This window comes from Lotus japonicus, chromosome 1, assembly GCF_012489685.1.
Source record: "Lotus japonicus ecotype B-129 chromosome 1, LjGifu_v1.2".
Taxonomy (NCBI): Eukaryota; Viridiplantae; Streptophyta; class Magnoliopsida; order Fabales; family Fabaceae; genus Lotus; species Lotus japonicus.
In genome coordinates, this window is record NC_080041.1 from 2,241,935 (window position 1) to 2,313,146 (window position 71,212).

Consider the following 71,212-nt stretch of genomic DNA (forward strand, 5'->3'; position numbering starts at 1 on the left):
AGGCTTTTTAGGTTTGGAAATGCCGTGCATGCTACGGGTAGTCATGGTCCGTACGGGTGGTGCAGGAGGGACCGGAGGCAAGGGCAAAGGTGAGGGAGAAGCGGTAGAAGAGACGGGAGCCGATAAGGGAGGCGAAGAGTCAGTGGGACTCGACGGCTGGACCGGAGGGTCAGGTGGGCGGGAGGATACGGTTTGCCAATGGTGGATCAAGGAAGGAGGGAGGTCCTCGGTGAAACACTCATAAGAAAGGGCAGGAGTCAAGGATAGGTCAGCAAAGGGAAATCGGGTTTCATCAAAAATGACATGCCGCGATATTAAAATTTTTCTGTGTGACAAATCATAACATTTATAACCTCTGTGATTCATCGGATACCCTAGAAAAACACACGGAGTCGATCGTGGTTGCAATTTGTTTATTGTAGCGGAAGGAAATAGAGGAAAACATAGACAACCAAAGACACGTAAGTGGGAGTAGGAAGGGTCGCGATGATACAACAGCTGAGTAGGAGAATCATTTTGAAGAGTCTTGCGTGGCAAAATGTTCAGAAGATATGTTGCCATTTGAAGGGCATGATGCCAAAATGAAGGAGGAACTGACGAATGAGCGAGGAGGGTGCGGATCATGTTGTTAATGGTGCGAATTTTCCGTTCAGCTTTGCCGTTTTGAGAAGAAGTGTGAGGGCAAGAGAAGCGAAAAATAAGGCCATTAGCATCACAATACCGATGAAAGGATTCATTGTCATATTCACGTCCATTATCACATTGAAGACATTTAATATTTGCTGAAAATTGTGTTTTAATAAGTGTAGCAAGAGTAGTAAACGTTTCATAAACCTGAGATTTCTTGCTAATCGGAAACGTCCATAAAAAATCAGTGTGATCATCCAAAAACAAAACGTAATAACGATGACCAGCAGTACTTAAAACAGGAGACGTCCATAAATCACTATGCAAAATATCAAATGGTCTCAAAGTAATAGTTGCAGATGAACTAAAAGGCAACCGGACATGTTTGCCTAAAACACAAGAGTCACAAACAGAACTAGAACGCGAAGGTTCACAAAAAATAAGTTTATTATTCCTAAGATGGTTTAAAGCTGAGGAAGCTGGATGACCAAGTCGATTGTGCCAGACACTAGAAGCAAGACCAGCAAAGGGAGAGGAACGAGTGACTGGGTAGAGGTCGTCGAGGCTGTTACATCTCAGGAGAGGCATCCCCGTCTTGAAGTCAGACACCGAGAATCCAAATGGATCAAAAGAAACAGAAACATTATTGTCAGTAGTGAGTTGTCGCACAGAAATTAAGTTTTTAATAATTCGCGGAGTGTGCAAGACATGATTGAGTGCTAAAGGTTTGTGAGGGGTAGGAATAGAAGTGTATCCTGAACCCTGAATTGGAATGCCCTGACCACTACCAACTATCAGTTTCTGATTTAAATGACTTAAGTTAGAATAAGACGTGAGAGTACCTTGAGATGCCGCAGTATGGGACGAGGCGCCAGTGTCCATGTACCACGTGGTGTCTGGAGGAGTCAAGGACATGGTGTGCATGGCAGCAGCGATATCAGTGGGTGCTGGAGAAGCAGTAGCGGTGTAGGCCTGAGGACGCGGACCTAAAACGCCGGGTTGCTGCGGAACACCCATGGGACGCGACGACTGAGATGTGGGGTAAGGACAAGGAGGCATGCCCCAAGGGGAAGGAGCCCAACCAGGGGGAGGAGCCCAACCCCATGGATTCCAGGATGCCTGCGGTGGTGGGCGCCAGGGTGGAGGAGATGCAGCAGAGGAACCAGAGGAGCCAGGTGATCCAGGATAACGGGAGCCACCTTTCTTCCTAGGTTTACCAGAACCACCCTGATAATTGCGATTTTGCCCTGACCCATAACGATGGTTGGAGTGGCCCTGATCGCTGCGGTAGGTGGGGCGCTGCTGAGAGGAGTCAACGGAGGCCGGTGGACGGGAAGCAGAGGTGTGCAAAGCAGTCTGAGAGGCCGGACCTGACATCCTGGCGAGACCAGATTCCTCTAGAATCAACATGGAGCGGACCTTGAGGAAAGGAGGCAAAGGCTCACTCTGACGGATCAGGGTGGCAACACCACGGAAAGGCTCAGTGAGACCAGAGACCAACTGGAGAACAAGACGATGATCACTAACAGGGGCACCAACATTCCTCAACTGATCAGAGATATGTTTCAGACGTTGACAATAGGCCGAAACATTAGGAAAATCCTCCATGCGAGTGGAGATGAAATCCTGGTCGAGAGCGACAGCACGAGAGTTCTGATTGTCCTCAAACAGAGAAGCTATACGGTTCCAAGTATCCATAGCAGTAGAACCTTTTTCCATAACAGTGGCGAGAAGATCGAAGGAGATGGTGGAATAAATCCATTGTTTGACAGTAGAGTCAAGAGTGGCCCACCGGGCATAGGAAGCATCGGTGCGCGCAGGAGGCTCCATGCCAGCTTGAGGAATGATGTGGTGGAGCACTTGAGTGGCGTGAGCATGAGTTTCAAACAATTCAGCCCACATAGCATAATGGTCCTTGTCTATCTCGAGTTTGAAGGGAATGTTGTTTTTGATATTGGTGACAGCAAGGGCCGGATGAAAGTCCGACTTGGCAGACGCCGGCGGGTCATGTGGAGTGACCACAGTAGTAGCGGTGTCATTGGTGGGGGCACCGTTCGGAGAGCCAGGGGTTGAAGCGGACGTAGCCATGTAACCTGCAAAACAGAATAAGTAATGTGTTTTTTTTTTTTTTTTTAAAGGTTGCTGCAGGGGCGGTTGGACCGGGTTTTAATGAACCGGTCTGGTCGAGCCGGGCTGTGTGAACCGGTCGACCAAACAAAAAACAAGAAACACGTTGGGGAAGGGGAGGGCGGGTCGGGTTTTGGGGTCCTGGCTTGGACGGGTCGGCGGCAGCCAAACAGGGCAGCGACGGAGAGGAGGGGCCGACGAGGACGGCGTAAGGGACGGCGGAGGCCGGCGCTGGCGGCTGGGTGTCCGGTCGTTGGATTTGGTCACGGGAGGGGTTGCTCGAAGAGGCACGCGGGCACAAGGGGAGAAGGCCTTTGGAGGCGTGCGGTGGGTGCTTCGATGGGAAAAGAAGAACCGACTGGAGCAAGGTGACCGACGGCGGCGGCGGCGCTGGAATAAGGGGAGCGCGGCGGCGGCGGAGCGGCTGCGATGAGAGAGAGAGGCAGCGGCTGGGGGGGTTTGGAAGGAGAATTAGGAAAATAAAAAAAATTAGGTCAGATGTGAAGAGAGGATCTGAACCTGACTCAACTGTTAAAAACTTGATTTCTGTACGACAACTCACTACTGATAACAATGTTTCTGTTTGTTTTGACCCATATGGCTTCTCGATTCATGATTTTCAGACGGGGATTCCACTCATGAGATGTAATAGTCCTGGCGATCTCTATCCAGTCACGCCGTCTTTTTCATTTGCTGGTCTAGCTCAGAGTCTATGGCATAGTCGTCTTGGTCATCCCAGTTCTTCCGTTTTGCAGTCTCTTCGTTGTAATAAGTTCATTAATTATGAGCATTTGAATTCTAGCACAGTTTGCGAGTCTTGTGTGTTTGGCAAACATGTTAGGTTGCCATTTTCTTCTTCTCATAATGTTACTGTGATGCCTTTTGACATTTTACACAGTGATTTATGGACTTCGCCCGTTTTATCATCCACCGGTCATCGGTATTATGTATTATTCTTAGATGACTTTACAGATTTCTTGTGGACGTTTCCTTTAAGTAATAAATCTCAAGTTTTTGAAATGTTCACCTCTTTGTCCAATCAAATCCGCACCCACTTTTCACAAACTGTAAAATGTCTTCAATGTGATAATGGGCGAGAATTCGACAATAAATCTTTTCATGATTATTGTGCTGCTAATGGCCTTGTTTTTCGCTTCTCCTGCCCACATACATCATCTCAAAATGGCAAGGCGGAGCGCAAAATACGCACCATTAACAACATGATTCGCACTCTTCTTGCCCATGCGTCTGTTCCTTCGTCTTTTTGGCATCATGCCCTTCAAATGGCTACCTATCTTCTTAATATCCTTCCCCGGAAAGCTCTGTCTAATCTCTCTCCCACTCAACTTCTGTATCATCGTGACCCGTCTTACACACATCTTCGCGTTTTTGGTTGTCTTTGTTACCCTTTAGTTCCCTCTACTACCATTAACAAATTACAACCACGTTCTTCCCCGTGTGTCTTCTTAGGGTATCCACTTCATCACAGAGGTTATAAATGTTTTGACTTGTCGCACAGAAAAATCATTATCTCCAGACATGTAATTTTTGATGAGACACAGTTTCCCTTTGCCACCATGACTACCCCTCCTCCCTCCACATATGACTGTTTCTCTGATCCTATCCATCCCTCTATCATTCACCGGTGGATTAATCCATCCACCTTACCCGACTCTAGCCCTACACCTGTAGTGCCTTCAACCGTAACCACACCACAACTCCCCTCGCCCTCTTCCTCCTCTTCTGACTCCCTATCATCTTCCCCTTCACCTCCTTCACCGACTCAGGCTGTACCTCCTATCCGTACCATGGCCACTCGCAGCATGCGTGGTATCTACAAACCCAAACGACTCTTCAACCTTTCTGTAACCTTTGATGATCCCACCATCTCACCTCTTCCCAAAAACCCAAACCTAGCTCTTTCAGACCCAAATTGGAAATCCGCAATGCAGTCTGAATTTGATGCTTTAATTAGAAGTAATACTTGGGATTTGGTTCCTCGTTCTAGTGATGTTAATATCATTCGCTGCATGTGGATTTTTCGTCATAAGACGAAAGCTAATGGTTGTTTTGAGCGTTATAAGGCTCGCCTTGTAGGTGATGGCAGGTCACAGATTGCAGGTGTTGATTGTGACGAGACTTTCAGTCCTGTGGTGAAACCAGCGACCATTCGCACAGTTCTCACCATTGCCCTCTCCAGGTCTTGGCCCATTCACCAGTTAGATGTTCAAAATGCATTCCTCCATGGTGATCTGCATGAGACAGTTTACATGCATCAGCCCTTGGGTTTCCGTGACCCTAAGTATCCTGACTATGTGTGTCGTTTGCGGAAATCTCTTTATGGGTTGAAACAGGCGCCTCGTGCCTGGTACCAGCGTTTTGCGGACTATGTTTCAACCATTGGGTTTCAGCACAGCACCTCTGATCACTCCCTTTTCATCTACAGGCGAGGCTCTGACATGGCTTACCTCCTGCTTTATGTTGATGACATCATCCTTATCAGCTCCTCTCATGATCTTCGCAAATCTATCATGGCTCTTCTTGCCTCTGAGTTTGCTATGAAGGATCTGGGACCGTTGAGCTATTTTCTGGGCATTGCCGTCACCAGACATGCAGGTGGACTTTTTCTCAGTCAGAGTACATATGCACGTGACATCATTGCTCGAGCCGGTATGACATCGTGCAATCCTTCTGCTACTCCAGTTGACACCAAGCAGAAACTCAGTACTACTGCTGGTACTCCGTGTGATGATCCTACTTTATATCGGAGTCTTGCTGGGGCATTACAGTATCTCACCTTCACCCGTCCTGACATCTCTTATGCTGTTCAGCAGGTGTGTCTTCATATGCATGCCCCCGCACAGAGCATATGCTTGCACTGAAGCGCATCCTGCGTTACGTTCAGGGCACCCTACAGTTTGGCTTGCATCTCTATCCTTCTCTTATCGAGAAGCTTATTTCCTACACCGATGCTGATTGGGGTGGATGTCCTGACACCCGTCGGTCTACCTCTGGTTACTGTGTGTTTCTCGGCGACAACCTCATCTCATGGTCTTCCAAGAGACAACCCACTCTTTCCCGGTCTAGTGCTGAGGCTGAGTACCGAGGCGTTGCTAATGTGGTTTCTGAATCGTGTTGGCTACGCAACCTGCTTTTGGAGCTTCACTTCCCACTTCCTCAGGCTACTTTGGTGTATTGTGACAATGTTAGTGCTATCTACCTATCCGGCAATCCAGTCCAGCATCAGCGCACTAAACACATTGAGATGGACATTCACTTTGTTCGAGAGAAAGTCGCCCGTGGTCAAGCCCGTGTTCTTCATGTCCCATCTCGTCATCAGATTGCCGACATCTTCACCAAAGGCCTCCCTCACGTTCTTTTCGATGATTTTCGAACCAGTCTCAGCGTTGGTGAACCTCCCGCTTCGACTGCGGGGGTGTGATAGAATATGAAATATTCTTCCTGTGATTATGCCTAATTTATTGTAATTATATTTATTCCTAGGTTGACTTTACCTGTATATATACTCTTGCTATTGATCAATGAAAGGCACCAAATTATTTCCATATTCTTACATTCTTACAGAAATGAAAAGAGAAGCATGCTCAGGGAAGCTGCAGGGAATGAAGATCTAGTTGATGTTCTTCTCAAATTTCAACAAGAACAGGAACAAGAACAATATGCCTTGACTGATGATAATATTAAAGCAGTCATTCAGGTTAGTCTTTAACAAAAAGAAAATTTTGTAATTGTACGCTCAAATTAATGTCAACCTAATCATTTATAAGAGATGATAACTTATTTTATCTTTGATCATTCATAATATTTAAGAGATAACTTTAAAGAGTTAATTCATAAGTATATATTTCGTGTAATACAAAAGTATTCTATGAAATATTAAAAAATTTGTATTAATTTTAAAAATAAATTCATTTTTAAAAAAAAATTAGTAACTTTGAAAATAGCTTAAACTAATTTTTATTTTTTTTTACAGGACATGTTCTCTGCTGGTGGAGAAACAATTTCAGGGATTGTGATATGGGGCATGTCAGAAATGGTAAAAAATCCAAAGGTGATGCAAGAAGCACAAGCTGAGGTAAGAAAGGTGTTTGGTAGCAAAGGGAATGTGGATGAATCCGAGTTGCACCAGCTGATATACTTGAAGTGTGTCATCAAAGAAACCATGAGGCTACATCCAAGTGTACCATTGTTAGTTCCAAGAGAATGTAGAGAGAGATGTGAAATGAATGGGTATGAGATACCACCTAAGAGCATCGTCAGTGTCAATGCTTGGGCAATTGGAAGAGATCCCAAGTATTGGGATGAAGCTGAGACTTTCAAACCTGAGAGGTTTCTCAATAGCCAAATTGATTTTAGAGGCACAAACTTTGAATATCTCCCATTTGGTGCTGGAAGGAGGATGTGTCCAGGCATTTCATTTGCCTTACCCAATATTGAGATGCAACTTGCTAATTTACTTTACCATTTTGATTGGAAGCTTCCCAATGGACTGAAGAATGAAGAGCTTGACATGAATGAGACATTTGGGTTAACTCTAAGAAAAGTAAATGACCTCTGCTTGATTCCCATTACTCGTCGACCTTAATATATAGGATATCTCTAGCATATAAATGTCAATTACCTATAAAGAAAATAATTCCATCTCTAGTTTCTAGCAAAACCATAGTCATTTTATAATCAACTATCTGGTGCATACTGATGTCAGTGATGTGTGCTAGAATCCTATAATATCCGAGTATAGTGCAAGGCAATAAGTTCATGAGACAAATTGTGATGACAAATTGTAACTAATTTTATTTACTTTGGTTATAAACTAGTGATTATACCCGTGCGATGCACGGGATCTAAATCATTGATTTCGTTGAAAAAATTACGATTAATTTAATCCAACAATGATTAATTATTTTATTATTATTATTTCTCAGATCCCAACATACCTCATATATTTATATTATTTATTTTTTAAATTTAAAATTAAAACAATGATCCAACTACAATTTATTTAATTAATATTTGTAACAATAGGATTTAGATATAGATTTAGTTAATATTTAAATCCGGACAAAAAGATACAAAAGAGAAGCAAAACCAGATTTCGATGGTCAAAACTAAGTACACACAGGAAATAAAACATATATAATAGAATGTATCACACAGTGCGATGCACGAAGACTAAGTCATTGATTTTATTAAAAAATTATATTTAATATATCACAAAATATAATTAAGATTAATTAAATCCAATCATGCTTCCTTATTTTACTATTACTCATATATCACCATACCACGTATATTTATATTATTTTTTTTAATTTAAAATTTAATATTAAATCAATACTCCAACTGAAAATTAGTATTATTAATATTTATAAGAATATAATTCTGTCAAAAAAAAATTTAAAATTAGATTCAATTAATATTTAAAACCAATTTCAAAAGTAAAATACATTTGTATGCTAAGAACATACTAAAATACACTCCCCTCCCTCAAGGTTTTTGATAATAACACTTAATCTATTCTTACTTAAAATCTACACTCCACCCCCAACTCATCAAACAAATTAACCCTATATTAAAATATGTTAATATAATATTCTTTTTGCATACTATTAGGTGATTCTAGTGAATATTAGTGAGCATTGATCTACATAAAAAAATCATCCTCCAACTCCATCCGTATTTATTTGATGCTACATAACCAACTCTTGTCGACAACTAAATAAAGAGAAAATCAATCAATTAGCGAAAAATCTGTAATTGGATTAGTGTTTGTTATTCAGTTGCAATTAAACTTGTAAAGATTGGAGAAAAGGGGTGGCCGAAAATTAAGGGTGCAGATATTTTAGGGAAAATCGGTTACAATTAAGTAATTTAGGAGAAAATAGTGAAATTGGTGAGAGCATTAAAGGAGTGTATCAAAATTATAACAAAGTAAAGTTTGATCGTTAATGAGGGATTTGAAGAAGGCAAAAAAACTGACCAAGTAGTGGAAATTTGCTTTCTGATCATGCCAAGATGAAGACCGACCGGAAATCTTTCTATTAATACCATAAGCTTTCTAAAGCATGACGTTGCACTGTGCAAAAAGATCAAGTATTCTATACTGATATCATCCATTTTAAATTACATTACATTACATGTATACCAAAGCATAGAATAATTCTACTAAAAGCATTAAGCAATGGAGGTAATCAATTGGTGAGCGATGTGGGATTAGGGTAAACATTAGTTGCAATAGATAAAATGGACACACCTATATTTTTTTTAGAAAAGTATTAAGGTGTTATTTACTAATTAGGATGAATTTTTTTAAGAGTTGTATTATATGTGAAAGTATATCTGACACAGACATACACACTCAAACAGGGTAAATTTAATTAAGACCATACAGTAGATGCCTAATGTGATATAAAAGTGGTGGGGTTTTGATTCAGGACTTCAGGTGTTACTTAAAGCATAGACAATACATGTCTACTATTGAAGGACACATACATTAGTTCTAACCTATCTTTATAACCTATTGAGTGGATCACAAAGGGTCTTCAATCACAAACCCAGTTCCACTGATCGTACCTTACATCAATCAACACATAAACAACTTTCGCTTGGTGCCAAATTCCACTCAAAAATGCTTTTTTTTTTTTTCATTCTTTCCACCATCCATATATGAAAATTATTGCAGTAGATTGATGATTTCCTGATTGTTGCCTTAATCCGCTGGCCCTGTAGATTAACGAAAATGACATGTTGTAAGCTATATAATAGATCAAACCACATCACAACAAATAGATTCAATGATTTAGTGCTATTTATATATGAGAAAGTAACTTAAATTATCTATTATATAAACAAATCAACAAATAACACCCCTGGGATTGAATGACAGTAAAACTATAAGAGTTACACTGATTGGTTAAGAACCCTCCTTAGATCTATTAGAACATGCTCATAATACATACACAGACAATTTCAAGAACAACCCAATGAAAATGTCAATATTGAGGTACATGAAAGCAATTGGTGAATTTAAACAAAGAGATAGTATCTATCATACCTGCAGAAATAGAGATCAGTGTATATAAACCAAATGTCTAGCAAAGGGATAATTAGTTCCATATCACAGTAGAAACAGAAGAGGAAATGCAGTTCAAACCCAAACGTTAAGATACAAATGACATCAAAATAAAAGAAAATGAAAAAATAGGTTCAATAAGTGGGAACCCTATCAGTTAAGCAGAAATTCACGGTTCTTCACACTGATTCCTCGTCACAACTGATAGTGTAAACTTTTAAAAACATCATTTTGAATACCAAATATATATTAAAATAATAGAAGACCAGAAATTGTGAATCCATGTACCTCCAAAGAGAAAGGTTGAAATTAAGTAATAATTGATATGTTAAAGGATTTGGGAGAGCATTATGTGATTGTCGAAAATAAATATAGCTGAAGTTGAAGAATTGGGAAAAATGGCACACTTTAGAGAGTTCAGGCATGATGATGAGATTGTTGTGACTTGTGAAAGACCAAAAATGAATATAGCTCTGAATGACTTGGCTTCTTATGGAACAGAATAGTCAGTAGAATCCTTAGGGAGTACTGGTGCATATTCTTCCTCAGCTTTAAATGCTTATACCATCATTCATGTGTGTGTGAGGGAGCTTACTCATTTTTATTGAGGTTGAGTGCTTCCACAGTTATCATGTCAAAGTCAGTTTTCTGAGTTTGTCAATATGTCTTGCTTCAATTGATTTAGTTGAATATTGTTTACATTACAGTAAAATGTAGAACTCTAATCCACTTCTAATCCAATACTCAGTATAGTAAATTTAACTATACTGATGAGCATGTGATCATATGGTGACATAAAAAAGTGGGATAAACCAACATTCTATCCAAAAAAAAATTGGTTCCACATCACAGCAGAAAAAGCTTACGAAATGTATATCATAGCCAACGTACAGTCTAAGAAGACCTCTAAATAATGGATATACAAAAAAATAAGTACAATACGTTCACACACTATCGGTCAATCAAAAATTCAAGTTTCTTCACAACTACATTATGTAATCTGATATGTAATAATGGGTAAATTTGAAGGATTAGCGAGATCATTGCTTTAATTTCGAGAATTGAAAGGTTTGACATAGAAATAAAAACTAAAGACAACTTGGTCATCCATCGAAAAATTGTCTTCATAATTAATACCAATAAGTGCACACCATATCAGTCAAGCAGAAATTCAGTGTTCTTCACACCTAAATTATGGACCCTAATATGTAATAGTGATAATTATAAAGGATTTGGTAGAACATTAAGTGACAGTTAAAAAGGGACAGGTTTGACAGAGAAATAGAAACTACAAACCTATTGGTCATAAGTCGAAAAAACAGATGTTTAGAAGTAGTCATGCATGTGACTTGGTTAGCGAGGTCTGTTAGTTAGTTTTGGGGGAGTTAGTGGTTTGGTGGGAACTGGTCATTGGGTATCAGTGTAACTCTCAGAAATAAAGACTTGTCCACTGCTAATAAAATTGCTAAAATACTATAACTGACATTAACTGTTTAGTCGTCACAAAATAGAGCTCTCCCAAACACTATAGATTTCTAATGTGCTTAAAAGAGAAGGGAAGAAGTAATAGCTTGACAACATTACTTAAATTTAAGAAAAATATATTGGTAGATAAAGTTTGGTCTCCACTTACCTGAAAGGTAAGCAAAACTTTCTGCTTCCTTGTATATAATTCAAAAAAGAGCAAGAGTGTCTCTAATGAATCAGGTGAATTCTTCTGCAGCAACTTCAAGTATTTAGTAGCTTCCGACAGTGGAGCATCAACCTAAGAAGGGAAAATCACACGCATAACCGGACTATATCAGTCCTAACAATCATAATGACTACAGTAAAAAAATATTTTGGAATTATATCAGTTTTTGATAAACATGACAACTTACAAACGTTTTAATAGTTTGATAAATGTGTCAAGTACACAAATAATGAAAGTATGTTTCTTTTTCATCAACTTTAATTAGTCAGTGACTCAATTCCATATAGTAGTTTTATTTGAAATAAAAATATTCACATTCACCTAATGAATCTAAATCCTATCTTCCCATATGCAACAAAAGATATGCAAATGCATATGCCCTTGCAACACCATCCTTTATAATAATGAGCAGTGATTTTCTTTTGTGCATTTCTAAATCTTATCACTTTTTAAGACCCATATTCTCTATCTCTAAGTCAAATATAACACCCTTTGATTATCTTAAATATTTAGTGTTTTCTACCAAGATCTAAAATGTCAATATGCATGGTGATTGGTGAAAATGACCATAATGGTAACCGGTAGTAAGAATCAAGGAGAAAACTTCTATTTTATCCATTAAATTATAAAATATAAAACACATGCTAAAGAGAATCGCAATGGTTACTGAAGTTGAAGGCACTAAAATTTAACCTGCAATAACTTCTCCCCATGTGGATCAGGATTCACAAGTTTTACATGCCGTTTTCTAGACTTGGATACCTCACTGGCACTTAACTCTTCATTCTTTTCCTCTGCCCCCTGAAAACAAAATAAAACAATAGGATGAATGAATGCCCTTCCTGCACCAATTTCAGAAGAAGCTATAGAAATGAGTACAATACTTTCTTAGCTCTTGCTTCTGCCTTTCTTTGTTTTTGTCTCATTTTATTTTTCTGAGAAGGAAGTAACTTTGACATCTCCTCATCTACTTTGACACCATCACCACTCACCAGCAAAGAGAAGCACATGATAGGAAGCAGTAAGCTTTCCAAACCAGCACACTCTAGCCATCCCCCCTTTTTTTTTGAAAGAGTAAGAATATCATTAGATTTATTTGAGATTAAGCCACTGCCAAAGTAATAATAAATACAAAACAATTACTCATTAAGAGTTTATGATGTGTAAAGCATGCATCTGTAGATGATAGAAATCAATTTGCATGGCCAATGCACACAACCTTTCCAGCAAAAACCCAAACACGACATTATCACTCTTGATGAGTAATTATAGTAGCATGAACAAAAGCCCAACTGTGAAACAATAGATTGAGGATATCAAACAGCCAGCTAACATAGTTAAAGGCAGCATACCTTATGTTTCAGAAAAGAACACAACCAATCTGGCGAGTTTTCCCTTGAGCTGCTCATTTGGAGTGAAGAGTGGTGAATGAAAACATGATCTGATCCCTGAAAGGAAAAAAAAAAACACAGTTGACAAATTGAATTTAATTGAAGCAAACTATCGAACATGTTGTGTGCACAATCTTAATTAGAATGAAACATTGTGAGAACTAATTGTAATCTGTGAAAGAGGCAGAGAATTAGCCACAGAACATTGAAGAAAAACGGCTGAGGTGCTTTAACCACTCAACTTCGTTCCTCTTCTCGTCACCGCTGCTAGGTTAATCAAAAGCATGAGGGCCTACGATGATCCGGAATAAAATCAGGAAGCGGTTTTGGTTAATCATCTTCCTGGTTCCCTCTCTGAAGCTTGAATCGGGAAGATGATTTGGTAGAGAGAGAAAAATCTAAGGCTATGCATCTATGCAATCTGGAGAAATTTTGGATGCGTTGGAGAGAAGGTTGAGCAGAGATTCTTTGGTCATGGTGTTGTAAGCAAAGGGAATTAGATTGATCCAAACGTGCCCGTGAATGAAGCTCAAACCAATTTTTATAGCAACCATCATCAACTAATTTCAGATATTCAACCTCAATGAGAGGGGTAATTAGGGTACAAATTCTATGACCAGATCAACCCTAGGAGATTTGTTGCATAGAGAGGATAGGTAGAGGTGAAGATTGCAGAAGATTGCAATATGCAGCAGAAGATTGAGGGACCGTACCTGGTAGCTGTATCGGATCTCTGCATAGGGCACGGAAAAACCGCTCCAAGACCCGACCCTTGACCCGACCCTTGCAGATTTCTTTTGATGAACAGTGCTGAAAACCCTCTAGCTTTAGTTAGTTATAGATCCCATCTCTTAGTCATGTAAGAGAGAAATTGTTATGACATATCAATCTAGAATAATGTTGTTTTCGCATCTATTATGGTTACAATAACTTATTCAATAATGTCGTTCTTTAATACACAAGTCACTCATACGTTCTAAGAATTTTGAAGCTGCTCATTTGTAAAATTCAATATAGCACCCTAGAATGAAAGCATCTTAATAAAGGTTATCAATTTGTTCAACATCTTATTCAAAAACTTCAAATTCTAAATGTTTTATCTAGTTATCAATTCGATGTTCTCATCACCATACAACTATCTCAATCAAAGAAGATCGGTGTCATTAACCTCTTCACCAAAATGAAGGGGCAGGTTAGAGAAATTGATAAATAATTTAAATTTTGTATTGTAAATTCAAATTCAAATTTTCTCTATTTTGTTGGTAAATGATTTTCAGATCATATCCTATATAAATATAAATATAAATATTATACATATAACGGTTATAGTTTTTTTATCTTAACATAAGTTCATCATTCTAATTTTCATACAACAAACTTATAAATAAATAAAATGTTTAAAATTCAGTTTGTCTCTAAATCAACAAAAATAAAATCCAAAAGGAAATTTAAAACATTAATCAATATTTCACATGTTCAATATTCAGTTTTAATTCAATTAATTTTTTAAAAAAAAATGAGATTGCATTTTGTTGACGCACGCCCCAAACCCGGAGAATGCAATTTTGAGCAAATCTTAATCCAGATATACGCCAAGCATTACCCTTTAAAAAATAGAGACCAAAAAGCCAACAAATTCAGCCAAAAGCAACTAACGAAAAATAACTACCAAAAATTGGAACATGTTTGATAATCCCAGCCTTATCTTGGAGACAAAATGAAGACAATGAAATCTAGAGTCTCACTGAAATAACACATTACTACTTGGTATTTGCTAGAAATACATTAATACATGCCTTTTCAAAAGCATTCAATCTATTCAGCATCTTTCTTCTTCTTTGACAATCTGTATCCACCAACAACACAGGCATGGTCACGCTCAAAGGGTTCAAGGGTGACTTGCTCAGCAGGCTTAAACTGATCTGCCTTCAGCTTGTTCACTTCATTAACAAAGACTGTCTCAGCAGGGACAGTGGAATCTATGCAGTTTGCCTGAGGAGCAAATTAAGTTAAGTGAGTATGATTGGGAAAATCAAAGAGCAAATTAGAACTTAAGAGCCATTACACTTCAATAACCCAGATAACAAAAATTGACCTGTTTGCAGTGTTAGATGTGCAACTACTTAGTGTGATACAAATCACAACTGTGCAAGTGAAAGCAAGATTTGATTTCAGAACAAACCTTGATTGAAATGACAAAATGACCTCCTGTTTTGAGAAAATATGAAGCATTCAGTCCTAGAATTCTTGCCTGCAATGGTCATGAAAATAGCATAAATAGAACTTACATTATAGAGTAACCAGAAACTCTTATTTAAGTTCATTACTAGCAAAGGTAAAAATAAAAAATTAAAATCCCATAGAGAACTCATTCTTGCACCAGCAATTTCATCAATTTTAAGCTAAAGCATGACAAAACAAAACAGAACAAATAACAACAGAAACTGATGTGCATCAGAATCTCGGTTTCACATCAGCCAGGAAGTCTTGAAGGGGAATCCGAGTAAACTCATCATATGCACAGATAGAGACACAGACAAGAATGAAAAAAAACAAATTCAATTAAACAAAAGTAGTAAGTAGTTTAAGAGAATGGCAGGCATGAAAAAAAGAAATTTGTGAGAAAAAGTAGATAAAAGAAAAGGGAAAAGGGAAGTTTAAAAGATATATAGACATGCCAAAAGGACAAGTAGGAACCAAATGTGAGTAGAAACAAAGTTGTCAATCAAGGATAGTGGCATAGATTGCTAAAGCAGGATAGCAAATTGTTATTGCTAAATTACAACAAGTTAGATAATATACTGCATATAATTACGTACATATAAAATAACAACCTTTAAATACATATTCAGAAGTCATACTACACAGAAGATATAGCATAACTCTCACAGTTAGATGACTTTATATTTGAGAGCCCAAAAAACAGAAGGAATGTTTGAAATCAAATGAACTATAGAGATTAAAATTGGTGTAAATATATACAAAGGAACACTACAGGCTTTAAAGACAAAGGAGGCAGACACCATCCTCAACAGGTATCATGTATAGTGACTTCTTTTAAAATATATCAATAAGAAACTAAGACCAAACCTGATCAGGTTGAGCAACATCAGAAAATACCACATCTACCATCCCAACCAACATCCTGTACTTAGCTGGATGTCTAGCGTCCTCAATAATAGGTATAACATTGGTACGCTTCTTTGCCATATTGACCAAATCACGCCCACTTCTATGAGAAAACTCTACTGCATAGACAACTCCGGTCTATATAGAAAAAAAAAAGCATATTAAGATCAGCTATTAACACTAAGTGTAATGATTATCCAACATTGATTTGGTACTTACTGGACCAACAATGTCAGACACATGAGAAACAGTTGTTCCAGAAGCAGCTCCTAGGTAAAGGACTTTGGCTCCAGGTTTCTATAGTAGAACAATGCAATAAACAAAAAAAGATGTCAATATACTGCTATCTAGAGCACAATGCTAAGGTACAACACAGGTTATAAGGCGCAGAAACTACTTACAATCCATATGTTGTCAACCCCACCAAGGATGGCAGCAGCCAACTTGGAGCGGAAAGGATTCCAAACTCTATATTCCTCTTTTGTACCATCCTCTTTCTGCAGAATGTAAATTATTCATGTGTCACAAGATCATTGGGGAATATAAATAAATCCTATGAAAAACAATTAAGCTAAGTGAAGAAAATATGCCTAGGTTTCATGGAATTAGCTGACATTGAAATCAACATAAACAGAAAAATACCTATGAAAGCTTTGAACATAATACATTAATGCATAATCCAGTATATGAAGCTAACCAAAAGCTAACTGAGAAAACTAACAAAACCTAAAATACTATTTTCATGCATGTTTTAAGCAAATCCAATGTCAAATCATCAAACTATACAGTGTCAATGAGAATGAAATTACCTGAACAGTAACCCTTTTCTCATTGTAAACAGCTTCACCAGGAACCAGATTCTTAGTAACAAGAGCATCTTCTTTACCACCCTTAGCAATGAAAATACCCTCATGTCTGTGAGGCTCAACAACAACTCTGCTCCCTCCCTTCATTCCTCCTCCTCTGCCACCACGGCCTCCTCCTCGGCCACCCCTGCCTCCTCCTACTCCTCTACCGCCACCTCGTGCCTTAAAAGGGGTACCTCTACCTCCTCCTCTTCCTCCTCCATCACCTCTCCCTCTTCCTCTATCACCCCTTCCCCTAAATCCACCACCACCACCACGACCTGCACAAATTCAAACACAATACTCATCAAAAAACGCTGATTTCAAAAACCCATTTCGTTAATCTCTACATAGTAAACAAAAATCATTCCTTTTAGCAAATTACTGTCTGCAAATTCAAAGAATTCGAAAACCCACTTTGTTTCAACTTTCAATACATTTAAGCAACAAAAAACAACACTTTCATTGATGAGTTTGTTCTGTTACCTCTAGGAGGAGGAACCATCTTCGAGAGCTTGAAGAGAGATGGTGTGAAGCGGCTGCTACCGGATTGAATATCGACGACGAAAGCAGGAATGAAATTGTTGATAGAGAAACGAGGGTTTTATAGCTCAAATTAGGGTTTAAGAATTAGGGTTTTGGGGTTTCAGTTTTGAGGCCCAAAGTAAAAGCCCAAGACAAACCTCGAGAGCTCTTGTTGTATTTATTTAATTTTCTAAAAATAAATAAGTAAGAAATAGTATCTCTATTTAATTTTTTTAAGGGATGCTATTTCTCTTGTTTGGGAGTTGTGGCCATGGGATGTCATCTTAGAGGTTGATTGTGCTAATCTTTTGGATTAGTTGGAGGATGAAGAGAGTAGAAGGTTCTTTTCTATGTTTGGCATGTCATTTCAGCTAGCTTATAGCTTATTTGACTAGTTTAAAGCTTATTTGACTAGCTTAAAAGCTCTATAAAAGTGTTTGGTGAAGGAGCTTATTTCAGTAGCTTATAGCTTAAAGCTTATAGCTTATTGAATTTATTGTCATTTTTATCCTTATTATTTTATTAAAATTCCACCATATAGGTATTAATGTTAAAATAAAATAAGTAAAAATTAATATTATATTTTTAAGATGATTTTTTTTGTTCCTTCGGAAAACCTATTTTTAAGATGATAAATAAATTGAGTCAAATTAAAATATTTAAAGTTATAATAATTTTAATATTAATATCCTATAGGTATTAATGTGAAAATAAAGTAATGTTATATATAAAAATAATTATACAAGTATGTCTTTTTATGTCATTTTACAATTTCAGCTTGTTCAACCGCTAGTTTTACTAAACACTTCTGTTACAATTACGTAGCTTTTCAGCTTTCAGCTAACTTATCAACTTTCAGCGATGAGCTAGCTTTTCAGCTATCAGCTAGCTTTTCAGCTTTCAGCTAGCTTACCAGCTAAACGCGTCAAACATAGCCCTTGTCGATGCTTATGAAGATTTGAGTTTGACTTGGAAATGAGTGGACAATGACACTTAGGTAGTGTTTGACCCAGCTTTTTTGGAGCTTAAAAGTTACTTTTAAGTTAGAGCTCAATATAAGAGCTTTGAAAATATGATAAAAGTTGTTTGTCTATTTTCAATTTTTATAGCTTAAAAACTTCTTTAAGTTAAAAGTTGTTTGACATAAGATTTTCAAAGCATTAATTTTATTTAAAAGTAGAATTTCAAAATTAATATGAAACTAATTTTTTTTTATAAAAGAAGCAAAAGGAAAAAGAAACAAAAAAAACTACGGCCTCAAGAAGGTGACACCAGGGGCATCAGCATGCAAAACATACTTAGGGGGAGACCTAAGTAATATTCCACGGGTAGAGATAGGTAGAAAAGGTAGTTAAACTGGGGCAGTTTGTGTGAGACCTTTTTGTACAATTTCTCTATAATAGTGGATTATCTCTCTTGGGTGAAAACCCTCCAGGCGTAGGTGATATTGCACCGAACTGGGTTAACAACTTTTCTGTGTCTATTTACTGTTTTTCTGTTGTTTATCTTGCTGCATCATTTGTTGAACTAGTCATATTGTTATACATGATGTCATAGACATCTGGTTGATCATTCGTGTTACTCTTGCCAGAATTTCATGGAGGAACACGAAGGTGAAGAGAAGAGAAGACAGGAACACAGAGAAGACAATACGCGAAGGTGAAGAGAAGACAAAACAGGAACAGAGAGTACCTTGAACATACCACACCCGTAGAACCTCCTACCAGGGTTGTCACCCGACCTAGAGGTCACTAGTGGAGCTTCAACACCACATCCACACAGTAATGGAGACCATTGTTTGACACCCCCCATTGAAGGTGACGAAGATGACGAAAACCCGCTACTCCCACCCATATTCTTCCAAACAAAGCTCAATCCTACTTCACCTTATCAATTCGACCCAGAAAAAAGGAAGATTGGGATCCAATTCGAAGAGGGGAGACAATCCCTTTTTTGTAGGGTTTCTGTAAATGTAACCGTTATAGGGGTGAGGATGAAGGAGTAGTCGTGGCTGGCACGTGCTTCATGTGGGCCCAACTCTCTCTCCAATCAGTCGTTCCAGGTCATTCATTAAGTCCATGTCAGCGTATGTCGTTAGTAAATTGACAGAAGTTGAACGACATACCACTTTTGCAACGAAGGGCATTAGTGAGGAGTCGTGTGATCTAATAAATTCCTGGAGGGACCAAGCGTGCCAAATCATGAAACGTTAGGGACCAAAAGAGCTATTAAGCCTTTTAATTAATTAATCTTCTACTTGAAACAATCTTAACTAGTAAATGTAAAAATGAATTAATGGTCACAAAAGTGTTTTATGGATGCTGTAAAAAGAAGTGGCAAGAGAATCTTCTATATACATATGTAAAGGAGACTTGAGGTTAGTATTAAATACATAGAGCTCGTTTGGTACGTCGTATTAGGCATGATAATATAAGCTTATACAATACAATATGGACTTATCCATTGCTTGGTGCTCACATTGTATTGTATAAGCTTATTACATTGTATAATATAAGCTTATACAATACAATCCATCTTCTTATACTTTAAAATGATGAATCATTTAATCCACCCTATAGATGATGGATAAGGCATGATAAGAGTGTGATGTATAAACTACTTGAATATATTTAATCAACCACCACCACCACCGTCACAATCGCCACCGCTGCCACTTCTACCACCATCGTCGTCGCCAGCATCACTGCCACTATCGTTGATATCGTCATCGTTATTGCCACTACTACCACCACCATCCCCCGCCGCCACCTCCACCACCACCACCACCACTGCTACCGCCACCCCCGCCGCAACCTACACCGGTGCTGCCACCACCACCATTGCCAACATCGTTGATACCGTCATCGTTATCGCCACTACTACCACCACTACCCCCGCCGCCACCTCCACACCCTCTACCACCCCCGCCGCCACCCTAAGGATGGAAAATGTTCTTGGTCTTGAATCCATTGGGTACCCGCAAAAAATACACACGATAGGTAGGGTAAAAACCCGTAAGATGGGTATAGAGTTGAGCATGGGTAAATACTCGCAAAAATTAATGGGTATGAGTGCGGGTATGGGCACTATAGAACCCAACCCCTCCATACCTGCTTATACATATTATACACACACATATACATATTTGGTAGTACGTTAATAGACTTAAAGTATAACTTCCTAACTTCTTTCAAAAAATATGTAAGTGAAGTCTTAATATTTTATATATATGGTTCCTGATTATTCTCACTTATTTTAAAAAATAAGATACTAATCTACAATTTTAAGAGTTTATTAACAATCTGAAATTATAAATTTAAAATTTAACTTTCTCACTTATTCTTTTAAAAAGGTTTATACTTGTTCAAATGATTTTACTTCATAAATATTTAGTTGGTTGTTTGTATTTTTAATTAGTATTTTTTATTTTATAAAAGGAGTTATATTTTGGTTTTCTATTGAAGAAATCATGAAAGTTAAATTTTGATTAGCTAAATTGCGGGTAATGGGCACAAGTACATGCATATAGGTACTCACAGGGTACGAGGAGGGGCATTCAGGTTGCTACCCACGCGGGTATGGAACGAGTATGGTTACATTTTGAAAATGCGGGTATGGGGATGGGTACTATGGTACCCTACACATTGTCATCCCTAGCCACCACCCTCCACCACCATTGTCGGCACTACTACCACTGCCGCCACCATCATCGCTACCGCCACTACTACCATCGTCGCCACCATCATCATCTTCCAATACCACCACCACCATTGTCGCCTCCAAATTATACAGTATATGACCAAACATTACATAGTATTAAATTATTATCAGACTTTATCCTATCAAGCCTAATACAATTGGATCTTATATTATATGGCCTTATACTATACAACATACTAAACATATCATATACAAGTGAGGGGAGGGAGTGAATGGACAAGTGAATCAAATTAAAAGGACAAAAATGCTAGCATAAATTAGAAAAATTATTGCTTGAATAAGTGAATCAATGTGCACTGGAGATATAAGCGTTTCACATCCCCCTGCAATAACATTGAATAATTTAGTGAAAACTTGTGCACTAGTGATCTCAGTTTTAAACTTAATATTAAATGTATAAGCAAATGAGTATCATTCATGAAAAAAGTGTAACAGACCACAAAGTTATATCTGTAAATGGTCTTAGCATAACCTTAAATTAAAATCAAATTTAATGTAAATTTTAAACTAATATCAGTTTGGACCAAGAAAAAAACTAATAATGATAAAGCATACTTCCGTCAAAATTAGTCTTCATATGCAAGGGTCTAAATTTGCTGTCCAATTTTCTGCAGAAATACATCTCCATTTTTCTTAAACTCACAAACTTTTACAAATATCCTTAAACTAACATTAAATAAAGTGGTGGGATAATGACAATGACAGTTTCAAAAACTGAATAAAATGGTGAATGTTCGGAGACTATTCAACTACCTACATTAAATAAATAACTAGTGCAATATATTACATTGAACCATGCATCTATTGTATATCTCTATATAAATAAATCGGTAACACTCAAATTATACATATTTCTTATGCTCCAGCTGCCGGTGAGAAAAAATGGCAATTGTCTCTAGCTATTTTAATAAGTATGTCATTTTTAGTTACATTAGTTAATCTCAAAACTACTTTTTAAATTACTCATTTCTTTGTTTCAGGAGAAAGATCATCAACAATAACAAAGAACACACATTCCTTAGTAATATATCCCCCACTGCAGATGATTGAAAAATAAGACCGCGAATTTCACAGATATGGTAATTTACTACTTTATGCTTTTCTAAACAATTCTTTTCATTCAATTGAATCATACAAATATATCATCATTTCTATGTTTATATGACACAAATCAATAACAAAGTGTAAGCCACATAAATTTCTATACAGCACTTATGATGTGATAAAAAATATGATTTTTTCACTCTTCAATATTGTCATATTATGGACAAAAAATATAGCAACCCAACTCAATCATTCAAAGAGAACAAATGCCCAGTTAGATAGAAATCTCAACAACAATGGTAAACAACCACATCAATCTAGATAAAAAAAAATAGCACAATTGATAACATGATTGTAATGACTAAATCAAAATTAGAAAAAAAAAATACTAAACTTAGCTACTTTCATTTCAATACTAAGCTAATTAAGTAATTAAATTTCTTTATATATCAAATTAAAACTACTCTCATTTCAATCTCAATAGAAATCTACATGTTTGATCTTTTTTCCTTATGAATTGTTAAAGAAAAAATGTATGAGAATATCATAACTCAATTATATTTAATTCTCCATATATTCTAAATCTTCTTCTTTCTTACCTTTATACAAATTTAAATATCACAATTAAAAAATACAAATTAAAAACGACGGGTTTAATTTATAGTACAACTGTAAAGTGAGGTGTTAGAGCGGATACTCTCAAAAAATTGGTCGGAAGAACAATGTTTTTATCTCGAATATACTGATTAATACTAATGATTTATCATATGTCCATTCAATTCACTAATAAATTATCATGAATAACATATGAAGAAAAAATGACAATGACTTTTCATATAGTTTAATTTGTACACGTCCATTCAACTCATTATTAAGTTCCCACCAAATCTGTCTGTTGGGCTTTAAAAAAGTTTAAAACTCACAAGTCTAGTTATCTAGCTCATTGATTGATTCACTCCTTTATTTATATTTTATACTCATTGACAAAAAAAAAATATTTATATTTTATACTTCATCTTATTTTTACATATTTTTCTTTCAATTTCTCAGTATTCTTATTATATCATTTATCATAACTTTTTTTTTCCTCATTTCTACTTGATCCCCTACTTTATCTCATAAGATGGAGTAGAATTGGTGCGTTAAGTAAACATTATTGAGCTATCTATCCTCCATACAATCCACATAGTCTTATTAATTATTATAATGTATACTCAGTATTTGATGCCAACTCAAATTTTCATGGCATAATGCAGACACCGTTTCCACGCACACCATTAGACTCATGTGATGTGGTGTCTCTGTTTTAATTGGGACCATGGACTTAAAAAACGAAAACGAGGCAATCAGATACAACATACAAGCAATAAGGACCAAACCTTTCCCATGCCTAAAGACTCCAAACTTATTAATATCGTGGTCTCCACGCAAAAAAAAAAAAACCTTAACCCTAGGTTTAGGCAAGTTTATTTGTGCTTATGTGAAAACTCATTTAACCAACCGGGAAAAACGTAGTAATTTAACATTTCATCTTTAAAATAGGTGGTTGGATTCAATTACATATTTTTATAAATGAATAAAACATTCATTTATGGGTGGAACAATGATTTCATCTCATAATTAAAAAATATGAGAATACATTGGTTAACACCAAAAAAAAAAAGTGAAAATGCATTTAAAACTTATTAAGATTATATTTAGCAAACAATAAATCTTTCAAAGCTATTTTGAATTATGTGGTTGTTTTGTATTAAGTAACATAAAATCCACTGCAGAATATTATTAAGTGACATAAAGTGATGTAAAAAATGATTGGTAGACATAGCTACAGTGTTGACCACTTTGGACACCTCATTTTGTGGCCGTGTCTGACCGCCACAAATTAAAAACTTGATTTTTTGTAGCGGTTTTTCACAACTTTACTATTTTTTGTGGTAAAAAATCGCCATAAAATTGAGGTGTCTAAAGTGATAAACAATGTAAAGTGGTCCATGAACCACCACTGAAAGTGAGGGATATTGTTTAAAGAATTATTATGATGATAGCGTTTAGGATTCTCAAGCTAGCTTACTTAATTTCCTTTTTTTTTAATAAATTAAATAAAAATTTCATTCCATTCCATTTCAATCAATCGTTTTCTAATAATTTTTTTAAAGCTTCTTCCTTTTATTATTTAGTTTTTAACTTATGTCCCAAGGGAAAACAGCAGTAGATTTTTTTAACCATACAAGCTTCTAGAGTAGTACACCCGACCTATTTAAAAACCTCCTCCATCTAATAATGTTACTACTTTGCTTTGTCTTGACACTATAACCTAGTTTTTCTCTGCGTCACTAATTTTCCTCATAAACTGTTTTTCCTTATTTTTCTTTTTATAAACAGATTCTAAAAATTACTTTATGAAATCTGTTTCTTTATTCAGGGAAATCAAAACAGAAATCAAACAAATTCACATATCTGCAAATTTAGAAATCACCCTAATTTGTAATTTCTATTGATGCAAAGTTTGTTAAAACAATACCCTTCCACTACGGTTGGCAACGGTTACCCAAACCCAAAACCCGATTTGAGCTTCGAAGCCGCAAAAAACTCAACCCGGAAACAACATGTACATAAGAGAGCAACATAACCATAAACTGATTAAACCTCATCATCTTTCCAATACAAAAGAAAAAAATGTAGTTCATGAACATAAGCTGATAAACAATAATTCATGGATTTATAAACATCTCAATTCTAAATGTCTAATTAAATTTCATTCTTCAAGAAATCTTACTTAGTAACTTTAATAATCTAATCTAATAATATATAGTTTGAGACTCATTGAAAGCTTAGGTGTCAATAATCTACAGCTTCCACAATTGTAGGGACATGTGTCAAGCTAATAAAACTCAAGAAATAATATATAGTCAAGCTTCACAATATTCACCTAATAAACCTATATACTATTTGAAATTCAAAATATAGAAGGAAAGAAAAAACAAACGTAACAAACCTATACTTCAGTGGTCAAAAGTTTTGATTTTTGAATAAAAATTTTGATAATATAATATGAGATTATAATTTCTTTAATTGCAATATTCTAGAATATATACTAACCTGAAAACAAAAACGTGAAACATCTTCTCATCTTGATTTTAGTGGATTTCAAAAACTAACTCTTGAATTTCTGGATTAGTTTAGATTTAATCAAGTAGAAGTATTTGAGGTTAACAATGCACCTGGTCTTATATTCATTCATCTTTAACTCATAAAAAAAGAGGGAAATTTAAAATACAAAATTTAAAATAATTTAAAAATAAAACATCATTATAAAAAAACCATTATCACACATTTCAAAATTCACGTTCCCCATCTCACAAGTTCTCACACAACTCTCTCTACTTCCCCCTCCTTCCTCTCAACCATGACAGACCTCATATCAGATGTTTGTCTTTCAAAAGCAACAAGTTCCTTCGCTGCAAGGATATTACGTATGTGGACTCTGCCTTCCTTTGACAATCCATCAGACATAGGTACTATTGACATGGTATTGATGGATCATCATGTATATTTACAAACTTTACAATTTTTTCTTGGTAAATTTTCAAATATTTCTACATATAATTTTTTTTAATCATTTACAGAGTTCGAAAATACAAGCATCAATAAAAGGCTCGGCTATCATTGAGATCTTTAATGGTAAACTCATGGAAGGTGAGGTATACCAGTTTAGTGGTTTAGCTGTTTCGGGTAATATCGGAAAGTACAGATCCACACGTCACTCCTGTCGTCTGAATTTCCAAGAAAAAACTACAGCTGTCGTGATTAAGGAAACAAACATCCCGATGTTTGGATTCTCATTCATTCCATATTCTGAATTGATCAACCTAAGTATTGATACATCTTTTCTGGTTGGTGAGTGCATCTTTTCTATTTGATATTTTCATCTGTTTTGATTTTTTAATATTTATTTTTTAAATTGAAAACACTATTTTAAAATTTTAAAAAATTAACAAGATTTTATCTGGAAAAAAAATTGACTCTTTCATTTACGGAAATTTAATATTTTTTCATTTATATAATTAGTTTTCCAAAATATGAATTTTAAATTAACAAAAAATTTATAAAAAAAAAAGCTGACGCCTTTTTAGAAAAATAGACAAACAGTAAAAAAACTCTTTTATGTGCTATTTTCTTCTGTTTCGATATTTAGATATTTACTTATCTTTTTAAATTGAAAAAACTATTTTTAAATTAAAAAAAAATTATTTGAAAAAAAGAATCAACTCCTTCTTTTACGGTAATTTAAAGATTTGAATTAAAAAAATATCTTTTTATAAAAAAAATGTACATACGGTTATAAGAAAGACTATTTTTTGAAGGCTAATAGTTAGAAAAGTTAGAAATGAAATAAAACAAAGTTAAAATTAACTACTTTATCTTTTCCATCATTTACAGATATAATCGGATTGATATCTGGTCAACCTCGGCTCACTCATTATGGAAGGGGGAAGACGAAGATTCTCAATATAGATCTGTTAATTGATGGGTAAGTATTTGGTTTACCAATCAATAATTTATGTTCTTAATTCCATCCATTTACAACATAATGACTTCAAATTAGATATATTTATTTAATGCGGACATAAAATGGAGTGCGCATTGTTTGGTGAATACGCTGATGAGTTTAACACATTGCTTCATAATGACACTTCTCTCAGCCAAGTTGTCGTTATTAATATGGCAAGAGTTAAATTTTATAAGGATAACAACTCTAAATTTATTTAACATCTTAATTTTATGCAACACATAGATAATGTGTTCTTTATGGTGATTTTATACAAAGGTAAAAATGTACTGCAAAACTCAATGTTTGGAACAAAGATATTTTTCAACCCTGATATTCCTGAGGTCCTTGATATCAAGCAAAGGTATGTACATTGCAATATTATCTTCCTAATAGTACCCACCATGCCCATTCATTTTATGCTGACTTAATTCATTCTTATTTTAAGCATAATGGTCAATCAAAGTCTCACACCATTCAACACTCAACTCAATGATCCAAGCCAATTGAAACCAGAAGATGACTTCTTACGCCTGACGCCGAGGATGGATATTGAGCAAATGAAGGAGTGCAGAACGGTAATAAAATTAAATGCGCATTGATTGCATATGTTTAAATATTAAAATTTCATATTTTTACCTTTGATTTCTTTGATATAACTCTACCTTTAAATTTAAATTTTTGAAGGAAAAGTATGTTGTGTTCCAAGCAACAGTGAAGCATATAATTGACTCAGATGATTGATGGTATGCCGCTTGTGTTTGCCATAAATCTGTTCATCAACGTAATAAGTTGAACTTCTATGATTCTTGCAATCAACATCTCTTCACTGTATACCCAAGGTAATCACCACAATAGATGCAATATCTTTTTAATTAAGTTGAACCCATTACTCATGCATATCTAGGATCCGCGTAATTATAAAGCTCTTTATTATTGTGGCACCTCCTATTGTATAATAGATTTTCTTTTAATTCACTTTCATCTATTAAGAAGACGAAATAGGCTAATACATGTGTTAAAAATGACAACTTATTCATTTTTAATATTTGTTTTTGCAGGTATCGGATTAAGCTTCGTGCAATCGATGACAAAGATTCTGCTGCGTTAGTCATTTTTGATCGTGAGGCTTCTATAATGCTAAATAAGTCGTGTGCATACTTGATTCAAATTCTTGACAAGGTCCGGTTTCACAAGCAAAATCTTAATCCATATATCTAATACTCTTATTTTATGCTATTTTTAAAATAGGCCACTATATGATTGAACAACTATGATATTATTTTTTTAAGAATGGTTCACTACACACTCCGCCAAATGAAATACTTCAACTTGCTGAAAAGACATTCCTGTTCAAAGTTGAAATAAAGCAAAATAGAATGTCAAATTATGAAGCATGCTACCCAGTTAAGAGGCTCACAGATGATGTTGGACTAATCCAAAAGTTCATTGAAATGACTCCTAATTAGTTGGTATGTGTCCATAAAATTAAAAATAATAATTAGTGTTTTTTGAATTCATATCTTAACTTCAACTTTAACCTTATTCCTTATTTGTAGCACTAGTCAGGAAAGTTGTTGCATCACTATCAGACATTGAAGCAACTCCTAATACCACTTCTGATCTGAACAATTCTTCAACAGTATTCTACATAGATTTTACAATTTAATTGTTATCTATTTACAAAATGAATAATTAGTTTTAAATTGGTAGTATGTCAACAAAAAAATCATTTATTTAAATTCAAAAGCTTCTAATCAATCCTTTTACCTTTTCCATAGATATTTAAAGGTAAAGCCATTGCATCGCTTTCTGAAACTGATAGTTCTTCTGAGAATACTTCTATGCTGATCAATACCCAGAAGGTATTAAACAAATTTTGTAGTTTCATTCTTAACTATTTACAAACTAAACGATGGTATATTAAAAATCATTTGCATGTCAATTTTATTATTGCAGGACTTGCTCTCTGATTTCACTGCTGCCAGTGATGACAACAATGTTAACCAGACAGTGGATCAAGTTATTACATATAAGAGAAAAGTTGAAAATGAAGCTAACTTTGTGGCTGATGGATCTTCTGTTAATCGTTTGAAGAAAGTTATAAAAGTGGAGAATAATTAATTTTGTTTTTCAATTCCATTTGAAAGTATTATCAAAGTGGAAAACTGCAAAGTTCTCCTTCACAAAAAATATGAGGTTACTCAATACGAATGGACATCAAGATAATGATGACGTTAAAGAATTTGCTGAGTGGATTCTTAAATTGGGAAACGGTGAATCAGCAACCAATGATGACAGTGAAATGCTTATTGATGTTCCTCATGATCTTTTGATTACTGATCCATCTGAACCGTTGCTCCAACTTATACAGTTTGTTTATCCAGATATGGTTTCTCATCTTACAGATCCAACCTTTTATCAAGAAAGAGCTATATTAGCCCCCACATTAGAATCAGTTGAAAAAGTCAATCAATATATTTTATCTTGCATTGAAGGGGAAGAAAAAGAATATCTGAGTTGTGATTCTGCTTGCAAGTCTGATGAGGACAATGATGTTGAAGCTGCATGGTTAACCCCCGGAGTTTCTACATGAAGTAAAATGTTCTGGAATTCCAAATCACAAATTGGTGTTGAAGGAAAGGGTGTCTGTCATGCTTCTAAGAAACTTAGACCAATCCTTTGGATTATGTAATGGAACTAGACTTTTAATAGAGGATTTGTGCCCAAATGTCATCGGTGCGACTGTTGTGACTGGAACAAACTCCGAAAAAAAAGTTTACATTGGTAGAATGAGTTTGATTCCACAAGACTCTGGTCTTCCATTCAAATTTGAAAGGCGACAATTTCCATTGGCTGTTTGTTACGCAATGACCATCAACAGTCAAGGGCAGTCTTTGAGCCATGTAGGATTATACCTTCCTAGACCAGTATTCATTCATGGTCAGTTCTACGTAGCAGTATCAAGAGTCAAAAGTAGAAAAGGGTTAAGAATCCTAATACTGGATGATGAAGGAGAAATTACCACTTCAACAACAAATGTTCTCTACTGGGAGGTCTTTGAAAATATTTGAGGTTTGTTCTTTATCTAATATTTTTAGTCAATTGAAATTACTTTGTACTTTCAATATATCATATAACATGTTGCTATTTCTATTTGGTACTTGAATGATGAGATTCCAATTCAATTGTGTGATTCCTTTTATTTTTGTTGTTTAATATTATGATTGAAGGTTGCAAGAGATATTGTGTGGCAAAATACCCATGGAGTCTTTCAGCCCGACAAATAACTGTGTTGGTAATAATAGTTTTACTTAAAAGCTGTTAGATGATTTCTACTATTGATTCTGATAATTTATTTGAAGTACATATTGCATTCAATCTTATTTTGTAATAATCATATTAGTCAAATGTTATGATATTATATGTTCCTATGATGCTTAAGCTATTACGTGCCGGGAATACAATTGTCTATCACTACATACATGAAAGTTCAAGCTACTTAAATATGACTAATCTGTCATGTGACTACAAATATGTTATTATTTTAGTAATATATATTGTTTTTCTCTTGAATAAATAACTTTAGTCCTAACCAGTTAGTGATGTAATTTTTATGGTGTCTCATTCTTTGCAGGTGGAGACTTATGAAAAAGAAAAAATGTCACTTCATCGAAAAAAATCAAAGGCATTTTTACATTGCTATTATTTATTTTATAATGAATTTTCCAGTTCAAGTGGTTTACACATTTTAAGGATCTTTCCGAATCTATTTGTTATGTAATTTGGTTCATTGTACCTCTAATTAAAATACTATTTCAGACGTGAGTTATTTCAAATTTCTACGTTACGTCAATTTGGGTGAAATTTATCTTATATTTTATTACTTTGTTTTTAACTCATGGTAATCAACAAATGCAAGATTATACCTATGAATATAATACACACATGATTCTGTGTATGATAGCGTCTTCTCTAAAACCAAAGTAAAAATTAAACATAACCAAAACATACCCGAATGTAACTCGACTCAGTTAAAACAAAAAGACCATATAAAAAACATTATTTATTGCTCTTAACTTCATTTTTATTTCTTTTTTCCATATTATTTCATCCGTGCGACGCACGGGTTCAGATACTAGTATACATATGAAGTTAAAAATATATATATATAACAGCTGATAATTACATGCATAAGACTTCGGGTTTGGGTGCAAGTTTAATTAATCTCACACCCGAACCAAACAAATTTTAAAAATTCGGGTGAAACCGAACCCGAACCCAAAGAAATAAGTTTTATCCGAAATTTCGGGTTGAGTTTTGATCGGACCCCATGAATTTGAGTTTTCCTCCCATCTCGACCTTACACTATTTCTATTCATTTATTAATCAATCATTTGATATTCAATGTACTATATCTTTTGAGAGTTACGAGTTGCTGCACACCTTAGAGTAAGAGAACTCAGAACCCAGATTCACTGGCTGCAGATCATTCAAAACTCTCTTTCAGCCATCACAAACTTCACTACACCTTCTCAGTTCCTCGCCTAACACCACCACTTTCTCTTTTTATTTTTGGTCAATCACCACTTTCTCTATTTTCTTGGAAAACCTCTCATTTTTCCCGGAAAATAAAGCAAACCATAAAGGGCCCATTCCATTGAAAACTTGCATCCTTTTTCTCCCAATCTGTGAACACCACTGTTTTGTTTTTCTTGTCTCATTTCCTTGTTCCTTCCGTCGCAAATCTTGGCCACCACGTTACCCTATTCCCAAGGAAACCATTCCATTGACTCACTCACTCTCTTGACTCAACTCATCTTTTCCACCCTTTATATACCACCCTCCAAAAATCTCATCTCTCACATACCCTTTTCACAGTAGTAGCATCTTTGCTCTGTTTTTCGTTTTCTCATCATGCACTCTGCCACTGGCTTTTTCCTTGAACCCATTTTCCTTCATGGTTTATCTGGGTTCCTTCATCTACTGCTTATAGTGGCGGTTTTTGCATCATGGGTATGGAACAAATTCACATCTTATGCTAGTTCCAGTGCTAAGGTTGATGGTGGCGGCTCTAAGGAGAAAACAAACAACACTCTGTTTTCTGTGACTCTGTTTTGTTCTCTTGGTGTCTCTGCTTTCAACCTAGCTCTGTTACTGTTCAACTACTTCTACTGGTACAGCAATGGCTGGTCAGAAGAAAAGCTCGTGACCCTTTTGGATTTAGCGCTTAAAATGGTTGCTTGGGGTGTTGTTTGTGCTTGTTTCCTCAAAGGGTTCTCTAGAAGGTTTCCATTTTTCCTCTTCAGAATCTGGTGCGGTTTCTTCCTCTTTGTTTCATGTTACTGTTTTGCTGTGGATGTTGTTGTTATCTGTGAGAAAGACACTGCATTGCCACCTCAGCATGTGGTTTCTGATGTGGTGTCTGCTATTGTGGGCTTGTTCTTCTGTTGTGTGGCTTTTGTTTTGAAGAATGAGGGTGGTGGTGGTAGTAACAGTGTCCATGAACCTCTATTGAAAGGGGATTCACAAGTTGGTAATGGTAAAGAGAGCAAAGGGAGTGACACTGTTACCCCTTTTTCCAGTGCTGGAATTTTCAGCATTCTTACATTTGCTTGGTCTGGTCCTCTTATAGCTGCTGGTTATAAGAAAACCTTGGACCTTGAAGATGTGCCTCAACTTGATTGCAGAGACAGTGTTATTGGAGCATTTCCAGGTTTTAAGGAAAAGGTTGAGAGTGATTTTGGTGGAATTAACACCTTGACCACACTTAAGCTTGTTAAGTTATTGATAATCTCGGCGTGGAAAGAGATTCTCTTCACTGCTTTTCTTGCATTGTTGAACACTTTGGCTTCTTATGTTGGTCCTTATCTCATTGATGGTTTTGTTCAGTACCTGGATGGACGGAGGCTATATGAAAACCAGGGCTTTGTTCTGGTTTCTGCATTTTTCTTTGCGAAAATTGTTGAGTGTTTGTCACAAAGGCATTGGTTCTTTAGGTTGCAGCAAGTTGGACTTCGAATCCGAGCATTGCTTGTGACAATGATTTATAACAAAGCCTTGACCCTTTCGTGTCAATCGAAGCAGGGCCACTCTTCTGGGGAGATAGTCAATTTCATGACTGTGGATGCTGAAAGAGTTGGTGTGTTCAGTTGGTATATGCATGATTTGTGGATGGTGGTACTGCAGGTTTCATTAGCCCTTGTGATTTTGTATAAGAACCTTGGTGTTGCTGCAATCGCTGCTTTTGTTGCAACCATCATTGTTATGTTAGCCAATGTTCCCTTGGGATCATTGCAAGAGAAGTTTCAAAAGAAGTTGATGGAGTCAAAAGATAAGAGAATGAAGACCACTTCTGAGATTTTAAGGAACGTGAGAATCCTCAAACTGCAAGGGTGGGAAATGAAGTTTCTATCTAAGATAACTGAGCTCAGGAACACTGAACAAAACTGGTTGAAAAAATATCTGTACACAGCAGCCATGACTACATTTGTGTTTTGGGGTGCCCCCACATTTGTTTCCGTGGCTACTTTTGTTACTTGTATGCTTGTAGGGATCCCTCTCGAATCAGGGAAGATCTTATCTGCACTTGCAACATTCCGGATTCTTCAAGAGCCTATTTATAATCTTCCAGACACAATTTCAATGATAGCACAAACCAAAGTTTCTCTTGACAGGATTGCATCGTTCCTTCGCCTAGATGACTTGCCGACCGATGTTGTAGAAAATCTTCCTCGGGGTAGTTCTGATACAGCAATTGAAGTTGTGGATGGGAATTTTTCTTGGGATTTATCTTCCCCTAATCCAACCTTGCAAAATATAAATCTCAGAGCTTCTCATGGCATGAGGGTTGCTATTTGTGGTACTGTTGGATCAGGCAAGTCTACTTTACTTTCTTGTGTGTTGGGAGAAGTACCAAAGATATCAGGTACCCTTAAGGTTTGTGGAACCAAGGCCTATGTTGCTCAATCACCATGGATACAAAGCGGGAAGATAGAGGATAATATATTGTTTGGTAGAGACATGGACAGGGAAAGGTATGAAAACGTGCTCAAAGCATGTTCCCTGAAGAAGGATTTTGAGATTTTGTCATTTGGTGATCAGACAGTTATAGGAGAGCGTGGAATAAATTTGAGTGGTGGACAGAAACAAAGGATACAAATTGCTCGTGCTCTTTACCAAGATGCTGATATATATCTATTTGATGATCCTTTTAGTGCTGTGGATGCTCATACAGGATCTCACCTTTTTAAGGTAACTCAATTTCATTGTTTTTGCTTATTATAGGTGAATCTCAGTAAAGATATAGTTTCTCAATAATATAATCCTAATTATATATTAGATATGTTTTCTAATATCAGTAAGTAGAGATATAGTTTCTCCTATACTCAAATTCTCATATACTTATTATGTGCAATGTAAAGTGGGTTATTATATTTTTTGAGCATACTACAAAATACAAATAGTTCTTAATTTAACTCTTTTGAAATGTAATTCTTTCAACAGCATGACACTTGAATAATTCTTTCCTTAAGTAAATCTTTCTATTCTATTTGTGTGGCAGGAATGCTTGCTGGGGGTATTAAGTTCAAAAACAGTGGTTTATGTTACTCATCAAGTGGAGTTCTTACCTGCTGCTGACCTTATATTGGTGAGTATTTCTTATAATTTTACTGTCATTAATTTTAATTTTTTTTTTAACCTTGCATTACACCTTGTTGTCAGGTCATGAAAGATGGGAAAATTACTCAATGTGGAAAGTATGATGATCTGCTTAACAGTGGGACTGATTTTATGGACCTTGTTAGTGCACACAGAAAGGCTTTGTCCACACTTGATTCAATGGATGGAGGGACAGTATCTAATGAAATAAGTACCATGGAAGAACAAGATGTAAATGTTTCTGGCACTCATGGTGATACAGAAAAAGAGGAAAACAAAGGTGAGAAAAATGGTAAAGCAGATGACAAAGATGAACCAAAAGGGCAACTTGTTCAAGAAGAAGAAAGAGAGAAAGGTAAAGTTGGGCTTTCAGTCTATTGGAAGTATATCACAACTGCATATGGAGGAGCTCTTGTACCATTCATATTATTGGCTCAGATTCTTTTTCAAGCTCTTCAAATTGGAAGCAACTATTGGATGGCTTGGGCTACTCCCATCTCACAAGATGTGGAGCCACCTGTGGAAGGAACAACTCTTATAGCAGTTTATGTTGCTTTGGCCATCGGAAGTTCTTTCAGCATCCTTGTCAGAGCAATGTTACTTGTCACAGCTGGTTATAAGACAGCCACTATGCTCTTCAATAAAATGCACTTCTGCATTTTCCGTGCCCCGATGTCATTTTTTGATTCCACTCCAAGTGGGAGGATCATTAACAGAGTATGTCAAACCCCTAACCTTTCCTTTTTTGCTTTTCTGATTTTTAGAGATATATTTTTGCAGCTTAAATAACTTATAGCGTGTTTGGTTCTACTATGTGAAGCCACATTAACAATTTTGGGAAGAAGCTACGAAGTGTAGCTTCTGTACTTACCATGCTTTGGATTGTGCGTCACCCCACCAATCCAAATATGCTCTTAGTAGTCCCTCTGATCTTGTTAGTACTTTTTAAGCTCTATCTTACTGTCTGTTCTCTTGCAGGCTTCTACAGACCAAAGCGCAGTGGATACAGATATTCCTTATCAAATTGGGTCATTTGCCTTCTCCATGATCCAGCTGTTGGGAATTATAGCAGTGATGTCTCAGGTTGCATGGCAAGTTTTCATTGTCTTTATCCCTGTCATAGCAATCAGCATTTGGTATCAGGTACTGTTTCGACCTTGTAGGCTTTGATAATAAGGTGGAAGTGTGGCACATATTTCTTCCATTGCTCCCATTCTTGTCTGGCTAACATATATTAAACTTGTAATCTGCAGCAATATTATTTACCATCAGCCCGGGAACTGTCACGTTTGGTTGGTGTATGCAAAGCCCCAATCATTCAGCACTTTGCTGAAACAATTTCGGGTACTTCAACCATTAGAAGCTTTGATCAGCAGAGAAGATTTCAGGAAACAAATATGAAACTGACTGATGGGTATTCTCGGCCAAAGTTCAATATTGCTGGTGCCATGGAATGGTTATGCTTCCGCTTAGATATGCTGTCTTCTATCACATTTGCCTTTTCCTTGATATTCTTGATATCTATTCCACAGGGTATTATAGATCCAGGTACATGATTCAAATCTGGTATATGTTACCAATCAATTTTTACTCTGCTTATGCAATGAGAAGTTGAAATTTAATTTTCTGAATTTTGAAGGCATTGCTGGTTTAGCTGTTACCTATGGTCTTAATTTAAACATGATACAAGCTTGGGTGATATGGAATCTTTGCAACTTGGAGAACAAAATTATATCAGTAGAAAGAATACTTCAGTATACTTCCGTTCCTAGTGAGCCTCCCCTTGTTGTAGAAAACAATCAGCCAGATCCTTCTTGGCCCTCATATGGCGAGGTTGATGTACAGGACTTACAGGTAGCACATTATGCTACATTTTTCAGATTGCCCTCAAAATTGGGCTTTAGATACCACATTGTTCATAATCTAATTTTTACAAGATGTTTATGCTACATTTGTAATGATTTGTTGTTCATGATGAAGGTTCGTTATGCTCCACATCTTCCCCTTGTGTTGCGTGGTCTTACATGCACATTTCGCGGAGGACTGAAAACTGGCATTGTTGGGAGAACGGGCAGCGGTAAATCAACCCTCATACAAACACTTTTCCGACTCGTTGAGCCTACTGCCGGGCGAGTTATGATTGACAGCATCGACATCTCTCTAATTGGACTGCATGAGTTGAGGTCTAGACTAAGCATTATACCACAGGATCCAACCATGTTTGAAGGAACAGTGAGAAATAATCTGGACCCCCTGGAAGAGTACACTGATGAACAAATATGGGAGGTGAGTTGGTGTTATTTGTTAAACAAATACATACACACTAGGTTCTTTCCAAAATATTGGACTTAACATTGTTTTTTAAATTAGGACACTTATGGAAGAGTTTATTTGAGTTTATCTTATAGCACAAACTCTTATGCAAGTCTTTGGATGAGCTTATGAAACAGTTTGTGACCTACATATAAACTATTTTGAGCTTATTTTTATAAACTGCTCAGATTAGCATATGAATTAGTTTTGATACCTATTTATAAGTTATTTTAAATTTATTTTAATAAGTTTCTCAAATTTTCTTCTGAATATGCGCTTATGTGATAAATGCTTATTGTTACTTTACTTAAGATGTTTTCCCGAACATACCTTTAGTATTGCTTTCACTCATTTACATTCTTTTGATATTTGTATAGGCCTTGGATAAGTGTCAACTTGGAGATGAAGTTAGAAAGAAAGAAGGAAAGCTAGACTCTACAGGTTTGTATTCTATTTTTATTGAACATAGCGATATAGTACATCCAATCCTGAACTTGTTGCTAATGTGCTAGTACATTCTGCAGTTAGTGAGAACGGTGAGAATTGGAGCATGGGTCAGAGGCAGTTGGTGTGCCTTGGTAGGGTGCTGCTAAAGAAAAGCAAGGTTTTGGTGCTTGATGAAGCTACTGCATCAGTTGATACAGCTACAGATAATTTGATTCAGCAAACTCTTAGGCAGCATTTCTCTGAGTCTACAGTCATTACCATTGCACATCGAATAACTTCAGTCATTGACAGTGATATGGTTCTGCTTCTTAGTCAAGGTTAGGAAGACTGTTATTATTCTTTTTCTTTAAACTTTGATATTTTTCTCACTATCTTTCCCTTTTTATCACATCATCATATATCACATCTATTACTTCTCTCTCTTCTCTTCCTTCTCTTCATTTCTCTCTCTAAGTATCTGTTAGGTGTCTGCACTACGCGGATGTCTAAGAATCATTTTCCATTTTTTGTTCACTGGTGTTTCATTTTCTGATTTCTTGGGCAATGGTGCAGGACTTATTGAGGAGTATGACTCCCCAGCAAAATTGCTAGAGGACAAGTCATCATCTTTTGCTCAACTTGTTGCAGAGTATACCATGAGGGCCAGCTCCAGTTTTGAGAAATCTGTAGAACATTGATTGATTGAAACCTACTGAAATAAAAGTTTCTTGACAATGACGAAAATTTGGGAGCGGTTACATTGTTATAAATGGAATTTTGTATTTTTTCCCCCATCCAGCATAATTGATAGGAAAGTGTTTTTAATAAAATAAGGCTTTTGATCTGCTGTGAAAAAAACTGTCATGTCCATCATCACTCTTTCACCAAACCAGAGTTGGAAGAACTTGTCACTTGAGAGATTTATAAAGTAAAAGGGAAAATCAAATTAATGTCAATGTATTCCAGGTATGTTGTGGACCAAAGACAGTACACAATCTTGCCAAGGTTGATAATGACAGAGTGTCCTAACTCCTAACTCAACCCCAATTGAAGTGTTTTGAAGTAGGAATCTTACAAATTGTTTCACTTTGTTCACTAATCAGAATGAGAGCTCTTCCCATAAGCTGTTGAAAAACTAAACTTTCTTATTTTTTAAGAGCTCTAACAAAGAAAGATTTAAAGGCTCGGTACAAAAGTGATGTGCATAGCATGTAATACTCTTTAATATTCTCATAGTAATTTTGTCTATCTTATTTTTGGTCTACATGTTTTTAAATACAAAATTGAGTGAGTGTTGCAGGCTTTCTTTCAGTTGTGTACTGTTGTAGTATTAATGATTAATAATTTGTTTGGTTCTACTGACAATCATGTATTAATTTATATAACAAGATTAAATTGATCAGTATATTGCAATAAGTTGAAACAAGTTGTAGGTAGGATGTAGACATAAGCTCTTATTAACAAGTTATTATGGACAACTTATGAAAATGAGCTCAAAGTGTCTTATAAATATGTCGTAAGCTATTTATGTAAACTCGAGTGTTTATGCTATGAGATAAACTCAAATAAACTCTTCCAAACTCGCTTGAAACCTCAAGGCTTACTCACTATTCTTATTATTTATTATTTCACATCCCAAAGAGATTACGTTTATTGTCACCAACAAAACAAATCAAGCAAAGATAGTTCTTTTCTACTCCTCATGGAGAAAAGAAGCCAAACGCTTGAATAACTTTTTGGCACTCTCAGATTCTGGCTTTAACCAATGATAAATATGATCCTCATCTTCCTCTTCAAACAACTCCAGTTTCCCTTGCCATCCACTTTTCTTCACAGCTTCATAATACCAAATAGCTCTGTCCTTAAATCTATCCTTGCCAGCAACACACACAATGATTCTAGAGCATCCAAGTGTAGCCAGACTAGGTGCACCAGGACCCACAGGGTTGAGCTTGGGATTATCAACACCACCTGGTGCAGATGGATACACCAGATTCCAAATCTTGTGGTCAATGTTCTGTTCAGGCTCTATAATGGGTTCTGATCCAATTGGGTATGAACTGTTGAAGAAGGGATGAACTATAAATGCTCCTGAGAGTTTAACATCACCTGGTAAAACCTCAATCCCTGCACGCATGGCGATGTTATGCGCAATGTTACCACCAGCACTATCACCCCCTGTGGAAATTTTAAGTAAATAATGACATTAGTTCTTGAAACATGTGGTATCACTCATATTAAAATGTATGTGAAAGAGCTTATTTGAACTGATTAAACTCATAACAATAGCATATGAGTTAACTATAAGCTAGCTTCTTTCAGCTTATTTTGATATATTTCTTTGATTTACTTATGAATAAACGTTTATACCTTTGAGTTTATTTCACCGAACTTCTCAAATAAACTTATAAATAAATGTTTATGTGATAACTAATAAAATAACATAAGCACTTAATTAGTCATGTACTCAAACACATTTAATCTTAGATTGTATATTTAAGGGACCAATCTAATTACTTACCGATGAAAATTCTGTTTAAATCACCATGGTCAATCAACCATGGCTCTGGATTGCTAAGGCTCTTGGTGGAATGGGAGGATACCCATTGGAGTGCAGCCCAGCAGTCATGGTAACAAGCAGGGAGAGGGTGCTCAGGAGCAAGCCTGTACTCCACACAGACGACCAAAACGTTTGTTTGTGGAACAAAGGTTTTGAAATGATCATGACATGACTTAGAGAAAGCAGATTCCAAGATGAAAGCACCACCATGAAAGTAGACCAAGATTGGTACTTTCTCAGCTACATGATGATCTTGGTTTAGTTTTTTTGGAAGGAAAAGGCGGGCTGAGATTGTGGGGTGGTGAGAGATGGTGATGTCTTTCGTTGAGAGCTCTGTTTGTGGATCATCAAGCAAGGGTGGAACTGCTGGTGCTTGTAGCGGTCGCTCCACTGTGCCATCATTGAAGATTCTGAGAAAGGGAGGTATCTCTGCAACAAGCTCTTTAGTAATGTTGGTGGTGGTGGAAGCCATTTCAATTCTGGGACATAAGAGTTCGCTTTTTTGCATTATATATAATGCTTTATCATCTAGATGGTGATAAATTTTGTTACTCAATTGGTGTTTGAATCTTCCAAATAGAAAAATCAATTCTTGGATGTTTGAATATGGTTATTCAATGTTTCAGTTGATGTTTGAATCTTCCAAATAAAAACAAGGCTCCACCTAATGTGGACTAGTAAAAAAGTGGTGGCTGTTAGGGTGGTCATGCACCATGCAAGAGCCAATTTTACCTGTTATAACAGGTAATATAACCTGCTAAAAAAATAAATGAAAAAGCTATGTTACAATAATACCCTCACCCTCATATGCTTTACCCTCTCCTCTTTCTGGATCACCAACACCCTCCACTTCCTTCCACCGGAATCCTCAGAACCAGCACCACCGTGAGCAACGCCGCTTGAGCACTGCCATCGGAACCCAGGTCCAACCCCGTCGCCCTAACCACCATAGAAACCCAGGTCCTAATCAAAACCCCATCTCTCAAACCTAAGGATTCAATCCTGTATAAAGCTTCTTTGATTCCTCCGTCAAAACTCCACCTCCTCCGGCCACCACTCCAGCCACCTCCCCATTTAAACGACTAACTTAATTTGCTGGTGGTGGAGATTCTCAGATCTGGGTATTATTGTAGCAACGTAGAAGGGAAAGATCATAGAGAGAGGAGAATATGAAACCTGCAAAATCCCAGATCTGGATTTATTTTGGATTTCCTGTCAAATTCTACCCCTTTCTCATTCGGTTTTATTTTGGGTTTTTGCGTTTTCTTAAAAAAATCTTTTTTTGATTTATTGGAAGGGCTTATAATGTTGTTTTTTAAAGGGAGGTTTCATGGGTTGAACTCCCATAATCATTACTTCGTCCACCACCGATGCAAATTTGATGGGGATGATTATGGAGTATCCATTGGTGGTTTTAATTATGGAGTTTGGATTCAGGGCCAGAGGAATGTGCGAGAGCATGGGATGAAGTTTTATAATCAACATTTAGTGTTTGAGTCAAAGTGAACAGGATGGATCTAGTAGCCGGAGGCAGTGGTGGCTGGAGGCGGAGGTGGTGGCCGGAGGATAAGGTGCAAGATCTGGGTTTGGAATCTGTGTTCGGGTCTTGTTTTATTTGATCTGATTTTTTTATTTTGATGATGAAGGATATTGAAATCAAGATGTTGTTGGGTTGCTTGTTGTTGTTGCTATTGATTTGAAGGTGTGGGCTTGAGTTTAAATGAACAGAATCTGGTAGCCGGAGGCGGTGGTGGTCGGAGGCGAAGGTGGTGGTTAGAGGTGGTGGCCGTGTGAGGTATTGGCCGGAGGCTGGAGATTGCTGATGAAGATGGTTGAGAGAGAAAGACAATAATGGGCTTTATTGTAAAAGACAAATTAAAATTATAATAAATTTTGAATATAAAATTACAGGTATAACAGGTTATAGATACAGTATCAAAATGGAATATTCCATTTTTATGGCTCTAAATGTGTCTTGCACCGGTGCAAGACCCACACCATATTGCACCTTATCCTCCACCTAAAAAAGTAGTCTAATTTTGGACCAACACTTTTGACTGGCTATAGAAATTAACTTACTAATTAATATAGATTAAATAGATTAAACATTGGTTACTCCATCCTCACCCTTATCATCATGATCATAAATGCCCTCATCAGGCTCTAAATCTTCACCATTTGCAGAAGGCTTACACAATTTGCTAATCCTCTCAACCCTCCCCCTCAAGTTCTGCATCAATTTCCTCTTTTCTTCATCACCTGCATTTCTAGGTTATGTCGTCGGTAATTACCCATGATTTTTATTCTTTTAAACATGTATTTATAAGTTACTGACAGAAAAAATCATTGATATTCTGGCGATCAATTGTTCTGACCAAACACATTCTCGAATTCATTAATAAATAAATAAATGACTATCAATAATGACACGAGAAAACTACCCGTTAAATTACCGACAATTCATTCATGTTTACAAAATTCTTTTTCGACTTAACCGTCGGTAATGGAACCTTTTACCAAAAGCTAAAAATCGTCGATAAAAACTTGTTGGTAGTTAAATCCCCTTACCTTATAATGAATGTGTTTTACTACTTTTTTATAATTGAAATCAATCATAACCATAATAATTGATAAATGAACACTTAAGATTTAAAAGGTATTATATTAACATTAGTGCACTTTTTTTAATTTCTCAATTAACAATAATTATACTAATTTACTTTTATCTTGTAAAATTTCAATATAGATAGGTGTTGCTCTGAAATTGTAAGACCCAGGATTTTGGAATTAAATAAACAATTAATTTCCAACTCACGCATAGGATTTTGTGTCAGCGTGAGGGGAGCTTGACTTGTGTTTAATGTTTGGATTAGCGTTATGAAGAAGAAAGTTCAGGAAATGACTAAGAATAGTACTATAATCGCTATAGGCTATAACACGAGTTTCATTCACTTCCGCCTTAGGGCGAAAACGTTAGTAAACGACTAATTTGCACTTAAAGACACGATGGAAACTAATTCCAAAAATCTTCAGAGAAATGTTAGAACTTCTCTTAATTCTCCCATGACAAGCGTTTCGACACGAAACCCTGGAATGTACGAACGTCCGATTCTAGTTCTCGGAGGTTTGCCGAAACTAAAACCCTGATAGCTCAAGAAACCTAGAATAAACGGTTGATGAAGACTTTTTCTATTCGGAGCTTCAAACGAAGATTCCACACGCGTACACCCATTTCTTTCGATACTTCCAATCTTTCTTCAGAAAGAAGTTTTCCCATCCGACATTCACTGCAAAAAGTAGTTTTTTGGGTAAAATAGATTTACACCGACTTTGGATTGTTTACCTTAATTCCAAGAAACCTCTTTTGAGTTTAAGAATTCTGTTGCCAGAACCTATCTTAGGATTCACGGAGGAATGTGCAGGAAAAATCGGAATCGCGAAATTTTCATTTTTCCGCGTTTTCCATTTCCTATAAATTGTACTTAGCTCAGACGCATAATATGACGACGTCATATTTGCTCTAATTGTCTCACAATTATTCTTTAGCTCAGTTTCTACTCATTTCTTGGTTCATAGATCATTTTATTTTGCTCAAAGTGATTCAAATTTATATTTTATCATTTCATAGAGTTCCCCATAATTTTTGATATAATAAAATATCACTCTTATATTTTTATCTTAACTCTATGAGTTAAATCCTCCGATATCTAAACTAATTTGTACCGGTTTACAAAATATCTTTACAAAATATCTTTACAAAATATCTATCCATCCTTATCCCTCCACCAAGTCATCCTTATCTAATCTTTACAAAATATCTTCCATTTCATTCACTATATATATGTTGTAGCTTGAAAAAAATGAAAAACAAAAATCTCACCAAACACCCACCCAAACCCGCGGCTTCAAGAGGAGGAGGAGGAGAAGAGTTTTTCGCCGATTCTTGCCTAATCGTTCCATAGTTCATTGCTACGCGTAGGCCTCAAGGTACTGATGCTAATCCTTACTTCTGATCGTAAATTATGTCGCTTTTCTCTATGCTTTTCTGAGCTCTAAGTTTTGAGTTTTTTTTGCAAAACTATCCAAATAACTTCATCTTTCTATCTAAACTTATTCCCTGTGTGCCCCTGAGCATGTTTAGCGGATTACATTTCGCCGATTCTCGCCGAATTGCCGCCGAGTTTCAATTCTGCTCATAATACCCATTTTTGGCAAAAGTTCCAACCTTTGGGCTTAAAACCCTCGACTAAGCTTAGCGTTAGTAAGATTAGTCGCCATAATCGTCGTTGGTATCGACCCCATCTAATTTGTTTTTCGAAATTCTGATTTTGAGTTTCCGAGCTAAAAATATTGACCAAAATACCCCTACGACAGTTTTCGACCCGATAATTTTTCTGAGAGTTTCCCTGGCCTAGATATCGCCTAAGAATACCTAGGAATTGATTTAGATCGAAGAAAAAGTTCGGAAACCCTATTTTTGAGAGTGGCCGAAACCTATTTGTTAGGGTACCGTGTCCAAAAATAATTTTTGGGTCTCTATGACCTGAGCCATAGCGTAGCCCTTTCCGTTGTCGAAATTTTGGCTCCGGTTTCGTGTCATTCCGAGTTCTGTAGCTCGAGTTATGCTCGTTTTAGCGAACAAAGTCTCCGTTGTCAATTTGTGCTTAAATAGGAACTCTGAAGCTTTAAAAACTTTCTTTCCGGTTTCGATCAGTGTTATTAGATAGTGTTGCTTCTAGTGGGGCTTGTGTTGATGATTGTGTTTCCTTGTTCTAGGTTCACAACTTCCATGCCCAACTTCTACTCACGAAGGTAAGGGTAACTCAGTTTTAGCGTGTCTTTGAGTCTTGCCTACTTTTATCGCACTGCCTGCGTTTGAGATGAAGATGTTTATATTGTTTGGCATTGGATTATGATTATTATGCTTGCAATGTTGTATGCTTGCTTATGTTGACTGTTTCTGAGGCTTGTGCCAAATGTTTTCTGAAGGCTCCGGCCGAGTAAACTTATTGAGACGTGTGTCTCCGTTTTCTGAGAGGCTTCGGCCGTTTACTGGTTTCTGTCATTGAACTGAGTTGGTATGCAATGAATTGATTTATGTTCGTTGAGGTTATGAATAACATTTGTTTACCCTGATTTGATTGTTGGATTTGAGACTGTTGTTCGAGTGATTACTGAGGTTGAGGATTGTTGTTGACTAACTCGACATTTAGGGCTTGAACTTGAAGTGGCAATGTGGTGGTGATTGTCCCACGTGATTGTCCCGTCTTTTAAGGCGTTATAAAGTGGCGGTGTGGTGGTGATTGTCCCACGTGATCGTCCCATCTTTCGAGATGTCCTAAAGTGGCAGTGTGGTGGTGATTGTCCCACGTGATTGTCCCGTCCGTAGTGGCGTTAAGTGGCGAAGTGGTGGTGATTGTCCCACGTGATCGTCCCGTCTTGAGAGACGTTGCTGATCGATCCATTTTGGTAGCAGCATATAGTTGCATTATAGGGAACTAACACCTGACCCTATGTTGTTGGATTTTAGTTATTGGTTTATTGATATCTGATTTGATGTTACATTGTTGAGGTTATTATTATCTGAGTTAATCAATGTTAAGTTGTTGATATATGAGTTGAGTTATGTTGCTAGTTTATCTACCATGCTAGGTAGTTAAATTTGAATAGCATGATTTTTCTCTTTTATACATGGTAATTGCATGGAGTTAACCCTTTCTATTTGTTACTTGTTGTTTGGGCGCTTAACGCTATTAGGCGATGGAGAGCCTTCCGCTGAAGCTTAGCTGTTCGAGTTGGAGATCGTGACCGTGGGCGGTCGAGTAAAGGTAGATGAAGCAGTTGCTTCTCCCTTCTTGGAGGACTATGTCTGAGTTTCTTTCCCCATCTGAAAACTCTGTTGTTTAAACCATATCTTCGCCACTTGTCTAAGTGAGCGTACTTATTTTGGAACCCCGTTTAGGGTGTCGTGAACTACTCTATGTTATGTATATTATTATGCCGGGAAACAGGTTATTTAAATAAAGTTATGATATGTTTCCAACCTTTTAGCCGAAGTGTTTAGTTGTTTTCAGAAAAAAAAATACCCTTGGATTTTAGGGATTTGCAGAATAGTCCTTAGACTTTGTTAGGTTACTAATGTGACTCCTCAGTTGAGAATTTGGGGCGTTACAGAAATCATGGACTACAATCAACTTTCCACCAAGATTTTCTACACACTAAAATAATGTTTAATTAGTTTTGACTTTTCCGAAAATCAATAGATGTAATTAGGGAAATAATACTGAAATGAAGTAATGATTTTGGAATCAATTTTACCTTTATTATTGATTTAATCAAGGAAACCATTAAGTATAAATGAACGGAAAGTGTCAAAATTTTGGGCCAGATATAATTGCATTTACATTTCGTTATTTTGGCCTAGGGTTGGTGTTAAATAAAATACTTTTAATTCAAATCATCCTAACCAATGTTTTATTTTATTTTATGGAATCAATGTTAAATAAGGAAAAAAAACTGTTTTTTTGGAATTTAATTAGTAATTCCATTAAATGTTGCGTGGCCACGTGGGAGAAAAACTTCAAGGGTAGGCCAAAGCCATACCTTTTTCATACAATGAGTTAATTTGTGTCTTGGTGACAAAGTTTAGAACCTCAATATCTTCCATTCATTTATAGTCTTTTGAATTATGCCACGAATTATGCGCATAAATTAGCTCAAGAGATCATCTAATATTACAGTTTCAGTTTTGGTCATTGAATTGATAGCCATACCTAGTTTATCTGACCACCAAAGACTACATATGGCATGTTTGGCGGTGGAAATATTAAGATTTTCCAGGCTCAAATCTTCCCTTATTTTTTTTTGGTGCTTTAAATCTTACCTTATGCATCTCCCTTTTTCTTCCTACATGACTCTTGACAATAAATAAAGAATAAAAATTCGTAAGACTTCTTTTTGTGTATGCAATTCTAGGTGGCATATTAAAGTTGATTTTTTTATTCTTTATTTCTTATGCCTCAAGTTTTATTTTAAATTCCCACAAACATAAATATGGACTCCTCATTTATTTTATAAATGGAGAAAGGTATAGCACTACTTTGGGGCCATATATAAGTGTTAGAATTATGAGTTTAGTCTCTCAAAAATATAAAAAAAACTTCAGTCATTGATTAAAAAATCATACGTCAATAATGCAAATACATATACATAACAAATAAATTTGTTAAAAAATATTTTCTTTTTCAAATATTTTATTTTTAAAAATTCCAACTTAATCCCTTGTTTGTATATAAAATTACACAACATCCAAATATATCTTGCACAAAAAAAAATTGCAAGTTCATGATAGGGAAATATTTTAAACACATCTAGAATGAAAGATCACTACTCATCGAAAATAATAACATATATTAATAAAAGAAGCAATTATATATAGTCCGGTTATGACTTTGGCAACAATTGTCCAGGTTTCTTTGGAGGCATCCACCTTTGCCAGATCGTCGATCCTTGAAGCCATCAAAAAGGAGGTTAAGTTGAAATATGCAAGGAATGATGGAAAATGCTGGGAATGATGGAGGAGAAATGTCACATGAGAGGTGTATATATAGTCTGAATGAAGGGTTTGTGAAATTGAATTATTTCCCTATGATTGATCAGTATTAAACGCATGGGTCAACAAATTTCCTATTATGACATGGTATGTGTTTGTAATGCGTACATAAAATCAGCGTTTTTTTTCTCCTATGATTGATCCTGTTCTAATTTATAATATTTGAATTTTTGTTTATATGATGAAATAGGTCTAATGAATATTCGTGTGTGTCCATAGAATCTGGCCATGATTCCCACGCTTATTCGTTCTTAATTTCATGATTGAAAAAATTATGTTAAGCAATTGAATGGGCCGAATGGAATTGTCATAGCCTCGTCATCACTCTAAAAAATTATATGAAATTATAGCCTCGTGAATGGAATTATACGAGTGAATGAAATTGTAGCCTCGTCATCACTCATAATTTCCCAATTGAATGGGCCGAATGGAATTGTCCATTGAATGTTAAGCAAAAACTATGTCAATCAATTGAATGGGCCGAATGGAATTGTGAAATTATGATTGAAAAAATGTCAAGCAGCAAAACAATAGTAACGTATTTTTTGTAAAGTCAAATGTGCGAAATGGATGCAAACATATATAGTAACGTATTAAATGAGTGTATTAATGTGTGAATTAAATGTGCGAAATGCTCTCTGGCTGTGACACTTGTCAGCCAGAGAGATGGGTTTGAGGAGAGTAATTCTTAGAGTGACATGTGTTATAAAATAGTGGATAACGATTTTGTTTTATAAAGTATATAGATACTTCATCTTATTTTTACATATTTTTCTTTCAATTTCTCCGTATTCTCATTATATCATTTATTATAACTTTTTTTTTTCCTCATTTCTACTTGATCCCCTACTTTATCTCATAAGATGGAGTAGAATTGATGCGTTAACTAAACATTATTGAGTTATCTATCCTCCATACAATCCACATAGTCTTATCTATATATATGAAAATAATGTTTCCTTCTAGAAGCCTATGCCACATGGCACCCCCAAATTCTTCCAATTTCCCTCCAAGAAAAAAAAAATCCTTCCTTTTTTTTTCCAACATAAAACCACATTACTCACATAATTATTGTTATCTAATTTAATTTTCAGTTTTCTTTGATAAACATAAAATAGAAACAATTACAAAACACATGCCTAACATTCAAAAAATTAAACAATACGGATTGAAAATAATTTTTTTATTTTTTTATTAAACAATGCGATGATTAAGATTATATATATGTGCACCAAAGGGTATTAACCATATACATGTATATTTTTCAAATATTATATAGATTATATGATCACATCATATAAAGGAAAAAATCAAAATACATTTCCGTAAAAACTATTATTCTGGATATGTTTAAAACTATCTTAATTATTTAATAATATGTATTGTTGTCAAATTGATATACAGATTTTTTATTTTATCACATTAATATCGTTTTATTTTTTAAAAACATTTAGATAATATAATCCATTAATAAAGTAATTCATGTCTCCTTCTTAGTAATTCATTTTCCCTCCAAAACAAAAAACTCATTTCCATTATTTTTTATCTCATTAATTGCGAGATTTAATAACAATTATGACCACATACACAATAAATAAATAATTTCTGAAATTATTTTATAACAATGTTGTTATCAAATATTTAACATCTAACGTCAAAAACAAAAATATTTAACATCTAAGGATTAATACAATTATACACTAACTAATTATCATGCAACTCAAATTAACCAATAAAAATATGAATTATTGAATATATTTTTGGAGACATGTTTCAAAACAAAACAAAAAATAAATTTAAAATTTAAACTTAATAACCATTTTCAAAAAAAAAATTATTACAAAAAAATTTGAGATGTTGTATTCAAACTAAAATCAAGATGTTAAATTTTTTACATCATAATTAACTCAATTTCGGTCATTTTTTAAGCTGTTTTAATTGGTTTGGTTCAGTTATGAACACCCCTATTTCATGATCATATTATTTACTCATTCTTCCATTTTCGATTCATTCAATTTCCCGGTTTGGTTTGGATCGGTTCTATTTTGAACATGGGAACTGAAAATCAAACTGATCCATTAACAAAATATCAGTTTTTTTGGTGATCAGTTTTTTCGAGTTTTGGTTTTTTTGGGTCGGTTTGAGCTGTTTTAATTGGTTTTGTTCAGTTATGAACACCCATATTTCATGATCATATTATTTACTCATTCTTCCATTTTCGATTCACCATTATATATTGTTTCACCCCTTATTTAAATCATGAAGGGGAAAGATGGAAATCCTTCATTTTATCTGCTTGGATTGATAAAATGGATTTTTTCCTCGATCGTCTCTGGTAGGCGGTGGTTACCAAAGGTATGATCTAAGAGCCAAAGACAAAAAAGGGGAACGAGTTCAAACTTTTAATAGTAACGTGGCACTTTATTCAAAAATAAGAGAAACCTTTGAATCGAAATAATTTTCGTTAGTCGTTGTTTTCTCGATTTTTCAATAGGGACCTTTTCAGTGGGGGTAGGCTAGGGGTTTTATGTGGGCTTTTTTAGCACGTTTGTGTGCCTCTAGGGTTCTTTCGAGGTTTTCGCTATAGTGACATGGTTTTATCATTTCAGCTTTATGCTGCTAGGTTACTGTACTCATGTTGAGAGGGGATATTTCTCAACACTTTTTATATATCATTTTGCTTTTAATTTTTTTCGTAAATTATCAATTATTTTAGTTTATTTAATCTGGTGATTTTTTCCTATGATTTGATTTGATTTTTATTAGAAGTGGGGTTTCATTTTGTTGTTATATATTGATATTGATTTCTCTTGAAAATTAACATTTTGAATCAAAATATATATTATTATTGTTGTTATTGTTATTATAAATCGAAACATTGATATGAAAAATAGTCAATCAAATATTAATAATTAAATATGTATTAAAAAATTTAAAATACTAATTTAATGTAGGCTAAAAAGCACTTTTGGCCCCTGATGTTTCAAGTTTGTGCAAATTCTGTCCCTACTCTATTTTTGTCGATGTTTCTACCCCTCATGTTTTCAAACAGTGCATCGTCTACCCCTCATGTTTTCAAACAGTGCAGTGTCTACCCCTGACGGAGGGGTAGACGGTGCACTGTTTGAAAATATGAGGGGTAGAAACATCGACAAAAATAGATAGGGGCAGAATTTGCATAAACTTAAAACATCAGGGGCCAAAAATGCTTTTTAGCCTTTAATGTATATACAAAAATTTGAGTGAATTTAAGTCTTATAATTTAAAATATTTAATTTTTTCATATTTAAATAAGTAAAAAATTATTGTAGACTAATACACAATTATCAATGTAAAAAAAAATACACAATTATCACTATTAAGAACATATAATTGAAACAATTGTTAAAATATATTGACTAGAAAGATACAAAACATAATATTACACGAAATTTAAATTGTAAATAACAAAATTACACGAAATTTAAATTGTAAATAACAAAATTAGTCACCCGTGCCGGGCACGGGTAATTCCGCTAGTTATAATGTATACTCAGTATTTGATGCCAACTCAAATTTTCATGGCAGAATGCAGACACCGTTTCCACGCACACCATTAGACTCATGTGATGTTGTGTCTCTGTTTTAATTGGGACCATGGACTTAAAAAAAGAAAACGAGGCAATCAGATACAACATACAAGCAATAAGGACCAAACCTTTCCCACGCCTAAAGACTCCAAACTTATTAATATCGTGGTCTCCACGCAAAAAAAAAAAAACCTTAACCCTAGGTTTAAGCAAGTTTATTTTTGCTTATGTGAAAACTCATTTAACCAACCGGGAAAAACGTAGTAATTTAGCATTTCATCTTTTAAATAGGTGGTTGGATTCAATTACATATTTTTATAAATGAATAAAACATTCATTTATGGGTGGAACAATGATTTCATCTCATAATTAAAAAAAGGGTTAAGGGTCATATTAGTCCCTGTGTTTGTAAAAATGTTTGATTTTGGTCCCTCAGTCAAAAAACTGCCAGTAACTGTATTATAAACCGCCAGTAACTGTAAACAAAACCGCCACTAATCGTCATTTTTTGGCTAAGGGACCAAAACCAAACACTTTTACAAACACAGGGACTAATATGACCTTTAACCCTTAAAAAAATATGAGAATACATTGGTTAACGCCAAAAAAAAAGTGAAAATGCATTTTAAACTTATTAAAATTATATTTAGCAAAAAATAAATCTTTCAAAGCTATTTTAAATTATGTGGTTGTTTTGTATTAAGTAACATAAAATCCACGGCAGAATATTATTAAGTGAGATAAAGTGATGTAAAAAATGATTGGTAGACATAGCTACAGTGTTGACCACTTTGAACACCTCATTTTGTGGCCGTGTCTGACCGCCACAAATTAAAAACTTGATTTTTTGTAGCGGTTTTTCACAACTTTACTATTTTTGGTGGTCAAAAATCACCATAAAATTGAGGTGTCATAAAGTGGTAAATAATGTAAAGTGATCCATGAATCACCACTGAAAGTGAGGGGATATTGTTTAAAGAATTATTATGATGATAGCGTTTAGGATTCTCAAGCTAGCTTACTTAATTTCCTTTTTTTTAATAAATTAAATAAAAATTTCATTCCATTCCATTTCAATTTTTTTTGGTACAGCGACTAAAAGAAACAAAACTAAGGCCTCACAAAGGAGACACCCGCTGCATCCGCAAGGAGAAGCAAACCTAAGGCTGCCACTGGCTGCTCAACCAACACCAAGGCTTCATTCTGACTCGCGCCATGCTTAGCTAGAAAATCTGCGCACGCATTCCCTTCACGCAAACTATGACGGAGCTTCACCATCCAAGTCCTAGATATGAGATCCTTAATATCCCAAATCAAAGACGCATAAAGATGTCTGGAAGGAGGCACAGACAAAATAAGGTTCACAGCATCTAAAAAGTCAGATTGACACTCAACAACTCGATACCCTCGCTCCCACGCAAGAGTTAAGCCCTGATGGATTCCCAGTAATTCAAGATGAAGAATACACGCATCATCTCGATAGCCAAAGAAACCACCCATCCACTGCCCCTCAGTACTACGGAAACAACCACCTAATCCACCACGACTAGGCACATCCCGGACGCTGCCATCCACATTAAGAACGACACTACCCGGAAGCGTTGGCAACCACTGAACCAATCTAGGCGATCCCTGGTGACCTGTCTCCAGCCCTGTAAACGCGCTTACCAACTCCATGGCCAAGCTAGAGATGTTCGAATCAAGGACCCGACAAGGAAGCCACTGCATTTCCATACACCAGGTGTTGCGTCTCCTCCAAATCCACCAAAGAGTAGCCCCCGCCGTAGGATCCGAGTTCTGCAACAAGGTACGAAGCCACACCTTGGAATCTGTTCTTGGAATGAACATTGAAGAGAGGTATAGTACCTAGAGGTAGAGGATTGTGCTAAGAGAGAATGAGAATGAGAGGGAGAGTGCTGAATTTCATGTGTGATTTTCTTAAATGAGCCAAAAGTCCCTTACACTTGATAACTACCTCCTATTTATAGAGCTTGGGTACTACCTATTGGGCCAATTGGGCCTCCGAGGTCAAGGCCCAACTGAAGGCCAGGGCCCCGCCTCAGGGCGGGATACATGCTGGGCGTTGCCCCTCTAGGGGTTCGCCCAGTCCACTAGTCCACAAGACACCGAGCTCGAAGTATGAGAGCTAAGTGTGTCTTTTAAATGCTTTTACATATGTCTTACAGTACACCGGAATCTGCACTGCCAACATGGCTTGAGAAAAGAGAAGTAAACTATATTGCCAACATGGCGTGAGCAAAAGGAAACTAGCATTTTCAGTTACCCAGTCCACTGACTTGACGAGCAACCCGAGCTGGCAAGTCCACAAGTCCACGAGCGGCGAGAGCGATTACTTCGTATTGGCGATAAGTTGGAGCAGGTGTATGATCGTTCGCCGGCGGGAAAGATGGCAGGCATGGGTCACGTGCTGATCATTCAATCATTGACTGGCGGTAACCCCGGCGAGCGACTGAACTTTGTTGTTGGTGTCCCCTGTCAGGCGATGGTGTTTGACCTTTATAGTGGCGAGGCTTTTCGCGCTTTCCCTTATTTTAAAACCCTTTCAAATCCCTATCTGCCCCACGTGACTGCCCCACGTGATGTGTCAGTTACATCAATTTCCCTTTTTCTCCGGAACCGTCACTTCACCTTTCATAACCGTCCCATCGTGCGCAGTAACTCCCCATTGCACGCGACTCACCTTCCCAAAACCATCATGACTTCCAACCTTCCACACGCGTCCAACACGCGTCACCCTTCCAGCTTCCCCCCTTCTCCTATAAAAACCCTTCTTCCCCACAATCATCCGTTTCCGAGACCTCTCTTTACTTCCCTAATCGCTTACCAAACTCCCTCTGCCCACTTCCGTTCCGGAGCCGTCGCTTATCACCCTTTCCGCTACCCACTCTTCACATCCTACTCCGGTGAGTCCCACTGTCCTTATCTTTGCATCATACACATACTCATCTTTTCCTTTCTTTCACTTCACTGTCTTCTAAAAATGGCTTCAAGCCCTACTTCCCCTAACCACTCCTCTTCTTCCTCCGGAAGCGACCCTGATGCCACCGCCGCCGGCGGCCTCTGTTTAGAGGTCCCGGAGATCCCACCTTACCGACTAAAAACCTACGCCACTCTGCCCCTTCCAGTCCAAATAGCCCCCACTCACGAGGCTATAGACCAACCTTCTATTTTCCAGAATAGCGATCTCATCGTGCAGTTCGTGAACTCCCTGGGTGGTTTGTCTAATGACGATGAGTTTAACGCCAAACTCAGGATCTGGATTTGCAGTCCTGGGGATCGCCCCTGGCTTCATAAGCCAGACGGCGACGTAAAGAGATCCCATTTTTTCTTTGCGTATGAATACATGTTTAGCGAGCTTGGAATCAGGCTTCCTTTCTCGCCCTTTGTCCAAACCGTCCTCCGCGACATCAACGCGGCTCCCTGCCAACTCCACCCCAACGCCTGGGCCTTCATTCGATGTTTTGAAATCTTAAGCGCCGCTGTCGGCATCGCCCCATCCCCCACCAGTTTCTTCTATCTCTACGACGTCGACCCCAAGTCCATCAAAAACAAAGGATGGATTTCCTTGAAGGCCCGAGCCGGCCGGAAGTGCTTGCATCCCCACAAAAGTAACGCGAAGTCCTCCTTCGCTCGGAAGTACTTCCGTGTGGCGGTTCACCCCGCCTACCCAGAGGCATTCACCCTTAGAGACGGGACCGCCCTTTTTCCTCTTTACTGGACGCAGAAGCCCAATGGGATCACCGATCCTTCAGAGGAATCTTTGTCCGCCAACGACAAAGCCTTTCTTAATCTCCTTGCCCCACTTCCCATCCTTGACTACACCACAGTCCTTGAGGGCGCTGACCTCTCAAGAACTCCCAAATACTTAGGTTGTCTATAGCTCACTTTTATTATTGACATTTCCTTTCTCGTCTCCTATGTTGTCACTGATCGTATTTTTTATTGTTACAGAAGATATGAATTTCACGAACGCCGAGCTCCTGAAGGCCCGCGAGAGGAGAATGGCTCGCTTTTCCCCAAAATTCAACGCTGAGGGCGACGTGAAAAAGCGGGGCGGTGCTGAGAACCAAGCCGAGAGCACCAAAGCTCCCAAGAGGAGAAGATTGGTCAAAGCCTCCTCCGGCGCCGGCACATCCAACCCTGGCGCTCAGCCCACCACTGCTGCTGCGCCTAAAGGCAAAAATGTCACTGAAGCCTCCGTCGCCGCGGCTATCGAGCCAACCACCGTACCAGCTTCTACTCCTGCCACCGCCGATGCGACCGATGCTGTTGCCGCTGAGTCCTCTGCTGGCGCCACAGCCGCCTCCGTCGGTGCCACAACCACCAACATTTCTCAATCCTCAGCTGCCGAGAAACTCGCCGGCGTCAACGCCACAAAAGCTGCTGCGTCTTCCGACACTCCTGTTGGAGAGAAGGAAAAAGAAAATGAAACCCCGAAGTCTCCCTCTCGCCAAGATGCGCCTCCTAGCCCGCCCTCAACACATGATGCGGGCTCCATGCCTTCCCCGCCTCATCAAGGGGAAAAATCCTGTCCTGGCGCTGCCACTACCTCTGAAGCGGCTCAAATTGAACAAGCCCCTGCTCCCGAAGTCGGCTCTTCAAGCTATTATAATATGCTCCCCAACGCCATTGAACCCTCAGAATTCTTACTTACTGGTCTTAACCGTGACGCCATAGAAAAAGAAGTTTTGAGTCGGGGCCTTACTGACACCAAGGAGGAGACTCTTGCTTGCCTCCTACGCGCTGGGTGCATCTTTGCCCACGCGTTTGAGAAGTTCAATGCCGCCACCGTTGAAGCTGAGCGGTTGAAGGCCGAAAGTGCTAAGCATCAAGAAGCCGCCGCTGCTTGGGAAAAGCGTTTCGACAAACTGGCGACGCAGGCAGGAAAAGACAAAGTCTATGCCGACAAGATGATTGGCACGGCGGGGATTAAAATCGTCGAGCTGGAGGATCAGCTGGCGCTGATGAAGGAAGAAGCAGATGAGCTTGATGCAAGCCTTCAAGCTTGCAAAAAAGAAAAAGAGCAAGCTGAGAAGGACTTGATCGCCCGAGGCGAGGCGCTGATTGCTAAGGAGTCAGAGCTTGCCATACTGCGCGCTGAGCTGGAGTTAGTGAAGAAGGCGTTGGCGGAGCAAGAGAAAAAGTCTGCGGAGTCCTTGGCCTTGGCGAAGTCTGACATGGAGGCGGTGATGCAGGCTACGTCCGAGGAGATCAAGAAAGCGACCGAAACTCATGCCGAGGCCCTCGCCACGAAAGATGCTGAGATTGCTTCCCAACTGGCAAAGATCAAAAGACTAGAGGACGAGCTGGCGACGGAGAAGGCCAAAGCCACTGAGGCGAGGGAACAAGCCGCTGACATCGCCCTTGACAACCGCGAGCGCGGTTTCTACCTCGCCAAAGATCAGGCCCAACATTTGTACCCGAACTTTGACTTTAGCGCCATGGGAGTAATGAAAGAGATAACCGCCGAAGGACTGGTTGGTCCCGACGATCCTCCCCTAATTGACCAACACCTCTGGACAGCGACTGAAGAAGAAGAGGAAGAAGAAGAACGGGAGAAAGAAAACAATGAATAATGTAATTTTAATATTACTTTAGCTTTTACTGTCACCTTGTAGTGTACTTTTCCGCCATTCGCCTATGTTTAAGCAACCCTTCGCCATAGCTTTTTATATCGCCGTTGGATATTTTGTAAATCATGTTGGAATGCTTGTTGCTGCCTTCTTTTGGCTTAAAAAATTTAAGAATAAGTTTCATAGTTTAACCCCTCAACACGCTAGAGTAGTAAAATACTCAACATTCTGAGTGACCAAGCACTCGCCTTCCACCTTATTCATTCGCCGACCTTATATCTTGCGCTATTTTTCACGCGTCATATGATTGAATTACGCCTAACGATTTCGTGCCTTAATTTTAACTAGGACTTGTTGCTTGGTATTCCACCACCAAGACTTTAGACGTTTTCCCCAAAGGAAGAAACGGCCTCCATTCTCGAGGACTTCGCCCGGGGCTTTGCCCGCTCGGGGCTTACAATGCTTGGATCCCAATGGCCATTTGGGGGTCCCAAGACTTTGCCTAGTTAACGGCGCTCGTCGTATTCTGGCGAGACTTACCCAGCACATCGTTTACGGGACCGGCGATCACGTCAGACTTTCCGGAGGGTGATTCCCAGGCGTCAAAGGCCATTTGTGGAATCGCCACAACCTTCAGGGTTCCAGCAAGCCCCTTTGGGGATCAAGCTTGTCCCACTTAGTGATCGCCGTAATTCTTTATGTCGATCGGCAATTCCGATCGTCAGGGAATCCCTGGAATTTTTGGACACGAATTTCGTGAATTTTCGTTTTATTTTATTGATGGAGCGCCTCATTAAAAAACTCCTTTCGGAGAAAAAGAGCACGCTTTGTTATTGCAATACATTGGAGAATTTGAAAACACTTCGGAAAATTGTAAAGATATCTGGCTCTGGCGATTCCGCCTTGTTCACTTTCTCGCCTGCGATCAACTATAATAGTAGCGCAAGCTCAAACCATTGAACGATCGAGGTAACCGCCTTCCATCAAGCTCTTCTAAGTGATAGGCCCCATTACCAAGAACTTTAATAATGCGGTAGGGCCCTTCCCAGTTAGGAGTAAGCTTGTTCCCCGGGGCTCCCGATCGCCACTTGAGGACCAGGTCGCCGACCTGCATATCTCGGACGCGAACCCTGCTGTTGAACTTTGCCGCCACGCGCTGCTTCATCGCTGTTTCCCGAATGTGCGCCTCGTCGCGCGTTTCCGACAAAAGGTCCAGCTCCATCGCCATGTTGGCCTGATTTTCCCCTTCAAAACCTGGTTGAGTCCGCCATGTAAAGTTGTCAATCTCCACCGGCAACATGGCATCTACCCCATAAGTCATTCTAAAGGGGGTTTCCCTTGTAGTAGATTGCTCGGTGGTGTTGTACGACCACAACACCGCCGGAAGTTCATCCAACCAAGCTCCCTTAGCCTCCGCAAGCCGTCGTCTTAGTCCTCGCAGGATTACCCTGTTTGCAGATTCCACCTGCCCGTTCGTCTGCGGATGCTCAACAGAGGCGAACCTCATCTGTATGCCCATTTCCCTGCAGAACTCCCTTGTTTGGCTGCTTGAAAACTGGGTCCCGTTGTCAGATACGATCGCCCTTGGGATCCCGAACCTGCAAACAATACGCTTCCAGTAGAAATTGACTATCTTTGCAGAAGTAATCTTGGCCAGGGGTTCAGCCTCAATCCACTTAGTGAAGTAGTCCACCGCCACTAATATAAACTTCATTTGTGCCCTGGCGGTCAGAAAAGGTCCGACTAAGTCCACACCCCACATGGCGAAAGGCCACGGGGCGCTCATCGTTACCAACTCTTTTGGCGGTGCCTTAGACAAATCCGCGAACACTTGACATTTCTTGCACTGCTTCACGAAGTCCATACAATCTTTCCTGAGGGTGGGCCAGTAAAAACCCGCCCTCAACACCTTGCAAGCCAAAGACCTTCCCCCGATGTGGCTCGTGCACACTCCTTCATGTACCTCAGACATTATCGCTTCGTACTTCTCTGGCGGTACGCATTTCAATAATGGCGTTGAGAAACCACGGCGATACAAGTGTCCGTCAATGAGAGTATAGTGGCTCGCCTCCCGACGTTGTTCCTTCGTGCATTGCTCCACTTCTGTCGGGTCCCCCGCCAAGATAGATATTATGGGACCCATCCATGTCCCCCCTCTGTTCACGCAGGCCATGAGCTCGCCTTCGATGCTTGGGTACGCCAGCGTTTCCTGAATCACACTTTTGTTATTGCCGGGCTTCCGCGTGCTCGCCAATTTGGCCAGCGCGTCCGCCCGCTGATTTTCTGCCCGAGGAACGTACTCCACCACGACCTCTTGAAAAAGTGTCATCAAATACCGTACCCGCTCAAGGTACTTGATCAGATTAGGATCTTTGACTTGGAAAGTTCCCTTCACTTGATTCTCCACCAACTGTGAGTCCGTTCTTATCAACAAACTCCCGATCTTCACTTCCCGCGCCAACTTCAATCCGGCGATGAGAGCTTCATATTCTGCCTGGTTGTTCGTTGCTTTGAACTCGAATTTCAGGGATTGCTCCAACACTATTCCCCCGGCCCTTCTAACGTTACTCCCGCGCCGCTGCCACTACTATTGGAGGATCCATCCACGAAGAGAGTCCACTGAGTGTCCACTCTTTCAAACCGATCTGGAGTCAACTCGACCACAAAGTCAGCTAGTGACTGCGCACCAACCGTGCCCCGCTTATCATATTGCAAACCATACTCTGACAATTCAACCGACCAGGCGACCAATCTACCTGATAAATCCGGTTTTTGTAATACTTGTCTCAAGGGAAAATCCGTCCGCACCTTCACGGGAAAACTCTGAAAATAAGGTCTTAACCGCCGGGCGGTGACGAGGACCGCCAGCGCCGCCTTCTCAATTTTCTGATATCTGACCTCCGCGCCCTGGAGTGTGTGACTAACAAAATAAACAATTCGATGTTCGCCATCTATCTCCTGCAATATCACAGAACTCAGAGCACTATCGCTCACAGCAAAATACAAATGCAGCGGGTGTCCCTGTATTGGTTTCGACAAGATTGGCGGTGACGATAGGAGTTCCTTGAGGCGAACAAAAGCTTCCTCACACTCCGCCGTCCACTCAAATGCGACATTCTTGCGAAGACACTTGAAAAAAGGGAAAGATCTGTCACCAGACTTCGGAAGAAACCGAGATAATGCTGCTATTCTCCCTGTTAAACGTTGGACCTCTTTCACATTAGAAAGGCTTTTCATCTGCTGAATCGCCTTGCACTTTTCTGGGTTTATCTCGATTCCTCTGGATGTGATCATGAATCCCAAAAACTTGCCACCCTGAACACCAAAAGAGCATTTCTCCGGGTTGAGGCGCATATTGTGCTTCCTTATCTCGCCAAATGCTTCCTCCAGATCTTGATGATGGTCTAAACCACGTACTGATTTAACAATCATGTCATCAACGTAAACCTCCATGTTTCTTCCCACCTGCCCAGCAAAAACCCTATCCATCAATCTTTGGTAGGTCGCCCCAGCATTCTTTAGTCCAAACGGCATGGTGCGATAGCAATAATTGACTCTGGCGGTCATAAAAGCCGTTTTGTCCTCGTCTGCCGGGTGCATGCAGATTTGATGATAGCCAAAATAAGCATCCATCAAGCTAAGCAGTTCGTTGCCCGAGGCACCATCAACAAGGCTATCGATGCTGGGAAGGGGATACGAATCTTTTGGACATGCTTTGTTTAAGTCTGTGTAATCTACACACATTCGCCATTTCCCGTTCGCCTTCTTCACCATTACGACGTTCGCCAACCACGTCGGATACTTCACTTCCCTGATGAACTCTGCCGCCAGCAACTTGTCGACTTCCTGTTGCACCGCCTTCCCTTTGTCGCCACCCAAGCGCCTCCTGAGTTGTGAAACTGGCTTGACACTTGGATTCAATGCTAATCGATGGCATATGAAGTTTGGATCAATTCCAGGCATGTCTTTGCAGCTCCAAGCAAACAAGTCTAAGTTCTCCCCAAGCAGTTTTGTCAGGCGCGTCTCCTGCTCTTCCGTCAGTCTGGTCCCAATCTTCAAAGTGCGATCGCCAAACTTTAGCGCCTTCGTTTCCTCAATTGGCGTGGGCCTATTTACTCGCCCCTCGCCCCGGGGATCAAGATTTTCATCTGAAGCTTCGATTTCATAACATCTATGACCAACCAACGCACTCTTCTTGCCATACAAGTTAAGGCAATTATTGTAACACTCCCTCGCCATCTTCTGGTCCACCTTCAGCTTTCCCACCTTTCCACTGCTTAGCGGATACTTGACCGCCAAGTGGGCTGTTGAAATTACAGCACAAAGGCGATTCAATGTATTTCGCCCAATGATGACATTGTAAGATGCCACCACCTGGAGAACCAGATACCTTACCTTCAAAACCCTGGCACACTCATCTTCCCCAAATATTGTGTCTAAATCAATGTATCCCCGCACCATTACTTGCTCCCCCGCGAAACCTACCAAGGTTCCCGCATATGGAGTCAGATCATTGTCAGTTAGTCCCAACTTGTCAAATGCATCACCATAGATAATATCAGCCGAACTACCCTGATCCAGGAGTACCCTTCTAACGTTGAAACTGTTCATCCTTAACTGCACCACAATCGGGTCGTCCTTATGAGGCTTTATCCCCTCAAAGTCCGCCATCGAGATTGTTATGTCAGGGTGTACGAATCCAAAAGCGACCTCATGAACGGAATTAACAGCACGAACATGGCGCTTACGCGCCGCATGAGTGTCGCCACCGCCGCCAAATCCCCCGGCGATGGTGTTGATGGTCCCGACGGGCGGTCCTGAGTGTTGAGCGAACGTGTCATCAGCCCCTTTTGTGGCGATAGCCGCTGATTCTTGCTTTTTCTTGCCCTTAGTGTCCGCTCGCTCCTCCTCCCGCTTGTGCGCTTTGTTTTGATCGCCACCGTTGCGCCATAGACCTTGACGATTTCCTTGATATCCCGCCCGAATCAACTTATCAATCTCCCACTGCAAAGTCCAACAGTCATCCGTATCATGCCCGGCGGACCGGTGGAACTCACACCACTTCTTGGGATTGGCGTCCCGTGGCTGATACTTTTCGGCCTCCGGTTCATCCACTAGATTTGCGTCCCTCGCCCCTCGGAGCATATCCGATAAATCTGTGTTCATCACCATATCAGTTTCCTCCCGCTGGCGATGAGACTTAGATTGCCAAGGCCGACGTTGTTCATAATCATCGCGCCGTGGATACAACTGTTCCTTGGTCGGTTTGAACACTGACTTCCCCTTACCTGGTCTCTGCTGCTTGCCATCCCCCTTATCTTCGCCGCTTCTATCTTTTTTCGCGCGCTTGGGCGACGTGTCACCCTTTTCCAACTTCGCGCGCTTTCTTTTGAAAGCGTCGTCCTCCTCGTCGAGAATATAAGTGCTGGCACGAGCACGCATCTCTTCCATCGAGCGCGCCGGCTTACGTGTCAATTTGCTGTTCAACCCTCCCGGCAGCAAACCGTTTTTAAATGCTAAAGCACAAGCTCGAGGCTCCTCGTCCTCTACCTTGACCGACGCCGCGCTGTACCTTGCCATGTACTCTTTCAGTGACTCCCCTTCCTGCTGGCGAATATTGTATAGGTCGTTGATCGTCACCGGCTGATTCTTATTTGCCGAGAATTGCACTAGAAACTTGGATGAGAAGTCTCTGAAATTTGAAATCGATCCTCGCGGCAAAGTTGTGAACCACGCCATCGCCGTCGATTTGAACGTCGATGGAAACATCCTGCACTTCACCGCATCTGACGCCGCAATTATCACCATCTTCGTATTAAAATACAGAAGATGATCCTTCGGATCGGAATCTCCGCTGTAAGAATCCAGAACTAACGTTTTCATGTTATCCGGAATCGCCACACTCTCAACATCTTCCGAGAACGGACGGAACTCAGCCACGGAATCTGCTTCTCTGCTTCCATCATCTCGCTGCTCGCGACGGTAGAAATCTAACTGAGCCTGTAGATGCTCATTCCGCTGCTGGATGTTGTCAATGCTGCGCATCAAATGGCGCCATTGCTCCTGTGTCACCGCCGGTTGTTGTTCCGGAGCAGGTGAATTCTCTGGTGAGCGCTCCAGAGATCCCACCTGTGAAGGCGATGGAGGAGGTGGTGGTGATGGAGGAGGAGAAGGCGACTGTACTCCTGCCGTTCGTATCGGAGAATCCAGGACCACACGATGAGGCCGCCGAGGTGGCGAAATCCGCTGTCGCATTGGTGAATGATGCTGCCTCCTGCGTCGAGTCTCCATCCAAACCAGAAATGATGCAAACTCGATCGGAAAACCAAAACTAGTCACAGAATCAAAATCAGAAAACCAGAGAATTGCCTAATCACAATCAGAGGTAACTTCATGCACAATCAATCCACGTGAATGGGAGTAGAAAGTTTACAGTCCCCACAGACGGCGCCAAATGTTCTTGGAATGAACATTGAAGAGAGGTATAGTACCTAGAGGTAGAGGATTGTGCTAAGAGAGAATGAGAATGAGAGGGAGAGTGCTGAATTTCATGTGTGATTTTCTTAAATGAGCCAAAAGTCCCTTACACTTGATAACTACCTCCTATTTATAGAGCTTGGGTACTACCTATTGGGCCAATTGGGCCTCCGAGGTCAAGGCCCAACTGAAGGCCAGGGCCCCGCCTCAGGGCGGGATACATGCTGGGCGTTGCCCCTCTAGGGGTTCGCCTAGTCCAGAATCCATAACCGAGAACACGTTCCCCACCGTATCAAAGCCCAAACGCCTCCAAACGTCTTGAACCCGAGAGCAGTCTCTAAGACAGTGCAGCACTGTCTCATCCCCGGTATTACACAGCCGACACACCGCATCAGGCGACATTCCCCGCCGGAATCTGCACTCATTCGTAGGTAAAGCATTATGACACGCTAACCAGATGACGATAATACACTTAAGCGGAGCTTTGAGACGCCAAATCCAACCCCAACTCGACCCTGAATCCAAGGAGCCATGCCCTAGAATACCTCTGCTCTCTAGAAGCCAGTTATAGCCCGAGCTGGTAGAGTAATTCCCCGAGATGTGGCCCTTCCACCGCACCCCATCACACACACGCGCGGTGAGCCTAGCCGGAAACTGACGGATTAAGCTCCCTACGTGACCCGGAACCTGAGTCCACAACCACTCAAGCCTCCAAACCCCATTATCCCAGATATCCCTGATTCGAAGCTCGATATCATGAATATCCACAAACGGGACTAATTGACACAGCGGAACAGGGGAACACCAGGGACGGTACCAAAGCGATGACTGGCCATCCCCAACTTGGAACTCAAAACCCGAGTGGAATATATCACGCGTCTTCAAGAAAGCACGCCACACCGGGGACCCTGGTTTAGCCTCGGAAGATAAGAAACACCCTCCTGGAAAATACTTTGCTTTCATCAGACTCACCCACGGTTTCTCACAATCAGACACCAACTGCCACACCTGCTTCCCCAAGAGCGCAACATTGTGATCCCTCGCCTTCCTGAGACCAAGACCCCCACACTTCTTTGGATGAGCAATTCGATCCCAACCCACCAAGTTTATCCCACGACCATGCCTATCCTTCCACACAAAATTCTTCACCACAGCATCCAATCTATCACAAATACCTTGCGGCACCCACACTTGGCTCATGCAATAGGCCGGCATAGCGGACACTACCGATTGCGCAAGGGTTAAGCGCCCCGCTCTATTCAGAAGCTTACTCTTCCAGCTAGCAAGTCTGCCATTTATCCTATCAAAAATATACTCAAAGTCCCTAGCGGTAACCCGACGTTGGAAGATGGGGAAGCCAAGGTACCGACCAATATCCGACGTAAACTGGATACCGGCAATGGCAGCTATATGGTTCTTCTTCTGCAAGCTCATGCCATTACAACCCAGAATTTTGGACTTAGCCTCATTTACCTTCATTCCAGAAGCACGACAAAAGGTGTCTAAGAGGGTCTTCAAGAATCTCACTTGATTATTCCTAGCTTTCACGAAGAGGAGAACGTCATCCGCAAAAAATAAATGGGATAATCTTGGACCATTCCGCACAGTACAGATAGGATCCCATCTCCCCTGAAGGACTGCGGAAGATATTGCCGAGCTCAGCCTCTCCATACAAAGGACAAACAGGTAGGGAGACAACGGGTCACCTTGCCTCAGACCCCTCTTGGCGGCGAAAGTCTCACTACGCTCCCCATTCCAGAGAATAGACAATTGAGAAGCTGACACACACCTCATAATCAAATTAATACAAGCCTCAGGGAAACCAAAAGCCACCAAAGTCGCCTCAAGAAACCGCCAGTCAACCCGGTCATAAGCCTTCTCAAGATCAAGTTTAAAAACCAAATTACCCCCTTTTTTCCTAGCTTTCCGCTGATGATAGACAATCTCCTGAAGGGAAATCGCATTATCACTAGTGCTCCTCCCTGGGATAAAGCTACTCTGCATGGGGCTAATGATATCATTAAGAATGGGTCGGATCCTGTTCACCAGAATTTTAGTAATCAACTTGTAGAGGACATTGCACAAGCTGATGGGCCTAAAATCCTTATACGAAGCCGGACAGTCACACTTAGGGATAAGAACCACAAGAGTCTCCCCTAGCGCCGGATCCACCTGCTGCGTTTCAAACACCTTTTTGATGTACAAGAAGACATCGTCCCCGACGACATCCCAATAAGACTTATAGAAAGCAGCATGAAACCCATCGGGACCAGGAGCTTTATAGGAGCCCATTTGCTGCAGCGCCGCAAAGACCTCATCCTTAGAAACCTCCTGAACAAGAAGAGGGACATGCTCAGACGGAATGACTGGCAAATCCGGTGTGGGAAGACAAGTAGCGTCCACATCTACAGTACCTGCAAAAAGAGATTTAAAAAAGTCAATAGCTCCTTGTTGGAGCCTATCAGCATCATCACACCGCGACCCATCTGGAAGGATGAGACTTGTGATACGGTTCCTCTTCCTTCTGATAACAGTTTGAGCATGGAAGAAAGCTGTGTTTCTATCACCATATTTGACCCACTTCTCCCGGGATTTTTGGAACCAAAGCATCTCTTCCTGGGCTAGAATGTCACTATGCTCCTTCTTTAACCCCTCAAGCTGGAGAAAAAGAGCAACAGAGTCTACGGTCTCAAGCTTAGTTTGAACAGTAGCAATGCAATTCTCCACATGCTTTTTCCTCCGATAAATATTCCCAAACGTTTTCCGATTGAAGTCCACAGAATCTTCTCGGACCTCATGGAGAGCAGTAGGAACACACGGCCTTTCCTTAGCCCAGGCATCAACCACTACTTTTTTGTACTGAGGGTGCATCATCCAAGCCGCTTCAAATCTGAAAGGACGCTGGCCACGACTCTCCACTTTCTTCCCACAACGAAGAATAATAGGGCTGTGATCCGAGTGAAGCCTAGGCAGGACTTCCAACCCCCCCTCAGGAAAGGTAGTCCGCCACAGCAAGGACGCCAAAGCCCTATCAAGACGCTTGTGAATGGGCAACCTTCCCGCACACCGTCTGAACCAAGAGAACTGAAGACCCGACGCACCTATGTCCACTAAATCGCAGCTGTTAATGTTGTCCAAGAACATCCGAGCCCGAGAAGACGAGAATACCCCACCTCTTTGCTCAGAAGCACCAGTTGTGTCATTAAAATCCCCAAGAAGAGCCCACGACTCCTGGATACTCCCCGCGATAGCACGAAGGTGATCCCACAATAACCGCCGCTGGAGAGGAATAGGACTAGCGTAAACCCCCGAACAAACCCAGCTAGAGTGACCAGAAGCAATCTTAAGGGAAATAACCTGTGGATGGGAGCTAAGGATAGAAATAGAGTCTTTCACGTCAGAGCGAGCAAGAGCCCAAATCCCCCCTGCTTGACCATTAGCTTCCTCTATCCCAATCGGGCAGTAACCCAACTTGAGCCAAAAGGATTGCAGCCGGTGAAACTGTACATGCGTTTCCAAAATGAAACAAACCTCCGGATTATGTTTCTTCAACATCTCCTTCATATATCTCTTGGATACTGCATTAGCAGCCCCGCGAACATTCCAAGAAAAAACAGCAAAATCTGGTTGTACTAACATTAAAAAAGTCGATAGAGAGGGGAACCAGAGAGACGCACAACAGCTAACCCGTTGACCCATCCAGACCAGCACTCCTAGTAGTGCCCTTGTCCAGCACCACGTCCATAGATGAGGACGTCCCCGGCTGACCACCAACACCCTGAACGCCAGGTGGTCTAGCCTCCCTTGCACTTGCCATGCTCTCGGCTTTAAACACGACATCGGAGTCCCCCTTTGTCATGAGGGGAGCTTGCTCAGCAATCTGAGGCTTGACACCATGCAACCTCAAATATTCCCTCACCTTAGCCGCAGTATCTTTCTCAGGAAGATCCACGTTACTTGTTTTTCCCATATGAAAATTTGCAACTGGTTCCACAAAGTTGGAGTTTTGAGTCTTTGCTTTCCCATTGGCTTCCATGGTGGGCCCTTCCTTCCTTTTTTTAATCCACATCTTCTCTCCAAAATTCTTTTCCAAGTGGTGGACCCCACTAAGATTTGAATTTTCACCCACTTTCACGTGCATCTCCTCTTTCTTCTTCATAATTGGTGTGGGCCCCGACGGCTTTGTCTTTTTTAAAGCCTTGTCTCCTCCAAGTGATGCACCAGCTTTGGGATCCGTTAATTCCTTCTTCAAACCTTTTTCCTCAATCATTAATTTCCCATGATTTTTAGGATTCCGTTTTTTCTTGGTCACCACCAACCAATCACCAAGAATTTCGTGATCTCCCTCCTTGGTAACGGCATCAACACTGATTGCGGAGCCCACATTTAAATTGCCTTGAATTTTCCCTGCGGACTCTTCGCCCATGTTCCCCACGGAATCTTCTCCCATGATCACGTCCGTTTTAGAAACCTCCGCGGCAGCACGTTCTCTCTCCTCCATCCCCGTAACCGTCACCCCGTTGGCCACAGGATTCTGAATCTGACCTACTTGCGTAGTAGCCACCACCGGCTGTGGCGGCATGAAGGCCAATGGTGCCGCCTTACACTCCCTGGCTCGGTGGCCATAGCACCCACAGCTCGTGCAGATAACATGTAATCCCTTATACTCGATCCTATGCCAATGACCTTCGATACAAACTTTGCCAATAACTGGAAGGGTGAGGTCAAGCTCCACACAGATTCGAGCAAACTTTCCTCTCTCTGCCCGAAGAGTATTAGAATCAACTCTAACAGGCCTCCCAACTGCAGAAGCCACACCAAGGAGGTAACTCTCATCATAGAAAACAACGTTCAACCCAGGGATACGAATCCACGCTAGCGTCTTCGTAACCCTAGCCAAAGGGGAGAGAAACTCTTTGCTCCATGTAGCTACTGCCAGATAGTGATCAAAGATCATCCATGGACCTCCCTCCATAACCTTGGCTCTGTCAGCAGCAATGTCAAATTTGACCATATAGAACCCATTATCGATATCCAGTAAATCAAAATCTCCAACCAGCCTCCATACCGACGCAAGCCGGGCTTTCATGGTCCTAAAACCCAAGCGTTTTCCTAGAAGGGAAATCACCAAGGCCTCTCGCCAAGGTGAGCACATCTCCTGAATAACGGCAGGGTCTGTAACAACCTTTGGCAGCATTCTATTTCCATTCTCGTGCTCTATTCTCATCTTCCCCTGGTCAATGAGGCTGACCACTTCTTTCACCGGCGGAGCCGTCTTCCCACCCATCAACTTGTCACGGAAAGAGATCTGAGCACCCCCCTCAGGGCCGCCTCCCCAAGGGGATGGGTGCCGCCGTGAGTGCTCTCCATCACCCTCAGAGAAAACCTCCATCTTTTTATAGAACAAAGTATTATGTGCGAACTGTTATCCATTCCATTTCAATCAATCGTTTTCTAATAATTTTTTTAAAGCTTCTTCCTTTTATTATTAGTTTTTAACTTATGTCCCAAGGGAAAACAGCAGTAGATTTTTTTAACAGTAGTACACCCGACCTATTTAAAAAACTTCCTCCATTTAATGTTGGCTTAATTACAACTTTGGTCCCCGACGTTTACCAATGCCACGATTTTGGTCCCCCACCTAATTTAATTACATGGATGGTCCCCGACGTTGTAGGTCGTGTGCAACGTTAGTCTCACCGTTTATTTCTTAATGGAGGAGGCTTACGTGGACGTCTAGTTGGAGAGAAAAAGGAGATCTGAGGAGAGAGGGAAGCACGTGAGTATCACGTGAACTCACGTGAACCTTATATGAACTCATTATACCCAAATCTGAAACCCTAGGGATCTAAATCGCGTTACCTTCTTCGTTCCAGGGAGGTTAGGGGTTTGGGTATAATGGGTTCAGATAAGGGTCACGTGATACTCACGTGCTTCCCTCTCTCCTCATACCTCCTTTCTCTCTCAAACTGGACGTCCACGTAAACCTCCTCCATTAAGAAATAAACGGTAGGACTAACGTTGCACACGACCTACAACGTCAGGGACCATCCATGTAATTAAATTAGGTGGGGGACTAAAATCGTGGCATTGGTAAACGTCGGGGACCAAAGTTGCAATTAAGCCTTTAATGTTACTACTTTGCTTTGGCTTGACACTATAACCTAGTTTTTCTCTGCGTCACTAATTTTCCTCATAAACTGTTTTTCCTTATTTTTCTTTTTATAAACAGATTCTAAAAATTATTTTATGAAATCTGTTTCTTTATTCGGGGAAATCAAAACAGAAATCAAACAAATTCACATATCTGCAAATTTAGAAATCACCCTAATTTGTAATTTCTATTGATACAAAGTTTGTTAAGACAGTACCCTTCTACAGTTCCACTAGGGTTGGCAACGGGTCTTGTGGGTGCGGATTTGGCCACTCCTACACCCAAATCCAAATCTAACGTGAGTGAAAAAGTTAAACTCAAACCCCTGGGTTTTGGGTTACCCAAACCCAAAACCTAACCCAAAACCCGATGTGAGCTTCGAAGCCGCAAAAAACCCAACCCGGAAACAACATGTACATAAGAGAGCAATATAACCATAAACTGATTAAACCTCATCATCTTTCCAATACAAAAAAAAAATATAGTTCATGAACATAAGCTGATAAACAATAATCCATGGATTTATAAACCTTTCAATTCTAAATGTCTAATTAAACTTCATTCTTCAAGAAACCTTACTTAGTAACTTTAATAATATATATATGAAGTTTCAAAAAAAAAAAAATATAAGAGCTGATAATTACATGCATAGAGCTTCGGGTTTGGGTGCAGGTTTAATTAATCTCACATCCGAACCAAACAGATTTTAAAATTCGGGTGAAACCGAACCCAAAACCAAACCCGAACCCAAAGAAATTAGGTTTCATCCGAAATTTCGGGTTGAGTTTGGGTCGGGCCCCATGAATTTGAGTTTTCCTGTCATCTCTACCTTCCACTGTTTCTATTCATTTATTAATCAATCATTTGATATTCAACGTACTATATCTTTTGAGAGTTACGAGTTGCTGCACACCTCAGAGTAAGATAACTCAGAACCCAGATTCACTGGCTGCAGATCATTCAAAACTCTCTTTCAGCCATCACAAACTTTACTACACTTTCTCAGTTCCTCGCCTAACACCAACCATAAAGGGCCCATTCCATTGAAAACTTGCATCCTTTTTCTCCCAATCTGTGAACACCACTGTTTTGTTTTTCTTGTCTCATTTCCTTGTTCCTTCCGTCGCAAATCTTGGCCACCACGTTACCCTATCCCCAAGGAAACCATTCCATTGACTCACTCACTCTCTTGACTCAACTCATCTTTTCCACCCTTTATATACCACCCTCCAAAAATCTCATCTCTCACATACCCTTTTCACAGTAATAGGCTAATAGCATCTTTGCTCTGTTTTTCGTTTTCTCATCATGCACTCTGCCACTGGCTTTTTCCTTGAACCCATTTTCCTTCATGGTTTATCTGGGTTCCTTCATCTACTGCTTATAGTGGCAGTTTTTGCATCATGGGTATGGAACAAATTCACATCTTATGCTAGTTCCAGTGCTAAGGTTGATGGTGGCGGCTCTAAGGAGAAAACAAACAACACTCTGTTTTCTGTGACTCTGTTTTGTTCTCTTGGTGTCTCTGCTTTCAACCTAGCTCTGTTACTGTTCAACTACTTCTACTGGTACAGCAATGGCTGGTCAGAAGAAAAGCTCGTGACCCTTTTGGATTTAGCGCTTAAAATGGTTGCTTGGGGTGTTGTTTGTGCTTGTTTCCTCAAAGGGTTCTCTAGAAGGTTTCCATTTTTCCTCTTCAGAATCTGGTGCGGTTTCTTCCTCTTTGTTTCATGTTACTGTTTTGCTGTGGATGTTGTTGTTATCTGTGAGAAAGACACTGCATTGCCACCTCAGCATGTGGTTTCTGATGTGGTGTCTGCTATTGTGGGCTTGTTCTTTTGTTGTGTGGGTTTTGTTTTGAAGAATGAGGGTGGTGGTGGTAGTAACAGTGTCCATGAACCTCTATTGAAAGGGGATTCACAAGTTGGTAATGGTAAAGAGAGCAAAGGGAGTGACACTGTTACCCCTTTTTCCAGTGCTGGAATTTTCAGCATTCTTACATTTGCTTGGTCTGGTCCTCTTATTGCTGCTGGTTATAAGAAAACCTTGGACCTTGAGGATGTGCCTCAACTTGATAGCAGAGACAGTGTTATTGGAGCATT

General features: G+C 39.1%; 7 protein-coding genes and 1 non-coding gene across 9 annotated transcripts in view; 4 read left to right on the forward strand and 4 right to left on the reverse strand.

Annotated features, from left to right (window-relative positions):
- Positions 1-6,347: 6,347 nt before the first annotated feature.
- Positions 6,348-7,516, forward strand: LOC130733012 (cytochrome P450 71D10-like). The gene is made up of 2 exons (XM_057585047.1): positions 6,348-6,472; positions 6,749-7,516. The coding sequence occupies exons 1-2, from the start codon at positions 6,356-6,358 to the stop codon at positions 7,358-7,360; spliced, it is 729 nt and encodes a 242-aa protein (XP_057441030.1). The 5' UTR covers positions 6,348-6,355; the 3' UTR covers positions 7,361-7,516.
- A 1,612-nt stretch (positions 7,517-9,128) lies between these two features.
- LOC130733013 (N-terminal acetyltransferase A complex auxiliary subunit NAA15-like) lies at positions 9,129-13,797 on the reverse strand. 2 transcript variants are annotated; one of them, XM_057585048.1, is made up of 6 exons: positions 13,645-13,797; positions 12,893-12,988; positions 12,425-12,598; positions 12,234-12,341; positions 11,481-11,612; positions 9,129-9,498 (listed from the first exon to the last, which is right to left on the reverse strand). In XM_057585048.1, exons 2-6 carry the CDS (start codon positions 12,947-12,949, stop codon positions 9,355-9,357), a joined length of 615 nt encoding a protein of 204 aa, XP_057441031.1. In that variant the 5' UTR covers positions 12,950-12,988; positions 13,645-13,797; the 3' UTR covers positions 9,129-9,354. The 2 variants fall into 2 exon arrangements, with proteins under 2 accessions (XP_057441031.1, XP_057441032.1); XM_057585049.1 differs by lacking the exon at positions 13,645-13,797 and adding an exon at positions 13,136-13,622.
- Positions 13,798-14,567: 770 nt separating this feature from the next.
- LOC130733014 (rRNA 2'-O-methyltransferase fibrillarin 2-like) lies at positions 14,568-17,528 on the reverse strand. Its single transcript, XM_057585050.1, has 7 exons — positions 17,392-17,528; positions 16,870-17,186; positions 16,462-16,557; positions 16,280-16,357; positions 16,022-16,198; positions 15,114-15,182; positions 14,568-14,923 (listed from the first exon to the last, which is right to left on the reverse strand). Exons 1-7 carry the CDS (start codon positions 17,408-17,410, stop codon positions 14,747-14,749), a joined length of 933 nt encoding a protein of 310 aa, XP_057441033.1. The 5' UTR covers positions 17,411-17,528; the 3' UTR covers positions 14,568-14,746.
- LOC130734915 (small nucleolar RNA snoR60) lies at positions 15,382-15,453 on the reverse strand. Its single transcript, XR_009018250.1, has one exon. It is a non-coding gene; the product is annotated as a small nucleolar RNA snoR60 (small nucleolar RNA).
- Positions 17,529-28,937: 11,409 nt separating the features above from the next.
- Positions 28,938-29,339, forward strand: LOC130732785 (uncharacterized). Its single transcript, XM_057584773.1, has one exon. The coding sequence runs from the start codon at positions 28,938-28,940 to the stop codon at positions 29,337-29,339; it is 402 nt and encodes a 133-aa protein (XP_057440756.1).
- A 1,898-nt stretch (positions 29,340-31,237) lies between these two features.
- Positions 31,238-38,002, forward strand: LOC130733015 (ABC transporter C family member 3-like). The gene is made up of 10 exons (XM_057585051.1): positions 31,238-33,997; positions 34,308-34,394; positions 34,469-35,122; positions 35,384-35,548; positions 35,659-35,953; positions 36,045-36,259; positions 36,386-36,691; positions 37,096-37,159; positions 37,243-37,482; positions 37,718-38,002. Exons 1-10 carry the CDS (start codon positions 31,661-31,663, stop codon positions 37,840-37,842), a joined length of 4,488 nt encoding a protein of 1,495 aa, XP_057441034.1. The 5' UTR covers positions 31,238-31,660; the 3' UTR covers positions 37,843-38,002.
- Positions 38,003-38,725: 723 nt separating this feature from the next.
- On the reverse strand, positions 38,726-40,636 carry LOC130733017 (2-hydroxyisoflavanone dehydratase-like). Its single transcript, XM_057585053.1, has 2 exons — positions 39,666-40,636; positions 38,726-39,322 (listed from the first exon to the last, which is right to left on the reverse strand). The coding sequence occupies exons 1-2, from the start codon at positions 40,210-40,212 to the stop codon at positions 38,838-38,840; spliced, it is 1,032 nt and encodes a 343-aa protein (XP_057441036.1). The 5' UTR covers positions 40,213-40,636; the 3' UTR covers positions 38,726-38,837.
- Positions 40,637-70,113: 29,477 nt separating this feature from the next.
- Positions 70,114-71,212, forward strand: part of LOC130733016 (ABC transporter C family member 3-like) — a 6,611-nt gene continuing 5,512 nt past the window's right edge. The window contains exon 1 of the mRNA XM_057585052.1: positions 70,114-71,212. This exon is cut by the window's right edge and continues 1,543 nt beyond it. Coding sequence (XP_057441035.1) covers positions 70,419-71,212 — 794 coding nt within the window. The 5' untranslated portion in view covers positions 70,114-70,418.

Excerpts from the sequence above, each read along its gene's own strand:
- LOC130733014 (XM_057585050.1), bottom strand. Across the intron at positions 16,358-16,461 it reads GGGTTGACAACATATGGATT|AAACCTGGAGCCAAAGTCCT; the intron begins GTAAGTAGTTTC and ends GTTCTACTATAG. Across the intron at positions 14,924-15,113 it reads ATTTTGTCATTTCAATCAAG|GCAAACTGCATAGATTCCAC; the intron begins GTTTGTTCTGAA and ends TTTGCTCCTCAG.
- LOC130733013 (XM_057585048.1), bottom strand. The coding sequence starts at position 12,949 with ATGAGCAGCTCAAGGGAAAACTCGCCAGATTGGTTGTGTTCTTTTCTG. Across the intron at positions 12,342-12,424 it reads CAGAAGCAAGAGCTAAGAAA|GGGGCAGAGGAAAAGAATGA; the intron begins GTATTGTACTCA and ends TTTTGTTTTCAG. Across the intron at positions 9,499-11,480 it reads AAGTTTTGCTTACCTTTCAG|GGCCAGCGGATTAAGGCAAC; the intron begins GTAAGTGGAGAC and ends GTTAATCTACAG.
- LOC130733015 (XM_057585051.1), top strand. The coding sequence starts at position 31,661 with ATGCACTCTGCCACTGGCTTTTTCCTTGAACCCATTTTCCTTCATGGT. Across the intron at positions 37,160-37,242 it reads AGGAAAGCTAGACTCTACAG|TTAGTGAGAACGGTGAGAAT; the intron begins GTTTGTATTCTA and ends TACATTCTGCAG. Across the intron at positions 37,483-37,717 it reads GGTTCTGCTTCTTAGTCAAG|GACTTATTGAGGAGTATGAC; the intron begins GTTAGGAAGACT and ends GCAATGGTGCAG.
- LOC130732785 (XM_057584773.1), top strand. The coding sequence starts at position 28,938 with ATGAGGTTACTCAATACGAATGGACATCAAGATAATGATGACGTTAAA.
- LOC130733012 (XM_057585047.1), top strand. The coding sequence starts at position 6,356 with ATGCTCAGGGAAGCTGCAGGGAATGAAGATCTAGTTGATGTTCTTCTC. Across the intron at positions 6,473-6,748 it reads ATATTAAAGCAGTCATTCAG|GACATGTTCTCTGCTGGTGG; the intron begins GTTAGTCTTTAA and ends TTTTTTTTACAG.
- LOC130733017 (XM_057585053.1), bottom strand. The coding sequence starts at position 40,212 with ATGCAAAAAAGCGAACTCTTATGTCCCAGAATTGAAATGGCTTCCACC. Across the intron at positions 39,323-39,665 it reads TTTAAACAGAATTTTCATCG|GGGGTGATAGTGCTGGTGGT; the intron begins GTAAGTAATTAG and ends AAATTTCCACAG.